Source organism: Pelobates fuscus, chromosome 8 (genome assembly GCF_036172605.1).
Source record: "Pelobates fuscus isolate aPelFus1 chromosome 8, aPelFus1.pri, whole genome shotgun sequence".
NCBI lineage: Eukaryota > Metazoa > Chordata > Amphibia > Anura > Pelobatidae > Pelobates > Pelobates fuscus.
Genome location: NC_086324.1, coordinates 69,349,579 through 69,421,667, shown reverse-complemented (window position 1 = coordinate 69,421,667; position 72,089 = coordinate 69,349,579). Strand labels below are relative to the sequence as shown.

General features: G+C 44.0%; 1 protein-coding gene across 1 annotated transcript; it reads left to right on the top strand.

Moving 5' to 3' along the window:
- Positions 1-16,638: 16,638 nt before the first annotated feature.
- Positions 16,639-31,851, top strand: COPS8 (COP9 signalosome subunit 8). Its single transcript, XM_063429998.1, has 7 exons — positions 16,639-16,799; positions 20,018-20,088; positions 22,621-22,669; positions 24,231-24,363; positions 27,540-27,647; positions 29,624-29,686; positions 30,578-31,851. The coding sequence occupies exons 1-7, from the start codon at positions 16,722-16,724 to the stop codon at positions 30,655-30,657; spliced, it is 582 nt and encodes a 193-aa protein (XP_063286068.1). The 5' UTR covers positions 16,639-16,721; the 3' UTR covers positions 30,658-31,851.
- The last annotated feature ends 40,238 nt before the right edge of the window (positions 31,852-72,089 follow it).

Below are 72,089 nucleotides of genomic sequence, written 5' to 3'. Positions count from 1 at the left end.
CACATTTGTTTTTTTGCTGTTGATCCAAAAGATGTAAAAAAAAAACAGTTTGAAGCACTTACAATTTTGCAACAAACTAGGAAAAAAGTTAATTCTTGACCCCAGAATGGCAGTCAGATTTATCCTTGGATCAAGAAGCTATTACCCTACATTGAAAAATTATATCCTTGTTTCTGTGTTTGATTGCTGGGATTTATGCACATACACACATGTACTGCCACATACACACATACTTACATAGATATACAGATGCTTTAACACACACACACAGATACATACATATAAACACACTGACACACACTGAAACATACACACACTCAGATACACACACCGACACGTTCACAAAGCCTTAAACAGATACGCATGCGCACACACTGACACACAAATACACACACTGACACATACACACACCTTGATAAACACAGACACACAGATAGATGCACACATACATGTCATACTTTATATTTGCAGCCACCCTAATGTTAAGGTAACTTATGTGTGCAGGAGGGTGGCTATCTTGGGATCCTGCTGATGCTGGCTGAGGCTGATAAGAGTTTAGGGCTGGAGTTGGCTCTCTCATTGATCCTCCCCACTCCTGTACAGCTTCCTCTGCCTCCTACATGGCTCCTTCTGTATTTTGGAGGAAGTACATTGCTTTAAAGGGACACTATAGTCACCCAGACCACTTCAGCTCAATGGGAAACTGCTATGTTTACATTAGGGGTTAAGCCAACCTCTAGTGGCTTTGTCCCTCTTACATGAATTAATGAGAGGACAGACTAAGCTGTACATTTACTGATGAAGATTGGGGGGAAATATTAAAAATACTCCACGTACTAAAAGGACCACTATAGGCACCCAGACCACTTCAGCTCAATGAAGTGGTCTGGGTGCCAGGTCCATCTAGGATTAACCCTGCCTGCTGTAAACATAGCAGTTTCAGAGAAACTGCTATGTTTACATATGGTTTAATCCAGACTCTAGTGGCTGTCTCATTGACAGCCGCTAGAGGCGCTTTTTATTCTGATTTTCACAGTGGTCTCTTTTCTGTGGTCACATGCGCATTCAGTCAATGACATCAGAAGGAGAAGGAGAGTCCCCAGCGCCAAGAGAGCCCGGCACTGGAGAAAGGTGAGTGTTTAACTCCCTTCCTCCCCCTTTAGCCCGGCGGGAGTGGGACCCTGAGGGTGGGGGCAAAACGAGTTTGTTTTCCTGGCACTATAGTGGTCCTTTAATCCTAGCCAAGGACCCAGGAAGGATCATTAAGTTGTATCAAACTGGTATCTCACCGCATAACCGTTTCACTCGAGTATACCTGCTCACTTATATATATTTGATTGGAGTGCACACTGGTGGTTCCATTCTCGTAGCAGGTGCACTTACACCTATTATTATTATTATTTATATAGCGACAACTCATTCTGCAGCACTTTACAGTGGGTGGACTAACAAACATATAATTGTAACCAGACAAGTTGGACGCACAGGGACAGAGGGGTTGAGGGCCCTGCTCAATGAGCTTACATGCAAGAGGGAGTGTGGTAAAGTGACACAAAAGGTAAGGATAGTATTAGAGAAGTAATGACAGTTATAGGAGAGGAATCAGTTTGGAGCTATTAACAGTTTAATTGAAACGCTTTTGTGAAGAAGTGAGTTTTTAATGATTTTTTGATGGAGTAGAGACTGGGTGAGCATCTAACTGAGAAGGCAGGGGAGTTCCAGAGGAATGGTAAAGCCCTAAAGAAGTCTTCAAGGCGAGCATCAGAGGTGGGAGTACGAACAGAAGATAGACGTAAGTCTTCGGCAGAGAGTAGGGGCCTAGACGGGACAGATAAGCGGGAGCAGTATTATGGAAAAAACAATGGATCTACAATACAATAATAACAGGAACAAACATAGCGTAATACTGTAACTTATTTGAAAGAGTGGAAGTATATATGATAATTCACACTCACAAACCAAAATTGATTGTAGGCATATCTCATAGAATGATGAGTGTCTCAGGTTAAGTGGGTCATCATATGGTACATGGAAGGGAATAGAAAAACAAGATAGTGCAGAGTATCTTGGTAAAAAGTTATACTTTAATGATAAGGCACACTTACAATGTTGCAGTGGCAAGTAGGCATATAAAATCAGCTGGTCTCAGGATCACAGGGTCTTGCAGGATCAACTTAAGCCAGTCGAAATGATAAAAACAAAATAAAATAAAACAGCCTAATATAGACAGTGAAAACTCTGACACTATAAGTTAGCCCTACGCGTTTCGTTCAAACGTCCTTGAACTTCCTCAGGGGCAAAAACGTCCTTCTGTGTGCAGATACAATCTTCCATATGATGCCGATTGCCCTTTTCAATCCGTCCGGTTTGGCGCGCTCGGGAAAACATCCAATCACTCGCTCGCTTCCGGGTTCGTCTGTCCATAGTACTTCCGGGTGCGAGCCGATGACGCAACCGGATATGCGTCTCACCTCTCTCTTCCGGGTTTTCATGCGTTCCACCTGATATGCGTTCCACCGCTCGGGCGGAGACATAGTCACAAATAGAGAGGTCATTTAATGTCTAAACCTGATAACAATAATTATTACTAGTATTATTAGTATATTAGTATTAGTAATAATTATTGTTATCAGGTTTAGACATTAAATGACCTCTCTATTTGTGACTATGTCTCCGCCCGAGCGGTGGAACGCATATCAGGTGGAACGCATGAAAACCCGGAAGAGAGAGGTGAGACGCATATCCGGTTGCGTCATCGGCTCGCACCCGGAAGTACTATGGACAGACGAACCCGGAAGCGAGCGAGTGATTGGATGTTTTCCCGAGCGCGCCAAACCGGACGGATTGAAAAGGGCAATCGGCATCATATGGAAGATTGTATCTGCACACAGAAGGACGTTTTTGCCCCTGAGGAAGTTCAAGGACGTTTGAACGAAACGCGTAGGGCTAACTTATAGTGTCAGAGTTTTCACTGTCTATATTAGGCTGTTTTATTTTATTTTGTTTTTATCATTTCGACTGGCTTAAGTTGATCCTGCAAGACCCTGTGATCCTGAGACCAGCTGATTTTATATGCCTACTTGCCACTGCAACATTGTAAGTGTGCCTTATCATTAAAGTATAACTTTTTACCAAGATACTCTGCACTATCTTGTTTTTCTATTCCCTTCCATGTACCATATGATGACCCACTTAACCTGAGACACTCATCATTCTATGAGATATGCCTACAATCAATTTTGGTTTGTGAGTGTGAATTATCATATATACTTCCACTCTTTCAAATAAGTTACAGTATTACGCTATGTTTGTTCCTGTTATTATTGTATTGTAGATCCATTGTTTTTTCCATATATATTGAGGACCCGGAGGAGTCCTTATCTGCTGTACATTTAGTTCAAGGGTAACTGTTTTTACTGTCCACTATTACCCACTAAGAGTGTGTTCTATCCACTAGGGGGTGAATCTACGTTTTCTTTTGGGAGCAGTATTATGTAGAGATTCGAAAGCAAGAACCAGAATTTTAAATTGAGCCATATATCTTACGGGAAGCCAATGTTGGGACTGACAGAGGGGTGAGGCATTGGAGGTGCGTGCGGACAGGAAGATGAGCCTCGCCGCCGCATTCATTATAGACTGTAACGGCGCAAGTTGGGAGCATGTAAGACCACTGAAGAATTGATTACAGCAGTCAAGGCGAGAGAGGACAGAGGCATGGACCAACACCTTAGCCACATCTGGCGTAAGTAGGGGTGGATGCACGCAATGTTTTTGAGATGGAAGCGGCAGGATTTGGTAATAGACTGGACATGAAGGGTGAAGGAGAGGTTGGAGTCGAAGAGAACACCTAGGCAGCGAGCATGCGTGGTGGAGCTGATGGTAGCGCCGTTGACTTGGAGGGAGGCAGACACAGGAGTAGCTACACTTGAGGGAAGAAAGACCAGAAGTTCAATTTTGGACAAGTTGAGTTTAAGGAAGTGGGCAGCCATCCATTTAGAATTAGCAGAGATGCAGTCAGAGACACTATATAAGAGGCGTGGGGAGAGATCAGGAGAGGACAGATTTGCGTGTCATCCGCATAGATATGATATTGGAAGCCACAGGAGCTGATGAGTTTACCAAGGGAGGCAGTATAGATCGCAAACTGTAGGGGACCAAGGACTGAACCTTGGGGGACACCAACAGAGAGAAATTGGGGAGGAGAGTCAGAGCCAGGGAAAGAAACACTGAAAGAGCGCTGGGAGAGATAGGAGGAGCATCAGGAGAGAGCAATATCTTGTAGACCGAGATTATGGAGGATGAGAAGAAGCTGTTGATGATGGACAGTGACAAAAGCAGCGGAAAGGTCATTAAGAATTAGGATAGAATAGTGACTATGAGATTTTGCAGCGAGTAGATCATTAGATACTTTGGTCAGAGCTGTTTCCACAGAGTGCTCAGGGCGGAAACCAGACTGAAGCTGGTCGAGCAGAGAGTTGAACTCGAGGAAGTCTGTGAATCTCGCATACACAACTCTTTCAAGGATCTTGGACGCAAAAGGCAGTAGCGAGATAGGGCAGTAGTTAAATGGGGAGTTAGGGTCACGGTCGGGCTTTTTTAGAATTGGGGTCACAGTTGCATGTTTGAAGGGTGATGAAAATATGCTAGAGTAGAGGGAGAGATTGGGAATTTTAGTCAGAGGCAGAGCAAGAGAAGGAGACAGAGTACGGATGAGATGTGAGGGAATAGGATCCAGGGAGCAGGTGGTGGGGCGGGAGGACCGGAGCAGAGCACAAACCTTTTCCGCTGTAGCGGGTGCAAATGAACATAGAACAGCAGAGGGAGTGAGGTTAGGAAAGTATTGTAAGGGGTAGGAGAGAGATGAGAGATCTCTTCCCTGATTGTAGAGATCTTGTCAGTGAAGTGAGTTGCAAAGTTTGTGACTGTCAAGTTGGAGGAAAAACAGGGCGAAGAAGAGAGATTAAAGTGTGAAATAGTGATTTGGATTCGCGGGAGAGTGTTGTTATGAAGTAATTTACTTTTGTAGAGGAAAGAAGCAAGCTGTAGGAGCGCAGCATAAATTTATAGTGGAGAAAGTCAGACGCAGAGTGAGACTTTCTCCAGCAGTCTTCAGTATTTTTGGAGGTATCGAGTCAGCTTGGTGTGCCAAGGTTGTTGATGGGGATGCTTGCTGTCATATTTGTAATCCTAAGACTACAGTGTTTCCTTTAAAAATGCTGCATTAGCAAATTGCCCTTAGGATTACATACAAGACAATTGACACTTTAAAGGGATATTTGCTCAATTGTGAACTGACAGGAATTCAGTGAATTACCACTTTTAGGGCAAGCAAGTAACTAGGTTTTCAAATCAGCTTTTCTGGCCAAAACGTGGAGACTCACTTTAAATCCCCAATAATTCACTTCAGAGTTTTATGAACTAAAACTAACATGTAGTTAAAACAAATACTTATACTGAGTATAAGAGATAGAGCTCCATACTAAAGAGAATGAATACCACCTGATAATACAGAATCTATGAAAGAAAAAAAAACGTACGTAGCGTTATACTGATACCGGAGAAACTGACGGAAGCCAAGCACAGAGAGATGGACACAGGTTTCTTCAGGAAGGAAGAGATTCTTTATTCGATTCACCGACCGGGACTCAGAGGGACTAATGTCACCAAAAACAGCAAATTCTGATCATACAGTGTAGGTCCCTTATATAGGCATGTAGCTCCTCCCATAATCAGTTCAACCTACACATACTCTTATCTAATCAACCGAATAGAGACTAAACTCCTGTTTGACCACATGGCTTGCCCAGCACAATGGAGGAGGGGAAATACTCGTATATCCTGTATTCCTACATATGCTCCGTACACTACTGATTGTATCTTAGCTACGTGTAACTGACTAACTGATACATCAACAAGTGCACATACCACGTGGCAATCTTGTCTTAGTAAATTTATTTTTACTGAGATTCCACCACATTCCCCCCTTTGATGCTTCTGATATTTCACAATTCCAGATGCATCACTTAACCATAGTTTGCTTACACCTCAAGTTGCCATGAACCAGACCAGACTTTGCGACTCCCTAAGGACATGAATCTCTCAACATTCCTGTTCCTGTACTAGTTCTCCCTGATTTAGAGCCTCATACCTATATATAGCCATTATCTGTGCAGCAGCCTTTCTCTCTGCTATATTTTCTATAATGCTCTGCACAGACCTAACTACCAAAGGAATAAGACATGGTAGGAGAAGACACAGCATCAAGATTAGCATGACTCCACCTACCAATGCCTTAAGTCCTCCAAACTGCTCATACCAGTTACCAAACCAACTACTTGGATTATACCCTTTCCATACCTGAGTAGGCACATGCGCTAGTTTAACCATATGGCTAGTAAGCTCAGCTATTGCTTGCCCTTCATCATCTATTTGAAGACAACAATTGCTTAGGTTAAACTTCCCACATACACCTCCCTCTACTGCCAATAGGTAATCCAAGGCTAATCTATTTTGGTAAACGGCTGTCCTCATCCTAGTATTATGTTTCGCTAGGAGATTGAGCGCTTGCGATGTCTCGTTGGTAATTATCTCAACCACTGCCTGTAACCTTATAATACGGTTGAGCATATATATTGGGGTTCTATATCCAAAAGTACCATCCTCTGCCCATGTAGCTGGCCCATAATAATCTATAATACGCTGGGGAGGCCACTCATTATCTTCTCAGGTACCTATCTCTAGGGGTCCCCTTTTCTTCCTATGATTTACATCATATACCTTAACTCCCAAAGTCTCTCCTGTTTCAATAGGCAACAAGAAGAAGGATGGTTTGAGCATACCTAACACACATGCCCCTTCCCAGTCCTGTGGTAACTCCGAATAGGCTGTCTTACCACAGATCCAGTACAAATTTGCTGGGGCTTTCCAACTAGATGTAGTAGATAGGTCAAACCACACGTCCTTTAAATTGGTATAACTTGCAAACGGGTTAGGTGGTTCTAAGACATTTGAAGCTGACCACCAAGTTGTATTCTTTGTATTATCATCATAAGCTTTTTGCCCTAGACAAGTCAATTCTCCTACAGATGTATTAAACATTATTCCTTTCCTTGCTATGCAAACATAACCTGTAATGGAGGTCTTTAATCGCCACTCAGATTTACCGCTAACACTCATATGATAATCAGCTTGAGAAGATGTTATCTGTTCAATTGTCTCAGAACCGGAATACATTACCTCCTTTGCTTCCCAGGGCCATTGGTCTCCAATTTTAGTACCTCCACACACATAGCAGTTGGCTACATTAAGACTACCAGCAATACTCTCGGCAAGATCAATAAACAAGTTCTTAGCATTATGGGGGATCTTATTCTCTACACTCATCTCCTCGTAGAAAGAATGGAAAACCTCATGAGTCTGGGCTGCCACAGTATCGGTCTCTATCCCTATAAATAATATTGTCCCAGGATCCAAACCTGTCCCATATATCTGGAACCCAAATAAGTTTCCGAACCTATCTATAAACTGTTCAGGATTATTAATAAGTATATGGACTGGGTTACACTCCATAGACTTACAATATGGTTTGGTAGGCAACTTAGTAACAATCATATCCTTATCTACTGTCTGTCCCCAAGTTGCCCACCCTACACAAGACCAATATGGACAATAATTATAATTCTTATTTGGGCATTTTGGATCTATATACTTGTTCTTATTACTGGGGCAAATATACTTATCATTAGACCCATACGTTCTTTCCCATTTAAGATCCCCGCATACATTCCACGGTTTTCTACCACTTGATATCGCCTTACATGCATCAAATAGCAGAACACCCGAAGAATGTACGGTTTCTAGTATTGTCTTATTTATTAGGGTCCCCTGTGAGTCTCCATTCCGAAGGGTCAACCAAATTGTACGGGGTTGATACTCTGGATTGAAGCACTTAGGTTCTCCTACTCCTAAATGGCATACACTATAATCTATACCTAAGTATCTACACCTAGATACATATCCTTTACACTCATATTGTGAATGCCAAATAAGGGTCTGGGAAATGTGATTACCTGTTTTAGTAGTCTTAATGCACACCTCACAGCCAGGTGTGTCGGTACCTCTACCTTCCTGAATAATTAAAAACACAAATATATACATTATCAAATACATTTCTCCTGACATCTTTATCCTAATTCTTCGTCCGTGCGATGGCACCTCAACTTCCAGGATGTAAGGGCTGCAAGGAATGGAGTTCTGCAGGTCCTCTCTTCCCTTCACAGAGGTCTCTTCAAGACACTCTGGCTATGTCACGTGGGTAAGTGGTCAGGCTTTATTATGGCCGTCAAAACACCTACTTGCTGATCTCCTTAATTACGCTTGAAGTCCCAATATCTCCTCGTCACTCCGACTGAGTTACACGCTTTAACCGGATCTTGCAGGGATTCTCTGGATCTGGTGTAGCTTGCCAAGAATCTACTGCTGCTGGTTTAACCCTGGAGTGATGAATCCACGGAGTCACTTCAGCCACCTTTATAGCTGTAGGGGTAGACAAAAGAACAACATAAGGACCCCTCCACTTAGGCCCCAACGGTACACTGTTCCACTCTTTTATCCAAACTTGATCTCCTGGATGATAACAATGGACAGGTGGATAAATATTCACAGGTAATCTATCTTGTACCCATTTCTGTAACTCCTCCATAGTTTTACCCAACTCTACAACCTGCTGCCGGGTAATTCCTTCTCCCAACTGACTTAAATCCCCCCTTAAGTTACCAAGTACAGGAGGTGGACGCCCATACATAATTTCAAAAGGTGAGAGACCCATCCTTCTGGTAGGTGTACTACGAATGCGCAACAGAGCTATTGGCAAAAGAACATTCCATTTAAGTTGAGTTTCTTGACACATCTTTGCCAATTGGTTCTTAATAGTTCTGTTCATCCTTTCCACTTTCCCAGAACTCTGAGGTCTATATGCCGTATGAAGCTTCCACTTAATACCAAGCATATGAGTCAGTTGTTGTAGGCACTGGTGAACAAAGGCTGGACCATTATCCGATCCTATAGAACATGGTAGTCCATATCGGGGTATTATTTCTCGCAACAGGAATCACACAACTTCTCCTGCTTTCTCTGTACGAGTAGGACATGCTTCTACCCATCCTGAGTAGGTACACACAACTACTAGTAGGTAGCGATGTCCGCCGGATTTAGGCATTACCGTATAGTCTATTTGAAGATCGGACATAGGGAGTCCCCCCATATACTGGACTCCCGGTGGTTTCACTGGTCCTTGCCTTGCGTTATTCTTGGCACATATCACACATCTTCGTACAATGGCTTGAGTCAAGTTGGACAATCTTGGTATGTAGAAATGGTTCCTGAGAGATTCTTCCATACTATCTCTTCCAGAATGTGTCCCGTTATGATAATTCTGGACAATTTCTACAGCTAGTGATGCTGGAATGACTATTCTTCCATCTTCTAACTGATACCAATTATTCTCCAGGTACTTCCCAGCTTCAGTCTTTAACCACTCTTCTTCTTGAGCTGTATAAACTGGAGTCCATTGAGACAGTGGGGTCGGTATAAGAGCAGCTATACGTTCCACATACTCCTGTTTTCCTGATTCAGCGGCACGCTTGGCTGCATTATCTGCCATCCGATTTCCTTTTGTTACATCACCATCACCTTTCAGATGCGCTCGACAATGTATGATACCAACTTCTTTCGGTTCCCACACGGCTTCCAGTAGTTGTAATATCTCAGCTGCGTACTTGATTTCTTTACCCTCTGAGTTCAGTAGTCCTCTTTCTTTATACAAAGCTCCATGGGCATGAGTGGTTAAAAACGCATACTTGGAGTCCGTGTAGATGTTCACCCTCAAACCTTCAGCCAATTGTAACGCTTGTGTGAGTGCGATTAGTTCTGCCTTCTGTGCCGATGTTCCTTTTGACAATGGCCGAGCTTCTATCACCTTGTCTATGGTTGTCACTGCATATCCTGCATAGCGAATCCCTTCTTTCACATAACTACTGCCGTCCGTATAGTACTGGACATCAGGGTTCTGGATGGGAAAATCACGAAGGTCCGGTCTACTTGAAAACACTTCATCCATCACCTCCAGGCAATCATGTTGACTCTCAGTAGGCTGTGGCAAAAGGGTAGCTGGATTCAAGGTGTTAACAGTCTCTAGATGCACTCTCGGGTTTTCACATAACATAGCTTGATACTTAGTCATGCGGCTATTGCTAAACCAATGATTGCCTTTATAGTCTAGCAACGTCTGTACTGCGTGCGGGACTCGCACGTAGAGTTCCTGACCCAGAGTGAGCTTATCAGCTTCGGCTACCAGCAGGGCGGCGGCAGCTACAGCTCTTAGACAAGGTGGAAGACCACTGGCCACTGCATCCAGTTGTTTGGACATATATGCAACAGATCGTTGCCATGATCCCAAGAACTGTGTCAATACTCCCACAGCCATTCTTCTTTGCTCGTGTACATATAAGTAGAATGGACGTGTATGATCAGGTAGACCTAATGCTGGGGCGCTCATCAACGCCTTCTTCACATCTTCAAATGCCTTTTGCTGTTCAGGGGTCCACAGGAAGGGATTGTGTTCTGTACCTTTTATAGCTGCATAAAGAGGTTTCGCCAATATCGCATAACTGGGAATCCATATCCTACAGAAGCCTGCTGCCCCCAAGAACTCTCGCACTTGTCTTCTATTCTTGGGTATTGGTATTTGGCATACAGCTTCTTTTCTCTCTGGCCCCATTATCCTTTGACCTTCAGAGATATGGAATCCCAGATACTTGACAGTTGGCTGACACAACTGGGCTTTCTTCCTGGACACCTTGTATCCTGCCTTCCAAAGAATGTGCAGTAGATCATGTGTTGCTTGCTGACATATCTCTCTTGTAACTGCCGCTATTAACAAATCATCTACGTATTGTAATAGTACACATTCTCCTGGGATGGACTTGAAATCCAGTAAGTCTTGACTTAAAGCTGATCCAAATAGGGTAGGTGAATTCTTAAACCCTTGGGGCAATCTTGTCCAAGTCATCTGGCGTTTCGAGCCCGTTACAGCATTTTCCCATTGGAATGCAAAGATACACTGACTTTCCGCAGCAATTCGTAGGCAAAATAAGGCATCTTTGAGATCCAAAACTGTGAAGTAGGTAGCCCCGCCCGGAATTAAAGCAAGCAGGTTATATGGATTGGGTACAACTGGATGTATACGCACTACCGCATCATTGACTGCTCTCAAGTCCTGCACAGGGCGATACTCATCTGTACCGGGCTTTTGAACAGGCAATAATGGGGTGTTCCAGGGGGAAGTACAGAATTTTAGGATACCATACCTTATGAACTTATCCAAATAAGATTGTATGTTCTTCTTGGCCTTTTGTGGAATGTGATATTGTCTTAAGCTCACTGGATAAACCCCAAGTTTTAGTTCGATTCAAATTGGTGGGATATTGCGAGCAAGTCCCGGTGGGTTGTTCTCTGCCCACACTCCTGGTATATTGAACAAGGATTCATCACTCTTAGGGTTTTGGCTAGTCAATACTGTATAAAGTCGCCACTCTTCTTCCTTTGGTACAGATATTGTCATTATACCTGAGGGTCCATTGAACTTCAAAGATGTTGTTCCGTTAGGTAGAAATGTTATCTGTGCTTGTAATTTCGACAACAAATCATGTCCTAGCAGTTGGACTGGACATTCAGGCATATAAAGGAACTGGTGTTTCACTATGTGGCCTCCCAATGTACAGAGTCGACTTTTAAGAACTGGTTTAGCGGCACTCCTTCCAGTTGCTCCTATTACGGTGATAGTTCTTCCTGAAGGAGGAGCGACTAGGTCAGTCACCACCGAATGTTCAGCACCAGTGTCAATCATGAAAGCACTCTTTTTTCCCCCTATTGCTACATCGACCATAGGCTCCGCTCGGCCAAGGGGGATGGAGCCCGGTCGGTATCAATAGTCCTCCATGACTGTGTCAGCCAAACCCACAAAGTCCCTATCCTCTCTCTCGCGGGGTCTCTGCGCTGCTGGGTAGTATCTATCTCCACTAACACTTCCTCTATTATTACCACTATTTCCTCCAGGACCTCCTCTACCTCTCGCTCTACCTCTATAATTACTGCTATATCCTGCCCTAGGTCTGTCTCTCTCATTCTGTTCCCTTCGTGGACACTCACTTTTCCAACTCAAAGGTTCCCCATTCCACTTACTCTCGCCTTTATCCGTTCCCCTATACACTTCCTTTTCCCGTCTATCTACGCCTGCGATAGCTACCGCTAGCATATCTGCTTTCCTACGCATCTTTCGCTCTTCCTCCTTCTTCGTCTCTGTCTCCCTATTCATGTATACCTTATTTGCTATTTCCATTAGTTGGGTTATAGACATCCCTACAAACCCTTCTAACTTCTGTAGCTTGCGCTTTATATCTCCGTAGGCCTGGCTGACAAAGGCAGAGTTAACCATTCGGGAATTCTCAGGAGCCTCTGGATTAAAGGGGGTATACAAACGGTATGCCTCCAATAATCGGTCATAAAAGACACTGGGCGATTCATCACATTTCTGTAATACCTCAGCCGTCTTAGACATATTAATCGCCTTCTTCCCTCCGGCTTTCATGCCAGCAATAATAGCGTCCCTGTATGCTTTTAAATGGGCCATATCTGCGCCATTGATATTCCACTCCGGATCAGTATTTGGATAATGTGCTGCGGCCCATGCTGCTGGGTTGGCCTGATTTTGTGTACGGGCCACTTCTTCCAGCGCTTTAATTGCCGCTTGGTTTATCTGTGTCCTTTCCTCGTTGTTAAACAATGTCATAAGCAGTTGCTGGCAATCAGACCAAGTGGGATTATGTGTCTGGACTATGGAGGTAAACAAATCCGTCATGGCTTGAGGTTTATCGGTGTATGAGGAGTTATGGGTCTTCCAGTTAAATAGATCAGTAGTAGTGAAGGGAACATAGACGAATACTGGATCAGCATATTGTATCTGGCCGTCACCGTTAATGTGTGTCGGGCCAGGTGTCAGTCGAAGAGGCATTTGATAATGTCGGGGTTGGAGGGTACCGGTCAGTTGTCGGGTTAGTATGGGGCTTCGTTTAGGAATGTCAGTTAGGGGTTCCGGTCGAGGGGTAGTAAGACAAGGGGATGGGGACGCTTTACTGAGGGGGAGGTCAGCAAGTAAAATATTCCGGGCCGGGCTAGGAGGAGCCTGACCAGGAACTAGAAATGGCGCCAAATCTGGGTAGGTGGAGTTAACAGAGGTAGGTACTGAAAGGGGAGGGTTTAAAACAAGAGGGCTGGGCTCTGAGCTAGAGGAGGGGGTAGGTGGGGACAATGGGGCAAGGGGAGTAGCATTACCAACAGCACCTCCTCTTCCTCTTCCGGTGGAGGAGGAGTAAGGGGCGGCATGGGGATCTCGGACTCAGGAGGCGTGTCCAAAATGGGCGTGATTACGGCCTTAGTGGACAGGCGAGTTCTGGCCACCATGAGGCGACATTGTTCCTCGTGGCATACCCGGATCCATTTTGGCGAGTCATTTACGGCCTGCTTCCAACAGTCAATATACGGAAACTGGCAGTAAAGTTCAGGCCTACCTGATACAGCCACGTGTACACGCTGTACCAGATTAGGGTCCAAACTGCCACGTGGTGGCCATGCAGCAACCAAAGTAGGCCATTCCCTACTACATAAAGTAGTCAGGTGTGTTGGAGACATCTTTACCCCAAAATCATATACAGTGTATCCCTTTTTAAAGTTCTTCAACATACATCCTAAGGGATCCATCACCGTTGAATCTGACCCATACCAACAATGAAGCGTCGTCTCCAACAGAAACTAAACAAACACACTTCCAACAGTCACACCCGTTCCCTCGGCAACAGCACCACGTGGTACAGTTACTAAGCGAAACGCACACAACAAAACACTCAGGGAATTCCCGTACACACACAGCTGTTACACCAGTCACTAAATAACTATTACTGTGCCTTTTGGCGAAACTATACAGTCACCCACGCTATAATTCCCTATATCTGAATTACCTGTCTATAACATACCCCAGTAACATCGTCTTTACAAACATTAGATATAGTACGGTTAGCATTGGTTAGAGTACAATTTAAAGTCACAGTTCAATTAGTAGTGGTTATGGTGTTAAACATACAACATAGACGACAGTTATTAGTAGTTATTTACAGTATCAGTAATTATACATGGTTATGGTACCGTGCGCTATAATACAGTTACACACTATTCACACTCTCGCTAGACGGCAGAGCTCACGCTATCTAGCAAGATATACACGCTACTACAACAATCTTTAACACATTTACAATTCCCAACTAATCTATTGGCCAGTACCTTGATGGACTACCTAAAACTATCTACATCCATTTTGGTTAGCCACACTGCCCAAGCACCACATATAGCGAACTAGAGGGCGGAATTTACACAGAACCCTCTTAGTCTATATACTCTATCAAAAATCTAGTGGGTTCCAAATTTACACTCCTTCCCACTTAGCCAAGATAGGTTGAGATCTAGCGGACCGAATTTACACAGACGCCGCTTAGTCTCCCGGTCCCTCCGACCTAGCGAACGTAATATACACCCTAGAACGCTAGTCTAGACAAGACACCGGTGTCCGGCTTGGGCTATTTACACAGAACCCAGCCTGACTCCAAACCAAAATTAAACGGGCTGACTACAGGGCGTTTAATTGAGTGGTGCGCCTTCGCTCCTTCCCTCCATACACAAATAAGATTCCATACACAAATAACCCCTTATGGGCCTACCGCACAATCGGTATCCAATACCCCTAGTGGGTCCACCGTCTAAAACAGTAGTCGTCTTACCTCCTCGTTCCTAGACCTGGGTTCACACTCATCGACGGGGGCACCCCAGCACTTACTACGTAGAGGCCGATGATCTCCTGGACAACAGACCAGTGGCGCCGAGACGAAGGGAGGTCCACGCAGAAGTTCAGGGGTGCAGCCGTAGAGAGCGTGGGCAACGATAGACCGTCTCACGCCTCTGCTTCTCAGCTACCGTTGAACGATGAGCTTCCCGGCCAATCGCACCAAATGATACCGGAGAAACTGACGGAAGCCAAGCACAGAGAGATGGACACAGGTTTCTTCAGGAAGGAAGAGATTCTTTATTCTATTCACCGACCGGGACTCAGAGGGACTAATGTCACCAAAAAACAGCAAAGTCTGAGTCCTGATCATACAGTGTAGGTCCCTTTATATAGGCATGTAGCTCCTCCCATAATCAGTTCAACCTACACATACTCTTAGCTAATCAACCAAATAGAGACTAAATTCCTGTTTGACCACATGGCTTGCCCAGCACAATGGAGGAGGGGAAATACTCGTATATCCTGTATTCCTACATATGCTCCGTACACTACTGATTGTATCTTAGCTACGTGTAACTGACTAACTGATACATCAACAAGTGCACATACCACGTGGCAATCTTGTCCTAGTAAATTTATTTTTACTGAGATTCCACCACAATACAATACAGAAAAAATAAATGGGAAGGGAGAAAAGTGAGAAAACTCACAAGACGTCTGGTAAATCAGGCTTGTCTCCCCACAATAAGGGGGTATGTATGGAGTAGAAGTTCAGCTGGCAACTGGAAATAGTAAAGGAGAGCCAATAGTGTAATATAGTAAAAACAGACACGTTAATGCTTAAAATTGCACTTACAAGAGGGCAATGAGTTCAAGCTTATCTCTACCTAGAGTGGACCTAGAGCAGTATATTGCAAAAGGTAGGTGGAACAGCAAACAGCAGCCCAGCAACAGGAACAAAACAAAAAACACACACAAGGGAGGCGAACAAATAAAAGTCAACACCCAGATGACCACACAATTCCTACCACCATGTTAAGTTCTAAAGTTACTTCCTAATTTACGGAGTATCTCCTCTTTATTTGTTTTCGATTATATAAAAATGTAAAAACCTTGACAGATTGTGGCCACAAAGAAGGCCTCCGAGCAACAGGTACATCACTTAACAAACCATTCTCTCCTTCCTGTATCATTGAGATAATGCTGTATACCACAAAGTTTGGCTTTTGCACAAGCCCGAGTACTGTTCACATGCTGTAATTTCTGTCATTGTGAAATAAAGAATTATAAAAAATAAATAAAAATCAAATAAAAATGAACCACAATTGATATCCAACGCGTTTCGTCCGATATATGGACTTCCTCAGGTAGTAAACTGAGAATTGAATTGCAAAATGTATGCTAAAACAGAAAATGTATTAAAAAAATAAATAAACAAAATAAAAATCCAACTCAACCAAAGTCCTAACTTGTCTATTTCAGGGTCAATTTTGCAAATCGATTTTCAGTTCACTGTAATTCACTATTTCCATTCATTTCCATTCCATTCACTTTCCATTGATACTGTACAAGAATCCATCAAACCCTAAGCTGCTGCCTCTCCTACACAAGCTGCAGAGCAGGCGACATGTTTTCGGTGTGTTGTTTTATCTCTAGCGCGTAGAACTATATTTTGATTCCGCCAGTTCTAACCAATCAGGATGCACTCTGTTTCCAGTCCGCAGCCAATCTGTTGCTGAGAGCCGAGTCGTGTCCTGTCCTGTCCCGGAAGCGGAAGCAGGAGAGCGTGAGCGGCGCTGCGGCACGAAGGGCCCGGAGGCCCGCGGGGAAAATGCCAGTGGCCGTGATGGCGGAAAATCCGGTGTCCTTCCAGAGGCTGTTAGAGCAGTGCGAGGAGCAGGAGCTTGAGGTGAAGGGCTGGCCGCGGGTTTAGCGCTCTATCTGTGTGAGAAGGCAGAGAATGACATGGGACATGATACGGTCTGCCCAGTGCATGGGGAGCTGGGAACTCCCTGAGCAGCAGCCACCTGCATATACACACCATGATTGCTGTCACTGGCGGGCTGCAGGCTACCTTGACATTGGCCTGTTATGTGATGTGTTTTTGGTTTGTATGGATTGCTTGCATTGCAGACAATTTACAGTTAGAAGGACCTATAAATGGTAACAAGACTGACCAGGTTATTTAAAGCAACAGTCTGGGCACCATAACAACGTCTTTAAAATGTTGTTATGGTGCCAGGGGGTCACTGGCGCAGTCTCACCTTTAGGAGTTAAATCCTTAACAAAAGGTTTTTAAACACAAAGTCTGTGATCCGGCTCTGGAACACAGGCTTTTGGGGTTAAAACGGCAATGTCACGGTCTCGGGACTTTGCCAAATTCACAAATAACCCTAACGGTGACTGCCGCTGACGGTCCGGTGGCTGTGGGGGCAGATATTTACTTACCTGAACCTGTCATTCGCGGGCCCTGTCATGGTTTTCCAACATGTAGTCTTCTGCATGCGTGTGTACAACATTGAGGTCCATGGAGGATTCCTCACTAGTCACTTGTGACTGCTGTAGGGATTGTCTCTGTACTTCTGCCCTGAGTAAAAGAAAATCAGAGGGGAAATACAGAGACAGACCTGTCCCTACTTTGTCTTGGTATATCTCTTGACTGTGTTGGGATTTCAGTGACATTACAACATAGCCATAATTAGTATTTCATAAAGATTCTATCTTTATGAAATACAAATTTTTCAGGAGAGACTACAATTTCGCGTTAAATGGTTACATCCCTAGTTGCACTTCCTCTACACGGTCTTCCCCAGATAATTCATGTTAAAGGGACACTATAGTCACCCAGACCACTATAGCTCAATGAAGTGGTCTGGGTGCCAGGTCCCTCAGGTTTTAACCCTTCAGATGTAAACTGCTATGTTTCCATTTGGGGTTAATCCAGCCTCTAGTGGCTGTCTTCCGGACAGCCACTAGAGGCGCATCTGCGACGCTGGAGGCACATTTCACCTCCATCGCGCAGAGCGTCCATAGGAAAGCATTGAGAAATACTTTCCTATGGACACTTTGAATGCGCACGTGGCACTTACCACACATGCACATTTGGCTCAGCTGACGTCGGCGGGGGAGGAGCGTTCACCAGCGCAGAGGGAGCCCGGCGCTGGATTAAGGTAAGCTGCTGAAGGTGTTTTAACCCCTTCAGCGCCACAGGAGGAGGACCCTGAGGGTGGGGGCACCCTCAGGGCACTATAGTGTCCGGAAAACTGCTTTGTTTTTCTGACACTATAGTGTTCCTTTAAGAGAGCTCTAACGTTTAAACTTCCTTTGTTACATAATCTGTTTATTTTAGAATGTATGTCCTCCTCTGTCATTAGTCTGCAGGAATCTTCTGTGTGTGATTAAAGTTTAATTAATAGAACATGATATAAATACTTCTAAAGTAAACACACTGTACTGTGACATCTAAGTGAAAATGAAACCACATTTCCATGTTGGCTGGGTGAGTCACAGCCTGGGGAGATGTGACTAGGGCTTTCATAAACAGAAACAAAGTACCGTATATACTAGAGTATAAGCTGACCCGAATATAAGCCGAGGCCCCTAATTTTACCCCCAAAAATTGGGAAAACTTATTGACTCGAGTATAAGACTAGGGTGGGAAATGCAGCAGCTACTGGTAAATTTCTAAATAAAATTAGATCCTAAAAAAATTATATTAATTGAATATTTATTTACAGTGTGTGTATATAATGAATGCAGTGTGTGTATGAGTGCAGCGTGTGTATGTGTGTATGAGTATGTGTGCAGTGTGTGTGTGTGGGCAATTTTTTTTTTATTACTTTAATATTTTTTTATGATTAATTTTTTTTATTTTATTTAATTATTATTTTTTTATTATTTTAATATGTGTTTTTTATTAGTAATATTTATTAATTTTATTTTTTTTCGTCCCCCCTCCCTGCTTTATACATAGCAGGGAGGGGGGCTCCTTCCCTGGTGGTCTAGTGGCATTGGTAGTTCAGTGGGGGGGAGGAGGGGGCTGTCAGAGAGTTTACTTACCTCTCCTGCAGCTCCTGTCAGCTCTCTCCTCCTCTGCGCCGGTCCGTTCAGCACCTCTATCAGCTCACACTGTAAGTCTCGCGAGAGCCGCGGCTCTCGCGAGACTTACAGTGGGAGCTGACCGAGGTGCTGGACGGCGCGGAGGAGGAGAGAGCTGACAGGAGCTGCAGGAGAGGTAAGTAAACTCTCTGACAGCCCCCACAGCCCCTGTCTGTATTATGGCAACGCAAATTGCCATAATACAGACTATTGACTCGAGTATAAGCCGAGTTGGGTTTTTTCAGCACAAAAAATGTGCTGAAAAACTCGGCTTATACTCGAGTATATACGGTAACTCTCAAATGGCAGAGAATTGAGCAGTGAGATTGTAGTGGCATGCTCTCTGCACCAAAACTGCTCCATTAAAGTTACACTATAGTCACCAGAACAACTATAGCTTATGATAGTTATTGTGTCTACTGCCTGTCAATGCATTCATTTTAATGTAAACACTTCCTCTTCCGAGAAAAGGGAGTGTTTGCATTATTGCCTTGGAACACCTCCAGTGGCAGTCACTCAGATAGCAACTTAAAGGTTCTTCCTGGGTCAGTGCTGTTGTTCAGTGTCTCCATGCAGAGTGTGGAGATGTTGAATGTTCCCTGTAGGTATGCATTGATTCACTGCATCTCTATGAGGAGATGCTAATTGACGTGAAGTTTGACCGTGCGTGCACACTAGCCTCCCAATGCTTTCCTAAGGGAAAACATTGGATTGACTGATATCATCAAATTTATCAATGAGGTGGAGAGGGAGCAGAACCAGCTGCAAGGAGATCCATGCGGCGCCAATGAGGCGGAGAGGGAGCAGAACCAGCTGCAAGGAGATCCGTGCGGCGCTGGAAAAAAGTAAGTATATAAACTTTTTAACGTCCGGGATGATATACGGCTATTTAAAACCTAAAGAAGGTTTTTTTTATTCCTGCCATTATAGTTTTCCTTTAAGCTACCGTTGTTTTTGGTGCTTAGATTTAACTTTAACTTCCCCATGTTACTTGGCATATAATGACGTGTGTTTATTTTTTCTTGTCAGGCTCCAGGTGGCATTGCAACACCTCATGTGTACAGTCAACTTTTGGCACTATATCTTCTACATAATGACGTGTAAGTTTATACCTCTAAACTCCTGTCTTGCTTTGATGTGATTTGTAAGCATTTCTATGGCACATATCTTTAAAAGAACAGCTTGGTTTAAAAAAAAAAAAAAAAAAAAAAAATCAAATACATTTTAATGTGAACCTAAATACAAATAGGTTTGTGGATTTTTAATTGTAATTTTATATACGTTTTTTACCCAATTCTTTATGGCACTTCTCATAGAGGAACACTATAGCGTTAGAAATGCATATCTGTATTCCTAACTCAATAGTGTCTCTATCCGTAGCTTAAAATAGATTTTTACCTCCACGTCTCTGAGCAAATACGAAAACGACAGTTTGACTTTGATTGTGTCCATTATGTCAAATGTTTTGGGAGAAAGAATTTACCTTCAAATTACCCTTACGGCATGCAGTACTATATTGTTAGGTTCTGGTGTTCCTTATCCCTTTGATGCTGTACACTGGTGGCGGTCTGTTCACACAGTTCAAGTATAAATGGGCAAGCTTTAAAGGTACACTATAGTCACCAGAACTACTACAGTTTAATGTAGCTGTTCTGTTGAGTATATTCATTCCTTGCAGGCATTTTAATGTAAACAATGCATTTTCTCTGAATTTACCTTACTGCCTAGGGACATATCCAGTGGCAGTCACTCAGAAGGCCACTAGAGATGCTTCCTGGATCACTGCTGCATTGAATCGATGCATCTCTTTGAGGAGATGCTGATTAGCGCAGATCGGCATTTTGCTGTGCATGTGCAATAGCCTTCGCATGCTTTCCTTTGATGGTCTCAGACAAGGGTTCAGAGCGTGGACGGGGCCAGCCTCGACCGGACCTGCGCAGTGCTAGAAAAAGGTGTGTAAGTCACCTTTTCAACTGGAGATAAGGGGGCTGCCAGGGGCCTAAACAGCTATTTAGCCCTATAGTGTCAGGAATACACTCTTGTATTCCTGACACGTTAATGTTCTTTTTAAAGGAATAATGTATTTTATAATATCTTAAAATGTTTCTAGAAGCTGTTGTTCCCGTAGATGTTACTGTATACACATTCTCCATCTAATCACTGCCTCCACAAACTACCTCCTTTCTAAGCCTTGTGAACTAAATGAAAAATCACGAGTTTTCCTAGTTTGTTAAACAGTGGAAATTGCAGATATCAAAAAAGATATTTAATGCAGAGTAAATATGATTTTATACTTAAAGGGGCACACTGTAGGCAACAAAATAACTTTTTAGCTTAATGAAACAGTTTAGGTGTATAGATCATGCCCCAGCAGTCTCACTGTTCAATTCTCTGCCATTTGGGAGTTAAACCACCTTTTCTGCAGCCATAGTCACACTTCACTGCATGTGACTATGTTTACACTTTATTGCATTTTCTGTTTAACTCAGAATTCTTATATTCTTCTCTGTTAATAGCTTGCTAGACCTTGCAGGAGACTGTAGCCTTATTGGATAATTACGATTTTGCAAGCTGTTTGCTTCTAATTCCATTTTTATTTTAATTGAACCTCTATGTGACTGTTCATCTTTGATCCAGAGCCGAGGTTCCCTTGGTGTGGCTGACCTCTCCTCCTGTTGACATCACGGAGAAGGTCCTGCCTCATCCGTGAGGGGCAAAACCAATGCTCCTCACAGAGGAGCATTGGGGACTTAATGTGTCATGCTCAGTCAAACTTTCCCATAGTAAAGCATTGAATCAATGCTTTCCTGTGGGGCTTCCGCATCACATGACTGAGTTTTACTCTGTGACATGGAAGCGCCTCTGGTGGCTGTCCGTATAACCGCCACTAGATGAGAAGTTAGTCCTGCAATGTAGACTTTGTGGTTTCTTAAACTGCAATGTTTTACACTACAGGGACACTGCACCTAGACTACTTCATTGAGACAAAGTGGGGTGCCAGTGCACACGCCACACACTAAACACAGCCAGCGCACACGCCACACACATTAAACCTAGCTACCATACACTACATAGGGGAGGGCAGAACACTAAGCTCCAAATTTTTATGCATTAAATCCAAAAGCTAACAGTATATTGTTATGACTACAGCGGAGTTGGATTATTTATCCAGATCAGCTTTTTTGGCCTCAGCTTTTTCTTTGGCAGAGTTATTTACTAAACTCTGAATTTTTAATGTCCAGGTCGAGGCAGGGTCCCCGAATTTGCTAATTTTGCATTTTGTGTCAGGTCAAGTAGATTGACATGGTGGACAAGTAGATTGGGAGACAACTTTTTTTTTTCCCTTGGATTTTTTATTTATTTTTTCTAATTTCCACACCCCTGAGAACTTAGTGATAGGAGTGTTCTCGCATACTATTCTCACATGTTAATTGTCATTTTATAACATTTTTAGTTTGCATGCCAGCAAATCAAATGCCAAGAATGTAAATTGTGGAGAATTAACAGGCACATGTTGCACCACAGTATGATGTGCATGTCGAATGAGAGTTTCAGGGCTTCTGAATGTTTGACCTTCACACAATCAATTACTTGGTTGTTCTTTCTACAACAATTTGTTTGTATCTTATCAGGAATAATGCTCGTTATCTATGGAAAAGAATACCACCTTCAATTAGATCGGTAAGTATTGTGTCTAAAAATAAATTGCCTACTTAAATGTTTAATTGTATTCCAGTTGCATTGCATTTCTCTCAAACCCTCTCATGATAATTTAGGAAATACTCAGAGATAAGATTGCTTTAAACCATAATTAATTCCACATATTTAGTAACGACAAATATGATATCATGTTATACTTTCATTGAAATTGTAAGTAGGTAAGTATAGCTCCATTTTGATTCCCCTCAGGCTGCCACATGCCTAGTGATCATGTCATTTTTGGGGGTCATTGCAAAATATGCAAGACCCACTTTTAAAATCTGTAACGTTTTCCTGTCTTTTTGAACAATTTATCAGTAATCCGTTTTATTATAAAGTTTTGTGAGCAAAAAGCTGTGATCTCTATTGTGGAACTGACCTTTATATATTACATTATGTAACTAAATAAGTTTACAAATAATTTTTCATAATATTTGAAGTGCAACTGTGACAAAAATATTTAAAGGGACAGGAAACCTTTTCATTCTGTGATCAAGGAAGTGAAATAGAATTTAACTGTTACTAGCTCCAGCCTCAGTAAAAAAAAAAAAAAAAAAAAGCTGAGTAAAACAAGGAAGGGTTTATTTTTTTTTTTTATTTGTATTTTTTTTCCTCTCACTTTTTTGAATGGGTAGTTAATGATAGTATGATGCTCTCAGACTATCAGTACTGTACAGTCCATGTCTCCCTGATTGAAGCCCTGGACCAGGAAACGTAGTAGCTGTGCAGAGAGATTGGGTGCTGTCTTCTCAAGTTTGGGGTTAACCGCTAGATTCAGCACTGAAAACATGTGCTTTCTGAATGGCAAAAAGACAGTTTGCAAATCACTGTGCTTTATTTTAAAGGAACCATGTACTCACTATAAAAACATTATCTAAATTAAGCTGTTATAGTGCCTACAGTTGTCGCCCCCCCGCACAGTGCCATCATGATCTGGCATATGATGCATGCAATGATTCTCTATAGAAGAAGCATAGGCGCATTGTGACGAGCACTGCATGTGCTCCTATAGTCCTCAATGGTCCTCTTTGAGGAACATTGGATTGGATCGTCATCCACACCTCCAGGATAACATCAGGCGAGGGGGAACCGCAGCAGCACCGAGGGAAGTTCACTGCTGTAGTGAAGGTGAGTAAAATATTTTTTTGCTTTGAATGCAGGTGAAGGGACTTAGAACTAAGTAGGGTCATTTAGACTGTAGTGTTATGAATAAAGATATGTATTCCTAATGCTACATTGGCCCTTTAAACATGAACAGAAGTGGTTACAATATGGTCGTTTTTATATTAGAACACTGTATACAGTATTGCTGTAAATGGAAGGACAATGTCATGAAACCATGGAATGTGGTTGATATTTAAATAATGTATACATAATTTAGAATCCAGTAGAAATAAAGTAATACAGTGCAAGATGCACAACAATGTTGTTAATCTTTTATTTTTGCTCTCTCTCTTTCAAATGAGTCAGTTTGTGTTTTTAATGTATTTGTTTTTTTTAATTTGTATATAATTTTATTCTTGGGTAATTTTGCTCTATGCAGGCCAATGCAGAAATGGCTGGAATTTGGGAGGTGGGACAGAAGATCTGGCAGAGGGACTTCCCAGGAATCTATGCATCTATTGCTACCCACCAGTGGTCAGAAAATATTCAACCAGTCATGGAGGCAGTAAGAGGTACATGAGTGCAGTAATCCTTAGTGACCTGTAGCAGTAAACATGTTTGTTCCAGTGCAAGCTTAGTCACTATTTGTAGGCATCTGTATTCTGCATCTCTGTACAGTGGGGAAAATGTGTGCCAGTATTTGTGACAAATTTAAGCTAGTCATACAAATGGTAATGATGACCTTCTTCAAATGTGCCTGTAATCAGTTGTGACAATTGCAAATAACTATCACTTCTTCATACTAGATACTATGAACTTATAACTAATTATATATTTTTTTGTACAATATTGGGAAATTTCGGTCAAGATGTGCAATAACGTTGATTGATAGAGAATTCAAACTTCAGTCTCTGAAATGGTTATTCACTAATCTCGCAATTTAAATCGGAATAGAAAAAAAATGAGGCAAGAAAGCCAATCTGGAAATAATTTCCAGCTCACCTGTAGTCACAACTTGGCTATTTTTGCCTCAGTTTTGCAATTCCAAATTAATTTTCATCATATTCTGAGTTTAGTGAGTAATCCTTTAAATGTCCATTTGTATAATACCTGTAATTGGTACAACCAACAGGCATATGGTCTACGATTGCATATATAGTTTTGTCCTGTCTGGTTTAGGCCATACTTGGCCTTTTGTAAATCTTTTTAAAGGAACTAAATACTACTACATGGACCATTTCTACTGCTCAGTATCTTTAAAGTAGAACATTGACCGATAATAAATTGTATGTTATTAAAATGTTAAATGGCCAAGGTTTATTGTTTAAATGTATTTTATGAATAGCATAAATATTTTCTAGAAGCTGTTGTTCCCATAGATGTAGCTGTAATCTCTCTCTCTCTCTCTCTCTCTCTCTCTCTCTCTCTCTCTCTCTCTCTCTCTCTCTCTCTCTCTCTCTCTCTCTCTCTCTCTCTCTCTCTCTCTCTCTCTCTCTCTCTCTCTCTCTCTCTCTCTCTCTCTCTCTCTCTCTCTCTCTCTCTCTCTCTCTCATATCACTGCCTTTACAAATTCTTTCCTCTCTGAAGTAAATTAAAAATCAAGAGTTGTTCTTGTTTCTTAAACAGTGGAAATCACAGATCTCCAAAAAGATATTTGTTGCAGAGTAAATATGATTTTATACCAGGTCGCCATGGCAACTAGGAAATTTGACCTGGCACCTGGATAAGTGAGCACCTTCAGCTCCCGAGGTGGAAGGGGGGCTCATACTGAGCGGAGGCGGACGAAGGGATAGGCAGGCGGCTCAAAGTGAGCAGAGGTGGGCGGCTAGACAGGCAGGCGGCCAACTGGCAGGCGGCTCATGGCGCAACATTAGTTCAGGCAGGCCGCTGACTGATTACTCAGGCAGTGAGGGAGCTGTGATCTTCCGGCTCCCTTGTGAGTCGTCCAGGGATGCCGAGAGCCGGAATATAATGTCGCCCATGCTCACTTAACAGCAAGCAAGGGAGCAGGAAGATGAGCAGCCCCGCTGGACCCCAGGGCACACAAATGTAAATATAACTAATAATTTGTGAGTCTGTGTGAAAAGGGGGTTGTCTGTCAGTGGCGGGGGGGGGGGGGGGGGAAGCTGACTGTCAGTGAGGCCCTCCATTCACATGGGAATGGTGCTTTTACTGACCTGTTCTGTCCAACGCATGACTGGTCTCACCATCATCACTTGACAATCTCAGCCAATTTGGAGACTAGTGCGCATGCACTGAAAACCACGCTTAAATCAATGCACCAGTATGGTGAGCATTAAGCGTTTTCATGCAGAGCATGAAGTCACCAGCACTAGAGTTTTTACTAGACTGCAATGTAAACACTGCCTTTTGTATGAAAAGGCAGTGTTTACATTGAAAAGTGTGTAGGGACAGGCTATAGACTTCAGAACAACTACATTAAGCTGTAGTGGTTCTGGTGACTATAATGACCATTTAAGAATGTTATTTTTGTCCTTGACAAATCTGGTTCCTAGATTCCAAGCAAATTTGTGAAGCTCTGATTTATACCTAATGGGACACTAGAGTCACCAAAACAACTTCTAACTTAATGAGGTAGATTTTGTGTATAGCTCATGTATCTGAAGTAGGGATCGACCGATTATCGCTCTGGCCTATATTTGTTTTTTTTCCGGCAATATCGGTATCAACCTATAGAGATGCCAATAATGCAGACCAGGACTGCCGGGCCCATGACAAGCCCGGCGGTCCTGTAGGGCCCGCAGCAAGCTCTTACTTACCTTCCCAGCAGCTCCCCTTTCTAAGTCTCAAGAGTCCCGTGGCCGTCAGAGCGTTGCCACAGGTTACCATGGCAATGCGACACGCTATCCACGAGAGTTAGAAAGGGGACCTGAAGGGAGCTGGGAAAGTAAGAGCTTGCTGCAGTCCCCCACTGCACAGTCCTTGCCACCGGACCACCAGGGAATGCCATATACCCCCTCCTTGGCCAAGTAAGAAGCAGGGAGGGGGGACTAAAAAAAATAAAATATTTTAAAAATAATTAAAATAATGCCCACACACGCATTGCATTCACTTTACGCACACTACACACACGCATTGCATTCACTTTACGCACACTACACACACACACATTGCATTCACTTTACGCACACTACACACACACGGAAAGTTCACAGATTATCGGTAGTGTCTCTAAAAAATCAATATCGGTTGATCCCTAATCTGAAGTCTCCCTCCTCAATTCACTGCCATTTCGAAGTTAAATCACTTTTTTGTTTCTCTTTATGCAGCCCTAGCCACACCTCACCTGGCTGTGACTCACACAGCCTTCATGAAAACAAAATGGTTTAATTTTCAATCAGATGTAACTTATTTAAAAAATTGCTATCTCCTGCAGGGTCTAGCAAGTTATTAACAGCAGGAGAGAAGAGATTCTAAATGAAACAGAATTTACAATAAAGGAAGTGTAAACATTAGATGACTCTTTGCAGGAAGTGTTTAGGAAGGCTATGCAAGTCACATGCAAGCAGAATTGACTAGGGCTGTGTAAACTAATTTATCTAGTAAATGGCATGGAGACTGTAGGGACATAATTTATACACCTAAACTTCTTCATTACGATAGAAGCTGTTTTGGGGACTATAGTGTCCCTGTAAAAGTGTGTGTGTGTGTGTGTGTAAATATATATAATTTTGATAATTTACTCTGTACCATGTTCTAAATCCCTCCTCAATCCCATTCTCTCTAGATGCAACACGACGGCGTGCCTTTGGCTTGGTGTCCCAGGCCTACACTTCAATCTCTGCTGAAGATTTTGCCGCCTTTGTTGGTCTTCCTGTGGAAGAGGCTGTAAAAGGTGTGTGTGCGTTTGTTTAACCCCTTAAGGACATATGACATGTGTGACATGTAATGATCCCCTTTTATTCCAGAAGTTTGGTCCTTAAGGGGTTAATTAAGTTTAATAATATAACCAGATAACATTTGTTAATTTACATTATTAAGAAAAATAAGTCAGATTGCAATACACTGAGGGGGGGTCCCTTTGATCTGTGAATCAATATGTCTGCTACAATTCTCATTTTCCATGACATTATGCGTTGTTTTGATTTATAATTCACCATAGTGGCTATGGTGCCAGGAGTGGCCTGCCACCCTTCCAATGTAATCTGCCAAACTCTTTTAGAATGGTTTAATAACTTACCTGGGTCCACCGGTGCCCACACTCCATCAGCTTCTCCATTCCTATGACACCGCTGAACTAAGCAGGTCCGATATACAGGTGATACTCGAAAAATTAGAATATCGTGCAAAAGTTAATTTATTTCAGTAATGCAACGTAAAAGGGGAAACTAATATATGAGATAGACGCATTACATGCAAAGCAAGATAGTTCAAGCTGTGATTTGTCATAAGTGCGATGATTATGGCTTTACAGCTCATGAAAACCCCAAATACACAATCTCCGTTTATTAGAATATTACGTGCAGTCAATAAAACAAGCAGTGTACATAGAACAATATCGGACCTCTGACAAGTATAAGCATTCATATGGACTCAGTACTTAGTTTGGGCCCCTTTTGCAGCAATTACTGCCTCAATGCGGCGTGGCATGGAAGCTATCAGCCTGTGGCACTGCTGAAGTGTTGTGGAAGACCAGGATGCTTCAATAGCTGCCTTCAGCTCTTCTGCATTGTTCAACCTCATGTCTCTCATCTTTCTCTTGGCAATGCCTGGTCATCCTGGTAGACGACTGCGTTGACCCTTGGCTTAATGAAGCACAGTGGACTAACACCAGCAGAGGACATGGCTCCCCAAATCAACACAGACTGTGGAAACTTCACACTGGACTTCAGGCATCTTGCAGTGTGTGCCTCTTCATTCTTCCTCCAGACTATGGGTCCTTGGTTTCTAAATGAGATGCAAAAGTTGCTCTCATCAGAAAAGAGGACTTTGGACCACTGAGCAACAGACCAGGTCTGTTTTTCTTTAGCCCTGGTAAGACGCTTCTGACGTTGTTTGTTGTTCAGGAGCGGCTTGACAAGAGGAATACGACATCTGAAGCCCATGTCCAGGATCCGTCTGTGTATGGTGGCTCTTTATGCACTGACTCCAGCCTCAGTCCACTCCTTGTGAAAGTCCCTTTTTAGAAAAAAAAGAAAAAACACCTTAGACAAAACTGGGTAATCCTTAAATCCTGGACTGGTAGGTGTGCCTTGAGGACTGGGTTGGGAAACACTGACTTAGCTGATTAGATTGGGACGCTGTGAGCCTAGAATATTTCACCTTTTCACAATATTCTAATTTACTGAGATTGTGGATTTGGGGTTTTCATGAGCTGTAAGCCATAATCATCGCACTTATGACAAATCACAGCTTGAACTATCTTGCTTTGCATGTAATGTGTCTATCTCATATATTAGTTTCCCCTTTTACGTTGCATTACTGAAATAAATGAACTTTTGCACGATATTCTAATTTTTCGAGTATCACCTAAATGACCACTCTCAACTGATAATCTATGCTGATGAGCAGAGCTATGGCTGCGGAAACCCAATGGGAGCCAGGTTAGTTGTCAAACCTTCTAAAATAGATGGACCGATTACTCTGTGAGGGCGCAATGTCACTCTTGGCATCATAACCACTACAGCGAGCTCTGGTGGTTATGATGCTTGGAATGAACATTTAAAATAGATTTGCTGCAAAGCCTCTACATTACTTATAAGTGCAGCAAAATGGGATTAAACAAGAACCTCAAATCTCTTTATAGTGTGCAATCTCTAAAATACAAAACTAATATTAGGTGTTAATCTGTTTTTTATTCCTTATGCACAGCGGTGTTGGAACAGGGCTGGCAAGCTGACTCTGCTACTCGTATGGTTATGCCCAAGAAGCCAGGTAGGTGGCGCTGATGATCTTTTGTGTAACACCAAAAAATTTAGAGTCTGCAACTGCATTTCTTTTTTGTAAAGTAAAGTTTTCCACAACTTGCAAATTACATTTACCGTATTTATTCGAGTATAACGCGCACAATTTTGTACCGATTTTTAATCGAAAATTAGGGGTGCACGTTATACTCGAATAAATATTAGCCCAGCAGAAGAGGGAGGGAGTGGGTGCTCCGATAATACCTCCCAGGACCGCCGGGCTCATTACAAGCCCGGCGGTCCTGGGGGGGCGGGCAGTAAGCATTTACTCACCTCCCTGCAGCTCCTCCAGCTCCCCAATGTAAATCTCGCGAGACCCGCGGCCAGCTCTGACGGCCGCGGGTCTCGCGAGATTTACACTGGGGAGCTGGAGGAGCTGCTGGGAGGTGAGTAAACGCTTGCTGCCCACTCCCTCCCTCTTCTGCTGGGCTAATATTTATTCGAGTATGACGAGCACCCCTAATTTTCAATTAAAAATCGGTACAACATTTTATACCGATTTTTTATCGAAAATTAGGGGTGCGCGTTATACATCACATCACACATCTTGGCAGACACTGTATTCCTAATTTTAAAGAAAAGCAACTTCTTAACATCTAGAAAAATGACATCATACACATCCTCCCTATTCCTCCCCTCCTCATCTAGCCCATTGCTAAACATAACACAGATCTCTATTTTGCCTGTTACTTTACTTCCTTGAAACACAGCCTCACATTTTCTGCTTGCAAATCTGTTAAAAGTTTCCTAAGGATCTTGAGTACGGAGGGTGGGGGAATGTGTGCAGTTAAACCATGTACATTTTGGTGGGAGGTACAACACTCATGGAGATGTAATTTTCTTTTTTCTGATCCCCTGACAGATTCTGCTCCCCTGTCTCTGATCCCCAATGAGCAACAGCTGGCCAGACTCACTGACTACGTGGCTTTCCTAGAGAACTAGCACACCCTTTTTACTCCAAGATCAAAAAATGTGCAAGAACTGGGGAGAAAAGCTGTACCAGGACATTTTGCAACTACTAGTTGGTCCCTCCAAACCTTTAAACATCATGGTTACATGCCCCAAGTCTACAGGGTGGGCTTATTGTCTTGTGAGCTGCTCTGTCATTGGAAGGGATTGCTGAGAATGGGAGAAAGAAATCACAGAACTGACTTATTATTTTTGTGTGGATGTTAACCCTTTGCTGCTAGAGAGGCCTGCGTCACACCACACCCATCATTTCTTGGCCCCTCTGGCTGTGAAAGGAATAAAAAACAAAAAAAAAGCTTGACCAGTAGTTATCTGTTTATTTCCCCCTAAATCAGGCTAGCAAGTTAGGGCTGACTGCCTGAGATAGTTATGTCTGAATTGAAATCCCATCTGATGGACCTGTCAATGCTAAATTCTTCTAGTTTATGAGACAAGTTTCCATTCTCTGTGCTACTTAATGGATATTTATGACTATATGATCCTCCCTGTTTGGGCTGGTGTAGTAGTATACTTGCAGCTCGTTCTGCAGCAGCTCACAGGGACCTGTATTTCTCCAGGATTTAAATACAAATCACCTGGACGAATAACTGTTTAAACCATTTTTTTTTTCTTCTTCATTGGTTAGCAGGTGAGTAAGCCCAATGATACTACAAACGAAAGACAGGTGGCCAACCTGCATGTGTTCAGATTCGGTAGAACTAAAATTTCTACCAGTATTTGATCTCTGTAATAGTATTTAATCATATTGGTTTTAGATTTTCCCAAGGAACACAATCAAGGGGTGTCTTCCCTCTTTAAATCTCTGCTGCTGTATTTTTAGCACCCCCTTTAGTCTGGTTCTGTTCTGAATTTTTAACTCATAGGCTTTCATCAGAAGACACAATACTCTACTGCCCTTCTAGTGATGAACATTGTCATCTGCCTCAGTACATATGAAATCCTCTTTTCAGACAGTGCAATAGAGGGAAAAAGGCCAGTTGTAACAGAGGGTTAATACAGAATGGGTGGATCTGCAAGAGTACCCCACAGCCTTTTTGCACTGTAGCAGGATGGTTCGTTGAGGCACTGCATGGAAATTAGAGCAGTGTTATTTTTGTCATCTTGTAGCCATGTGTTAAAAATCCTTTAGTAAGAACACAATCCATTAAAACATGTTAACTACAGTGATGAGTTGTGTGTGTGTCTTTAATTTTTGTTACAGGGTTATTCACTACAGTGAGAATTCAACGTGAATTCATAGATCAAAGCCAGGGAAGCCGAACTAGATGCATATTTTTTATTTTTTTTTATTTTTTTTTACTATTTCGAACTTAATTTTGAAATTCACTTTGAATCCATATTGAATTCTCAGTTTGGTGAATAACCGTGTTAGTATGTGGTTGAGTGTAATTTTTCTTTCCCAGTATTACAAATTGTAGCCTATTTCCAGGTGGCACTATTTCCATGTGCAATACAAGTAGTTCATGTATAAAATGTTTGTGTGTCTGTATATGTCCTGCTGCCAATTTCTCTGAACTGATGTTGATGTCTAAAGATTGTGTAAAAATATTTAAAACACAAAGTAATCCACACAAAATAATGCACAAAACAAACCTTTTTATTGCAAAGCTGTGCAACTGGAGTCTCTGAAATTTGAGTAATGGATTTTTTGCAGAAAAGTAACAGAATATTAATCCTGCATATTGATCTGCAGAAAATGTGTATGGAACAGTGGACAGCATCTTGAACCACGTGAATCAATCAGTGACAACAACTGGGTTGTTCACTAAGCAACTCATTTGTGTGCTTTAAATTCATACTGGAAAAACTGAATCGAAAATAGCCAAGCTAGAGTTTTTTTTTTTCCCTAGATCAGCTATTTATGCCTTTGTTTTTACCTTTTGGATTTAATTTGCAGTTTAGTGAATAAACAAACGTATAAAAGTTGTTGGTTATCTGCATGTTACAGATGGGAATGATTGCACCAGGGCGCTAACAGGTTTTAAACCCATAGGTAATAAACATTTTTTTTTTTTTTTTTTTTAGCAAAAAGCCATTTGGGTGAAAAAATAAAGGCTGAACCATTGCAGAATTAAATAATATTTATTTGCTTCATTGTTAAATCACGGCTGTGATTGCGGGAAAGACACCACAACAATAACACATTTTGTGTCTAAGAATGAAATGTTTTAGTATTATCGTGGTGGTATCTTTTCCCCTACTGTTGCTCACAGCCGTGATTTAACTGTGAAGCAATAAAGTACTGTTTTATTTAAATGCACTTCAACCTCCCCTTCTCTTTCCCAATGGTTTTTGGCTGAATTACATATGCTAGTATAGTTAATAACACCAAGTATATAATTGTTTTTCACCACCTGTTTGAGTGGAGTTTACTGGATTCCATTTCCAGTTAAGTTTGATGCCTTTCATAACCTGTTCATGATAACAATAATTTATGCTTAGGTTTTTTTTTCTGTAATAAAAATAGTAAAAAATAAAATAAAATAAAAAATAAAAAATTTGTATTATGTGGCCCCACCCTCTAAATCTATTAATAATTCATGATAAAGATCCAGGCTTCCTATTACTATACCTAATGTATAGTAGTGCTTCCCTTCTGTCATTGATGTCCGTTTACAGTAGAAGAAACATGTATAGGAACTTTTTTTTTTTTTTTTTTTTTAAATGCTGGGTGTGTAAAAATGCAAGTTACTTTAAAGTGAAACTCTAAGCACCCAAAACAACTTCAGTTTTTAATGTATAAATCGTGCAATGCAGTCTCACTCCTCACTTCTGCAATTTAGGAGTAAATTAACTTTGTGTATGCAGCCCTAGCGACATCTCCCTTCGATGTGATTCGTACAGCCTCCCAAAACACTTTCCATGCCGTCCTACACAGAGTGAGCTTTAGGGCGGCATGGAATGCTTTTAGTACTGCATTTTTAGCGTGAGCACAGTTAAATAACTGCTCACACCTTGAAGCCCTAGGTATCAACTTCTGTGTTCATTTTAGTAGCCCCATATTTTGTGATGAGCTGCATGCAGCGATGAAATTTAGGGCTGCAAGCAGTTCTGTAATCGACATTTAAATATCTTCCAATTAAATCCCTGCTCACATCATGAAACCAAAGTTACAATAGATACCTGGTGCTCCCTTCTGTCAGCTGGAGCAATATTTAATTACCCTGGACTGACTGAGCTATGTGCAGCGCTAATTTCATTGATAATACCACGGCTGAGCCACGTTGGAATAGACCCTTGCAGGTTCTCCCTATCTGTCCCAAGCCAACTGTGAGTGGACTTGGTTTTGCCAGCTGGCCAGCACTGATCACAGTGCAATCAGCTGGGAAGCCGGCTCCATTCATAATTACATAGAATGTAATTCTGAAAACAGCCAGTAGATGGCAGTCGCAGACCGCACTAATGTTTTAAAGGGACACTAAAGTCACCCAGACAACTTCAGCTCAATTAAGTGGTCTGCGTGCCAGGTCTCTCTAGGGTTAACCCTGCCTGATGTAAACATAGCAGTTTCAGAGAAACTGCTATGTTTACATTTGAGGTTAAGCCAGCCTGTAATGGCTGTCTTCCGGACAGCCATTAGAGGCACATTTGCAACGCTGGAGGCATTTAATGCCTCCATCACGCAGAGTGTCCATAGGAAAGCATTGAAAAATGATTTCCTATAGACACTTTGAATGCACGCGCGGCACATGCTCATTCCGCTCCGCAGACAGGGGAGGAGAGGTAAGGGAGCCCGGCGGTGGAAGAAGGTGAGTAACTGAAGGGGTTTTAACCTTCAGCACCCCGGGGGGGGATCCTGAGGGTGGGGGCACCTTCAGGGTACTATAGTGTCAGGAAAACGGATTTGTTTTCCTGACCCTATAGTGATCATTTAACTAGAAAACCTATCTTCTGATAACAGAATTGATATTAGCAGAGGGTTTTGTTAAGGTTAGATGTAGGGTTATTGTTTGTGTAGCGTAATGTAAGGGTTAATGTGGGGTTTGGGTTAGTGCTGTATTATGGCTAAGGGAAAGGTATATGGTTAATGTAAGGGGGTATGGTTGGTATAGCATTAGTGTGTGGGTTGGTATAGGGTTAGCATAAACTACCAAAAATGTAAGTCTGTTTTGAGGTTTTTATTTAGTTGCCATGGACGTGGAAAAATGAGGATGTGAAATGGTTTGTTTCAAAGTAATTTTGTCTTTAAATTATTTGGAAGAATGAATGAGACCATGCAGGTTCTACTTTCTAAAAATTTGTAGCTCACCATTTGCATTTGCTGTCCGAGTTAAAATTGAAATTGGGTTGTTCACTAAAACTTCATTTGTGTGATGAACGAAGGAGGAAATTGAACATTCCGGAAAAAAATGGCAAACTGGAAAAATACCAGAGTTGGAGAATATTTCTGTGTTTTGAAGTAAAATTGCAATGCCTTTATCAATCCTTATTTTTTGTTTTCCTTAACCTAAAGTTTTCTGCATTTGAACTTTGGTTTTGTTTCTAAACAGCAATCAACAAAGTCCAACAAAATGCATTTTTTTCACTTTTACATAGTTCTCTCAAATGATTGATTGCTGGAGTGGAGTCTCTCCAGTATCCTGTAGAGAGTCCTTGTTTTATTAAAAATGATTTATTAGAAGTAAGCAAAGCATATTTATTTTGTCTCCCTTGCAAATATTCCTAAATATGTGTCATTTGACATTACTTTGTATGTAGTAAAATGTAAAACCATTATTTTCTGCTTTGCCGACATAAAAAATTAGCTCCACATGAGATTTTAGGAAATTAATTTCCTTACCAGAGTTCATGAATTGTCCCAGTTAAGAAGTAGTACATCACTAATATGTAGAGATAATACCATGTATTGCAATATACCCAGTATTATCTTTGATCCCTGTGAATTGCATAGCTTTTATTGCCTGAACGCAACAAATTCAAAGTTCAAATTGGGTTTTGCTTGGCAAACTCCAGATTCCATGCTTCCTACAAATTGTAGATTATGCTAGCTTTAGTGTACCTATAATCTTAATTTTATTAATGACAGGAGGCGAGTATTTGCTTAAGTCTCTCTTTACTAGAACTCCACAGCAGCACAGAAAAACAACCAATCAGAAAAAAGTTAGGTACTATAAAACTCCCCTCCCCATGCATCATTTCCTCTTTCAAGCTGCGACAAAAACAGAATAAAAGGCAGAGAACATCATGGGGAAGAAACGAAGTCCTAGATACGATGAATATAACGATGTCCACCATCCGAGAGTAACCGTCAAACTAGATAGTGTTGATGGACTGTAAACTGAAACGAAAGAAAAAACAGAATCGAACAGGTTGATTATCCAATGAAATGTACTCTGAATAAACATGCAGGTACCCAATGTAGCAACCAAAATTAACCTTAATATGTAGATATCCCAACCCTACTTATGAGGAAACACAGGCATAAGGAACAAGCGACAGGTAGCAGAGACAACAAACAGAGTTGCATACGTACCTGATAATCTAAACTATAACATAAAACAAGGGAGGGACAAGAATGGGTGGGAAATACTCGCCTCCTGTCATTAATAAAATTAAGATTATAGGTACACTAAAGCTAGCATAATCTACAATTTTATAACATGACAGGAGGCTTCGTATTTGCTGTTTCAACGCTCAGTTCACCAATCCAACGCTGTTTGTGTCGCTGATATCCCTTCCAGGAAAATATCAGAGGAATCCTAATTGGACATTCCAAGTATGATAAATGACAGCAGACGGATTAAGGAAGATGCCAGCCGACGAAGCATCTCAATACGGAAAAAAGCACCATCTGTTGGTAAATCCATTGTACGTGGTGTTGCGACCTGTTTCCTAGCAGTTGGTCCATGAGCTGGCAAGCTGACCTATTAGCCACATTCTTGTGGTCGTATAATATCGAAGGTCAATCTCGGACTTAGGGTGGCAAGAAGAAACTGTCACCCTGTCTCAACTCATGATACGCAAGGCGACTCCTCCGATCGCGCCAGGGTCATTCGGCAATGCGGCCTTGCAGGTAGATCTCCAATCTCAAGGAATGCGCCTAAGTCCACCATCAAAATCGCAATAGAAAAAACCGAGGAGGATCTTCCGTTCCTCCCTGTCCACCCGGTAAGATGTCATCCGAGGATAGATTCATAATGCAGGCAAGAGTGTGGCCAAACCAGCCATATTCTAAGTGATACCAATATTCCAAATGGACTGTGGAAAAACCCGGACGCAGTAGAGAAAAAGACTCCAAAGGACGTCCCTTCAGGGTTCCGAACTGAACTTGTGTGGAGGGAACAGTGGCCGACTACTCTGGGAATAGTGAATCCCAGAAAACCTTCAAAAGAATGGGAAAAGCAAACTGGAACGCAGATTTCCATCCAGAAATGCCCTCGTCCAAGAGTGAAAGATGTCTGTGTAGGAGTCGGGGCACACCAGGTACCTCCATGAAGTCTCGTAGGTCTCCTCGACGGTAGTTGAAAAGCAGGTTAGCGCGAATCCAACAAAATTGCTCTCGTGAGGGAGAAATAGAGCATAGACGTAGGGTCCTCCCCCGAGGAGACGGGGCAGTCCAGCCGTCCAATCCCAAGATCATAAAGACCGGGGAAGTCAAGACAACCGGGGTTTCCGGTCTTACCCTGTGATCCATACGTACGGTTTTATCTGCAGACCGGGAAATAGGCTTTCCATAATCTTGTTACCCGAGCGAGGCAGTGCCCGTTTGCTCCATGAAGGTCTCCATATCTCCTGACATCTTGACCTGGGAGAAACTGTCTGCGCAGTTTATTCGTAATGGTCTGGCTATCCAAACAGAAAGCAATCTCTGTATTACATGGTGCAGAATATGCCAAAAAAAACTGCACACTCCTAGCACCGGAGGGCCATCCGTTAGCCGTACCAACTCCAGGAGTGAGTGCCAATAAGTGGGAGACTTCCCCCGTTATACCTCTGAGTATTTCTTGCGCGTTTTACAGCGGTCCGGATCCAGGGATCTAGTCTAAACATGTAAGTCTTGCATGACTAGGCGGATCTCTAGAACGAAGTCAGTAGCGTGGAAGTCCGCTCTAATTGAATGTAGGAGGGACGCACCTCTATGTAGTCATCGATGTTTTGCACAGGTACAAGTCTGTGTGATGAACAAATGGCCGGTACAGTAGAGCGTCGAGTGTATGAGAGAGCCACGTTCTCTACTACCGTGATCGCATACCGTGAGAGCGTCCGGCTGTTAGCCTGAGCGGGCCGCACCCGTTAGTAACCAACAGCAGAGTCCACATCCGTGACCGGTTCTCTCCATGCGAGTGGGTCCTCCCAACCTGTCCTCTGAATCCAGCCCGGTATCTGGTTGAGGACGAGTGAGGGGTTGCGCCCTCTAATAACAAATCAGCATCCGGTTCAGTATGAGAGGGCTCGCCCTCTTTTCCCGAAAGTAAATATACGCGGACCGAGGTGATGGAGGGCCGCACCCTCCCGTGGTGTAAATTAGAGCCCTTAGAGGTTCAGGGTGACCAAACTGAAGGGCGCACCAATTATTAATGTCAGCCTAAGGCTGAGGGCAATCTTCGGAAACAACGATGGAAAACTATCAACCGACTATCCGGATCCCGTGCGTGCGCGCGGGGTCCAGGTAGACCGTTGGTAGTCTGAGGAAAGCTGGAGACGTTCTCCTGCGATCCACGAGTGCCCGGGAGGTCGGAGGAGGTCAAGTCGGCCTCCAGACGACCCGAGCGAAAAAGAAAAGGAAGTCAAGAAAAAAACAAAAAAGCAACAATAAACGTAGATAAGAGAAAATACCCCCATCCTATCTCTGATAGAAGGCAAACAGCAGGCTGGAAGGTAAGAAAAATAAGTCCCACTGGACAGGGCCAGGAGCTAACCCAACGCAGGAAAAAAACTACCGAACCCATAAGGGTTCCGGGAGGCAGATACGGAGTAGCTGGCAAAGACAAGGAAAAACACAGCTTTCTCCTGTAGGAGAGTGAGTACCGGTCCTTGCCTGTGCGAAGTTCTCCTTGGAGATGTGCCGACGCCGGTTTGGAGTAAACCGTGGGTGTGTCCGGGGTCTTCATAAGAAACTTTGCCCTTCAGTCATGAGGTTTAGGGTCTTCACCCTTCCCACCATCTTCAGATGGCCGTATACTGGTGTCCCCTTGAACACTATGGCAATGGTGTTTGTCTGGACACCTGCCTATCACCATGTCACTGGTGGACACTGGGTTTTTCCCAGTGATATTACCCCTGGCCTGCGGCCAAAGAGGGGTTCGGCACCAATAGTGTACCAATAGTGCAGGCCCGTCAGTAGGGCATAGACCCAGCAGGCCAAACGAATGGACACAGAAAGGTTAGTCAGGCATATAGTCACAGACATAGCAGGCTATTCAATGGGGCACAGACATAGCAGGCCAATCAATGGGGCACAGACATAGTAGGCCGTTTTAATGGGCACAGGCATAACAGGCCGTTCTTATAGGCACAGACAAAGTAGGCCGTTCTTATGGGCACAGACATAGCAGGCCGTTCTTATGGGCACAGAATAGCAGGCCATTCTTATGGGCACAGACATAGCAGGCCATTCTTACGGGCACAGACATAGCAGGCCATTCTTACGGGCACAGACATAGCAGGCCATTCTTATGGGCACAGACATAGCAGGCCAATCAATGGGGCACAGACATAGCAGGCCAATCAATGGGGCACAGACATAGCAGGCCAATCAATGGGGCACAGACATAGCAGGCCAATCCTGGGTCGTGTATTATTGTTATATTATTATAACACGTTATTTATATAGCGCCATCCAATTCCGTAGCGCTTACGAGGGGTACTGAGTGAGAGTGGGGACCTCTGAGTTTGGATAGAGGCCCCTGAAAATTAGTAGATCCTCAGAGCATCCTGTGACGTAGGACCCCTAGACACCAACCCTTTTAGACAGCGTAATGCCGTGTGAATAACCTGAACTGGCTACTTGGCGGTCCCCCAAGTGCCCTGCAGGGAAATAGTGGTATTCCAGCTGTATTGGGTATAAGCGGAAGTATTCCAGTGACCATCATGCCCATGAATGTAAGATGCACTGAGCGAAACTGTCCTTGAACTGTGAATAGGTAAGCATATGCTCTCACCGATCTGTTAGGAATTCTAGCGTATTATAGATTACCATCATCATACCACCTGCCGGGGTTGTGAAACCACGGACACTGCGAGGAGAAGGGTTAAACCATAGCCAGATTAATGAATTCCCCCAAGAACCTGATAAAATTGTATCGCATCAGCGTAGACTGGTCTCCCATACCAGTATGAGACAGAGCCAGGTCTGATAGCCATATACATGCCATGGACAGATAATTCATACCAGAGCAGTCCCATCTGAGACCTCATAGCTGGACCAGAAAAACATATTATTATCATTATTGCCATTTATATAGCGCCAACAGATTCCCACTGAGAAGCATATGAACCTGAGAGTTAACTGGCACTGTCTACCTTTGTACAGAGCCTGTACAACTGGGTACATACACACCTGTAACTCACAGAAATCTGTGATAGGCGCAGAAATTAGCAATATGTACTGACTGCAAACTCTCAGCTATCTGAGAAATACACTGCCATCAAAACACACAGCGATCTGTGATTCGCATTGACAGCAAACACACAGCAACTGTGACATACACGGTCAGGAAAACAAAATCTAGAAATACACTGTCAGCAAAACACAGCAGTCTGTGAAATGCACTGTCAGCAAAGCTCAAAACATCTGTCATACACACTGTCAGTAAAACGAAATCAGTGATATACAGCGTCAGTCAGACACACAGCAAACTGCATATACATGGTAGAAAAACTAAATCTAGACATACGCTGTCAGTAAAACATACAGCGATCTGAGAAATACACTGTCAGCAAAAAACCCACAGAGCAAAATTTACAGCAAACTGTGTATATGTGCCAAACAAACACACATCAATCTCAGATAGAATATGCCAAAAAGCCCTTGTCACCTAAACACAGTAATCTGTAACATATACATTGAAGGAGAGCTGACAATCAGAGAAGACGAGAACCTGACATGACAGTGAGGAGAGGGGTCGGGGGGGCGAGCGGGTTGCAATTGCCCTCCCCTCCCCCGGCGGACACATGCAGTCCGCGGATTGAGCCGGCCAAGGTAGGCAGCCACGTGCCGAGACTCCGGTCGGCGGTATCCTAATACCGCGACCGGAGGAGAAGCAAACCACAGGAGGGGCAGCGTAATGCTCCCTCCTCCCCCGGCGGGCATGCGGTCTGCGGGTAAAGCCTCCAATCGGCGGTATCAGAACACCGCGACCGGAGGAGAAGAAAACACAGGTGGGGCAGCGTAATGCTCCCTCTTCCCCCTGCGGACATGCGGTCCGCGGATAAAGCCGGCGGCAGGCGGCCACGTGTAAGGCCTCCGGCCGGCGGGTGTGAGCCAAAAACAGAGCACCCCGCGACCGGAGGAATGAGGTCCAGGGGAACAGAGAAGGCAAAATTAAAGGGGACAGAGAAGGAAAAACATCCCAGGAAGATGAGGAGATAACAAAATAAAGACAAACTCCCCACAAACCCCAGAGCAATAGGCAGAGGTGAATAAAGTGAAACACACAAACAAGTCCCCAAATAAAAATAAGTGAAACACTGAAAATATAATTAAGATCCCAAAGCCACCCACTAATGTTAGCAGGAGGCAGTGGTACTCTGACCTGTACTGATGCGGAGCAGCAAAGAAAGAGGAAATGATGCATGGGGAGGGGAGTTTTATAGTACCTAACTTTTTTCTGATTGGTTGTTTTTCTGTGCTGCTGTGGAGTTCTAGTAAAGAGAGACTTAAGCAAATACGAAGCCTCCTGTCATGTTATAAAATTAACATCTGCTGCTCTAATCTTACTGTACAGGAAACAAAACTGCACTGGGGCATAGAGCAACACTTGTCACGTGATAACTGTGGACACATACATCACAATTAAAATTATGTATGCATTATAAAAAAAATGGAAATGTTACATTGATGCTCTCCCATTCCTTATCTTGTGCTCTTATTGACTACAGGTGTACAAGGGGGCTATTGTATACACATTGCCAACTCTTTCCTTTCGTAAAGAGACTGACTCTTTTGGTGGTCTCATAGTTTTAAAAGTCATACCCTCTTTGGTGCCTCCATTTAATTTTTCGGCTTGGAGTCCAAGTAATTGCTGCAATGTTTCTTTTATCAGACAGTACATTACAGATCTGTGGATGATCCACAGAGATTGCAGGATCCCTACAAAGACCAACTGTGTGTGGGCACAAGAGGATGCCTCTTTCCTACAGCTGCCATTAGTGGTGGCTATGAAATTTCTTTACTATATAATCTCCAATATTTGTGACATATTGAAAGTGTCAATCTGAACTTTGCCTGTGAGACAAAGTAGTTCCTATTTTGTTTTATGGTATTTTTTTGTGTTGGGACTGCAGTGGAATTCCAACACAGTTAACATGTAAAATGTATAACATTTTTAGGAAATTTTCAGAGATCAAAGGTGATCAAGCTCCCTTTACTATCTGTTCGTAAAACCAGATTTCTCTTGAATGCCAATCAACAGAATCAATATGGGAAATGGGTCAAAACTAGGGCTCTAGCTTTGTTTTTATTTCCTCTAGAATGGGTGGTAACACAAATGGAGAGATTGAAAAAAGAAAATGACCAGGACTGCAAGCATACTTATAAAGAGACTGCATGGAGAGACATAATACATGGAGTATAGAAAAGTTACAAGTGCATAGGCAGGATACTGCAAGTACAGGAGAGATGGAGAGTGAGTAAAAAGGGCTGCTAAAAAGAGAGCAGGAGTGTTGAGAGCCTTGTTTCATAAACCGTCTGTTGCTGCAATACGATAGCTGTAAGTGATATATTGTCTCCCATGACTTTCTATGAGATAGGTGATACAGAATCGTGACCAACTCATAGAAGCCTTTCTGTTACTGAATCTATCTGGAGTATAAAGCTACATTCAAGATTTTTTTGTGAATGAGGTGAATTGCATTTGGTTCTGCCACAAGCTTTCATGAATTCAAAACTGTTAAAGTACTTGCTTTTCTAGAGAAGCTGCAGGTCCTGGAATGGCAGGTAAAGTATTAAAGGGACACTATAGTCACCCAGACTACTTCAGCTCAATGAAGTGGTCTGGGTGCCAGGTCCCTCTAGGGTTAACCCTGCCTGCTGTAAACATAGCAGTTTCAGAGAACATTTGGGGTTAAGCCAGCCTCCATCATGCAGAGCGTCCATAGGGAAGCATTGAAAAATGCTTTCCTATAGACACTTTAAATGCGCGCACGGCACTGCCGAAGTCGGCGTGGGAGGAGAGGTAAGGGAGCCCGGCGGTGGAAGAAGGTGAGTAACTGAAGGGGTTTTAACCCCTTAAGCACCACCGGAGGGAGACAAAGATTTTTGGAGAATTCGCAACAAAAATACATTGGAGATTTTTTTTTTTTCTAATTCAGATATTTTGACATGAAATTTTAAACTACTTTGTCAATTCTGAACAATTCTCAGGTTATGGAACAAACACCAGACTATTCAGTCCCAGCTTGGCTTGTTCACTTTAAAGAGGTTTGAAGGCCAGTCCCTGTGAAAGCGGGGAGCGTGATGACGTGACGACGTGACGACGTGACGACGTGACGACGTAGGGTGCGGCATGTAGTTGCGGGCGCGTGAGCAGGTGCATATACAGGAGAGGAAGAGCGTTTAACTCGACGACCAAGTCCCGCTGACTCCCCTCGTGCGAACAAGATGGCCGCCATTTTCTTTTCCACGTGGCGTTCGGCTATACGAACAGCGGCCACCCAGGGAACATTTAATCGACGGTGCTTTTGAACTTAACAAGCCAGGAGGGTGGTCGGTGTTCGGTAGTTTCAAACTGCCGAACTAATAACCCATATTTATACAACAAATGGAGAAAACACACGAATATAGAAGAAAATGTCGAAGTAAAGTCCATACCCGCCTAGACCCTGCCGGGTTGGCTAGGGGATGTCCGGGTAGTATATTTAAACGTTCAAGTCAGTCTGGCGGGAAAGCCCATCCGCATTACTGTTCTGTTTGCCTGGGCGGTACTGCAGTGTAAAATTATAGGGCTGCAGCGCTAAACTCCAGCGCAGCAACCGGGGGTTGTCTCCAGATACTCGGTTGAGCCATCTGAGGGGGTTGTGGTCAGTAAGAAGGGTAAAAGCACGGCCATAAAAGGTACGGTTGGAGTTTCTTTAAGGCCCATACTAGCGCCAGGCATTCTTTTTCCACGGTGGCATAGCTGACCTCCCGAGGTAGTAACTTACGGCTGAGGTATGCCACCGGGTGTTCCATGCCATCTTCCCCCACTTAGCTCAACATGGCTCCCAGCCCAAACATAGAGGCATCTGTATGAACGAGAAATGTCTTATTAGGGTCTGGGGCCGCCAATACTGGAGCTTCACTTAAAGCCGTTTTAAGGCTCTGGAACGCTGTTGCACACTCCGGGGACCACGTTACCTGCTTGGGTAGGGACTTTTTGGTTAGTTCGGTGAGGGGTTTTGCTAGGGTGCTATACTCAGGGACGAACTTGCGGTAATACCCTGCTGTGCCTAGGAAAGCCAATACCTGCATCTTAGTGCGGGGCTGGGGCCAATTGGCTATGGCCTCTACCTTGGCTGGCTCGGGACGCTGCTTACCAGACCCTACTCTATGCCCTAAGTACTGAACCTCTGCCATACCCACATGGCATTTCTCGGGTTTCAGGGTAAGGCCAGCTTCTTGTAACTTGCCAAATACCATCTCGCTTCGGTACTAGAACCACCGGAGACGCCCAGGGACTTTGTGAAGCCTCAATAACCCCTAATTCTAGCATTTCTTGGATCTCCTTCCACATGCTAGTTCGTACTGCTGCTGGAATACGATATGGCTGCTGTCTCAAGGGGGTCTCCCCCTGTGTTTCTACCCGGTGCACTGCGGCGGAGGTGTACCCGGGTAGAACTGAGAATAGCCCACTGTACTCCTGCAGCAGGTGTTTAGCGTCTGCCTGCTGAGTGGGGTCTAGTTTTTCCCCCAACCCGACCTGTTCTAAGGTCCCTTGGTTAGCTGCTAGCCGGTCGAATAAGGGGAGCCCCTCACTATCATCGGTGGACGGGGCACATATAGCAGCCACGTCCTCCGAGCGCTCGTGATATGGTTTCAACATGTTCACATGAAAAGCTCGTCTGATCCTTGGTTTGAATAATAATAGCTGAATAATGGTTTAACCCCGCAGCTCTGCCACAACTGTTGCGTTACAGTTGCCGTAAACTGGGTTCCCTGGTCTGAAAGTATTTCCCGGGGAAACCCTACTCGGGAAAAGATCTTGACTAGAGCCTCTGCTACCGTCTCCGCCTCAATGTTGGAGAGTGCTACAGCCTCAGGGTACCTGGTGGTGTAGTCCACCACCGTGAGGATGTAGTGCCTACCGTAGGAGCTGGGTTTGCTGAGAGGCCCTACCAGGTCTACTGCCACTCTGTAGAATGGCTCTTCTATTATCGGTAGGGATCGTAGCTTGGCCTTAGGATGATCCCCCCTTTTCCCTATCCTTTGACATGTGTCACATGTCCTGCAGTAGGACTGCAAATCTTTTGATATCCCTGGCCAGAAGAACGTCTGGGTTAGGCGGTCCTTAGTCTTCTTGATACCCAGATGCCCTGCTAGCGGGATATCATGGCTGAGCCTTAGAAGCTTTGCCCTGTATTTCCGAGAGACTACTAACTGCCTTTTTATAACTTGGGCTGCCCCGTTCCCCACTCCCCCTGTGATCCTATACAGCAACCCCTTGTCCCAGTGGAAGCTCTTGTGGGCATTACCTTCCTTAGGGGTACCTACTGCCTTCCTGTAACCTGCTAAGGTGGGGTCTGCCTGCTGTGCTTGGCCAAAGTCTTGGGGAGTGCCCCAGAAGGGGATAGGGGTAGGGCATACTACGGGGATTTCAGTTCCTACCTGTGGTTCCTCGGAGTGTGTCGGTCCAGCTCTGCGGGCTTGCGTCCTGGTAGTCACGGTGCAGGATCGGATTGCACCAGCTGTGAAGTCAGGCACCCCAAATCATTCCCCAACAAAACTTCCGCAGGTAGTCCAGCCATAATGCCCACTTCCATCGGCTTTGCTCCACTGCCCCAATTTAACTGCACCCGGGCTGTGGGTAGCTTGTGGATGGCACCTCTGGCCACTCGTACTGCTACAGTCCTGTTGGTGCGGGCATTTGCAGATACGGTGTGAGGCTGCACTAAAGTAAGAGTGGCCCCAGAGTCTCGTAGCACCTCTGCCTCTTTTCCGTCTATGGTGACCCACTGTCTGTGGTGCACCCGGTTGTCTGCTTCGGCTTTCGCTAGATCCACCTCATGTAGCACGGCCCATTGTTCTGAATCTGGAGTGTGCTCTTCCAAAGGTGCATGCTGATAGTGGTGAGCGGCAGCCCTCGGTGGTTGTGGTGGCCGCTCCCAGCTGTTTCTGCTCCTCTGAGGGCAATGTATTTTGTAGTGCCCTGGCTGATTGCACTGATGACATACCAATGGGGGTCTCTGGGTAAAACTAGGCTGTGTCGTGGGTGGTACCGTGTTTGGTCTTGGGTTGGCCACAGGACCTGGCGGTGGAGCGCTGGACCTTACCAGAGGACGGTTCCCACTAGCCTCTCCTTTTCTTCCCTCATGATTCTCATCTGCCAGCTTGGCCGCTTCCTCGACTGTGGCCGGCTTTCTGTCCCTGACCCAGTCCCTGGTGTCTGCAGGGGTGTGATCAAAAAATTGTTCGAGCAAGAGGAGTTGCAGCACCTCCTCCAGCGTTGTGGCCTGGCAGCCCTGTATCCAGTTTTGGGCTGCCCGAAACATCCTAAAGGCCCATTCGGTGTAGGAGTCTTGGCCCCCTTTCCGTAATGCCCGAAACTTTTTCCTGAAAGTCTCTGGGGTCACGGCATACCTGGCCAGCAGAATGTCCTTTACCCTGGCGTAGTCATGTATGGCTGTATCAGGAACTGCTCGGTATGCCTCTGCTGCTCGGCCTGTGAGCTTGCTGCTTAAAATCGCTGCCCATTGCTCAGATTCCAGACCCTCCAAAGCGCATTGACGCTCAAAATCTTGCAAATATGCGTCAATTTCCATCTCTCCGTCTGAAAAACTTTTAAATGCAGCATAACTAATTTTGCTCCGCTGTCCTCCATTTATAGATCCCGTTAAGGAAGCGGTGTTTCCTTGGTTCAAGCTCGCCTGTTGTGCTCTGCGTTCTGCGTTCACTTGTGCCAGGACTTGCTTCACCATCTCAGGTGTGGGATTTGGCCCATATAGATTTAGCCTCCACATCACCTTCTGTTGGAATTCTGCTTCCTCCCGGCTGACATTTGCCATGCTGCTGGTTTGGTCGCCCTTCATCAGTTCCGCTATGAGGGTAGCTCTCTTTTTGTTGCTTACCACCTGACCTCGGGCTTCCAGTAGATCCTTTAGCGTAGTCCTTTTTAGTTTCTCGTACTGCTGGGCCATTCACCAGTTGTCTTTCCGTATTCCATTCAATCATGTCGCTTGCCACCAGTTGTTAAGACCTGCAATGGTTATGGTACTGCAGCCTTCTATTCCTTTCAAAACAGCTGAGTATAAGTGATTATAGCTGCAGCAGGGAGTAGAGGAATAGTAGAGATGAATACAGCTTCCAAGACGATTCTTCCCAGCAAATATAATATCCCCCAAACATGAGCCTAGACTTCATGAAGGGTGTAACAGGAATCAACTTTATTGAAAACAGGCTGGCTTTTATGAGAAATCCTCCTGCAAGAGGACCTCCCATAGGAAACAAATACATTAACCAATCAGTATACAGTATTTCACTAATACACGCCTTCCCTCTGCCTGGGAGATATTGAGATAAGTTAAGGAATAAATCAATTATCTCCAGGCAAAGGGAACACAATTTCCCCAAAGGTTAGAATACCCCTTTCCCCACAAGGTATCCCCACAAAATATATCCCCTGATAGCCCCGATCTGGGGGACAAACATATCCAAATTTCACCCAGATCGGTTCAGGGGTTCTTGAAAAGTGTGGAAGTCATGTTTTACCGACCACACACGAGGCTCCCAGGATCTGAATAGGGAATCTCTGCAGCACACATGTATCGAGTACAGAAACAAGGTAAGACTAGAATAGACACCAAACAAGAAAACAAGACAAAACTAGAAGAACCCAGAACCGGAGCAGGACAGAAAGCAGAACCCAGAACATATACATAAGACATGAGGAAAACAAGAACAGGGCAGGGCAGGGCAGGACTGTACATGAACTGGGAATACAAGACTAAATAAAACAAGACAAAAGATACAAGGCCTTGGCCAATTTTGTTTGTTTTGTGCATATATTTCGCCATTGTCTATATGCAAAGTGATCGTTCATAGAGCCAATACGCTTGAACTTTGACCAAAATTAATCCCGAAACTGGTACATTTAGATGAGGTCAGTTCATATGTTCATATGATTCTGGCAACAGTATATAAATTTCAGAAGAATATACAGAATATGTGTTGGCGATGTAACTTAAACTTGGGTACACGTAAACATATATGGTGGGATTGTATAAAACTTCTGCCTTTAAAAAAGAATTTAGAACCCTAACCCAGGAACTGACGGAATATGGAGACCTCTCAGGTTACAAGGTGAACCTAGCCAAATCCACAGCGCTCCAAATAGCCACGCCACCCGCAGATGTGACATACATACAAGAACACTACCAAATACCTACAGCAAACACTGCAATAAAATATTTGGGGTACAGCTCACCGTAGACCCCACACACCTATACAGAGCAAATTATATTCCCCTCCTCAAAACTCTCAGCACGGACTTAGACAAATGGGTGGACAAACCCTTGTCGTGGATAGGAAGGGTCCACACGATAAAGATGAACATACTCCCCAGACTCCTTTTCCTCTTCCAGGCACTACCCATACCTGTCACAAAATATGACCTAGCCCCCCTACAAAAGACAATAGGAGACTTCATATGGCAACACAAACGACATAGGGTTTCCCGGAAGATTCTTTATAGGCCCAAAGATGGGGAGGACTAGGCCTGCCCCATCTACACAACTACTACCTCGCGGCCCAGATAGCTCAGATAGCCATGTGGCACTCGACACCGGGAGACCGCAGATGGGCAGACCTGGAGGCCGGCATTATGGGAGCAGACCTACCCCAATTTTATATATGGCTACCGAAAGAACACAGGGCCCTACTATGCACCCAATGTCCAGCAATTCTAAACTCCATACGGGTCTGGGACGCCACAGCTTTAAAATATAAACTGACAACCTCACCCTCCACAATGATGCCAGTCCTGAGAAACAGTGAATGCGAGCCAGGGACTTCAAGAACATAGAGGGGGCGGGCCTACAGAGAGCGATCCACCTGTACGAGGGCGACCAGATACTAACATTCAAAACCCTGGCAGACCTCTGAGAGAGGTCTTGGAGGGCACAGACTGGAGAGACATCTGGGATGCAAATAAGGCCACCTCAATATGTGTTACACAACAGGAGCAGGCATACAAAACCATGTTCAGATGGTATACCACCCCAGTGAAGCTATACCATATGCTCAAAATCCCTGACGGTCTGTGCTGGAGGGGCTGCGGGGCTCGGGGGACTGCCCGAAGGCACAGGCCTTTTGCAGAGAAGTACGGAGCCTGTTAGACAAAGTGTTCCAGAGAAGGGTGGGCATAGATCCATGGGTGTGCCTGCTATCCAGGCCACTCGATGAATGGTCAGGAAGGGACCAAAAACTCCTACGTAAAATCACCCTAGCAGCTAGACTCACCATGGCACAGGCATGGCTTAAACCCGAAATCCCCCAGATCCATATGGTGATACACAAAATAAGAGACATCCACGTCATGGACCACCTCACGACACTGGTGAGAGGCACCATGAAGGCATATGAAAAGGTCTGGGAACCCTGGAAGGTCAGTGATAGAGAGAACTGAGGCTAGATCAGGAAAGGGGGCACCACCAACACTAACCAACCCCGAACGTAAGCCAGACAAAACTCTGATCTCCGCCTGAGGCCCCCCCCCCTTCCCTCTTCTCTATCCGTTACTCCTTTTTCTTATGTGTTATCGGGAGAATTGGAGACCACGAATTAAGGCCACCCGCCACGAGCAGAGGGCGACCAAAACAGACAAAGCACTATACTAAGGTCTCCATTCCTCTAACTGGTTAATTGTTCACTGTGTATTTGTTAACATGTGTTGCCAACAAAAGTACACCTAAGCTCGAGACAACGAACATAATACTGTAAGAATCGCATTACACGTTGTATATATGTACTCGACAGTAAAAATGGATGTACTATATTATGCATATTTAAAAGCCAAAGTGCAATGTAACGACACACCAAAAATAAAAGAATGAAAAAAAAAAAAAAAAGAATTTAGAACGAGTTATTGGTGAAATCATGGGTCTCACATTTCGGGCTCATACCTTTCTTTTTAATATAGACCTACCTAACGATATAAAAAAAAAAATCATATGCTGATGATTCACATTCTGATGGCAGTGAAGATATGTATTGCTAGATGCTGGAATATATCTATAATCCCTTGCTGGGCTGAGATACAGACTCAAGTGAATTATCAGTGTATGATGGAAAAAGCAGTATATATTAATCTTTATAATCTTGGGAAGTATTACAGCATATGGAATCCCTGGGTGAATGGAAATTTTACATTGGAGGACTAGGTGGCATTCCCCATGACCCCCACCGACGGTGACATGTGTGTGATTCGAGTATGGCTGATTGTATAAATGATGAAGTTGTCACCCTATGTTTTTCACGTAACTAAAATAGTTAGTATATAGAATTGGAGTGAATGTTGGGGGATTTCTTCAAGATATATAGTATACCATGGTTAAATTTAGAATTCCCAGGAAAAGGTATAAAGTAAGCAGAGCAATGCACAATATTTAAAGAGAACTTTAATATGAAAATACAAATGATGATTTGGTATTTGATAATAATGGTCATAAAGACTAAGACATCATTGACCGATAAATACCAACTTCTGATGTTAAAAAATAAATAAAACACAAGAGGTTTGAAGGCCAGACTGGGACCAATGCTGGTGGGTAAAGATTGGTGTAGCCTGGAGCTTTCAAAGTGTGCAGTTCAAGGACATGTCTTTTATCTCTCCATTTTTTTTTTTTTTATTGCTTTTTTGAGAGGCTGTATGTGGCATTTTCGGACTATGATTTTGATACCGGAGAAACTGACGGAAGCCAAGCACAGAGAGATGGACACAGGTTTCTTCAGGAAGGAAGAGATTCTTTATTCGGTTCACCGATCGGGACTCAGAGGGACTAATGTCACCAAAATACAGCAAGTTCTGAGCCCCGGCCAATAGTGCAGGCTCCTTATATAGACACATAACTCCTCCCATATTAAGCTCCACCCGCACATTCTCTTGACCAATCAATACAAATAAGAATTAACTTCCTGCTTGACCGCATGGCCTGTCCAGCACAATGGAGGAGGGGAATACTACATCCTGTATTCTTGCACATGCTCCGTACACTACTGATCGTATCTTGCCTCGTGCAACCAACTAATCGATACGTCAGCATGTGCACGTACACATGCCACGTGGTAATCTCGGCCTACTAAATTTATTTTTACCGAGATTCCACCACATTCCCCCCTTTGATGCCTCTTGATATTTCACAATTACTTGAGGCATCACTTTACCTTGGTTTGCATACACCGCAAGTTACCATGAACCAGACCAGACTTGTCCATGATGTGAATCTTCAACACTCATCTTCCTGCATTGGTTCTCCCTGATCTAGAGCCTTATATTTATAAATTGCCATTATCTGTGCAGCAGCCTTCCTCTCTGCTATATTTTCTATCAGACTTTGCACAGACCTAATTACTAAGGGTATAAGACATGGCAGGAGTAGACACAACATTAAAATCAGTAGGACTCCACCCACCAATGCCTTAAGCCCTCCAAACTGCTCATACCAGCTACCAAACCAACTACTTGGATTGTACCCTTTCCATACCTGAGTAGGCACATGCGCTAGTTTAACCATATGGCTAGTAAGCTCAGCTATTGCTTGCCCTTCGTCATCTATTTGAAGACAGCAATTGCTCAGGTTAAACTTCCCACATACACCTCCCTCTACTGCCAATAGGTAATCCAAGGCTAATCTATTTTGGTATACTGCTGTCCTCATCCTGGTATTATGCTTCGCTAGAAGATTGAGCGCTTGTGAGGTCTCATTAGTAATAATCTCAACCACTGCCTGTAATCTTATAATACGGTTGAGCATATAAATTGGGGTTCTATAACCAAAGGTACCATCCTCTGCCCATGTGGCTGGCCCATAGTAATCTATAATACGCTGGGGAGGCCATTCATCATCTTCCCAGGCGCCTATCTCTATGGGTCCCCTTTTCTTCCTATGATTCACATCATAGACTTTAACACCTAAAGTCTCACCTGTTTCGATAGGTAACAAGAAGAAGGATGGTTTGAGCATACCCAACACACATGCCCCTTCCCAGTCCTGTGGCAACTCCGAATAGGCTTTCTTACCACAGATCCAGTACAAATTTGCTGGGGCTCTCCAATTAGATGTGATGGATAGATCAAACCACACATCCTTTAAATTGGCGTATCTTGCAAACGGGTTAGATGGTTCTGAGACATTTGAAGCCGACCACCAAGTTGTATTCTTTGTATCATCATCATAAGCTTTTTGCCCTAGACAAGTTAATTCTCCTACAGAAGTATTATACATCATTCCTTTCCTCGCTATGCAAACATAACCTATGATGGAGGTCTTTAATCTCCACTCAGATTTACCTCTAACACTCATATGATAATCGGCTTGTGAAGATATTAATTGTTCAACTGCCTCAGAACCGGACATTACCTTCTTTGCTTCCCAAGGCCATCGGTCTCCCATGTTAGTACCTCCACACACATAGCAGTTGGTAACATTAAGACTACCGGCAATACTTTCAGCTAAATCAATGAACAGGTTTTTAGCATTATGGGGGATCTTATTATCTATGCTCATTTGTTCATAAAAGGAATGGTATACTTGATGAGTTTGGGAGGTTACCGTATCAGTCTCTATCCCTATAAACAATACTGTCCCAGGGTCTAAACCCGTCCCATATATTTGAAACCCAAATAAATTACCATATTTATCTAAGAAATTGTCGGGGTTATTTATAAGAATATGGATTGGTAGGCAACTTAGTTACAATCATGTCCTTGTCTACAGTCTGCCCCCAAGTTGCCCACCCCACGCAAGACCAATATGGGCAAAAGTTATAATCTCTATTTGGGCATCTAGGACTCACATACTTATTTTTACTACTGGGACAAATATATTTATCGTTAGACCCATACGTTCTCTCCCATCTAAGATCCCCACATACATTCCACGGTTTTCTACCACTTGATATCGCTTTACACGCATCAAATAGCAGAACACCCGAAGAATGTACGGATTCTAATACTGTTTTGTTAATTAGGGTCCCCTGAGGATCTCCATTCCTGAGAGTCAACCAAATTGTACGGGGTTGATACTCTGGACTGAAGCACTTAGGTTCTCCTACTCCTAAATGGCACACACTATATTCTATATTTAAGTATCTACATCTTGATACATCTCCTTTACACTCGTATTGCGAATGCCAAATTAGGGTCTGGGAAATATGATTACCTGTTCTTGTAGTCTTAATGCATACCTCACAGCTAGGAGTGTCGGTACCTCTACCTTCCTGAATATAAAAATACACTTATAAAAACATTATTAGAAACACATCTTTCGTCGTCATCCTCAGTCTTCGTCCGTGCGAAGGCACCTCAGCTTCCAGGATGTAAGGGCTGCAGGGAATGGAGTTCTGCTCGTCTTCACAGGGGTCCCTTCGAGACTTTTCCTGACTTATACACTACGCGTCGGTGAGCGGACAGGCTTTATTATGGCCTTCTCACTCACTTACCAATCTCTGAAACAATAAAATTTGTAATCCACAAGGTTCCTCGTCACTCCGACTGAGTCGTGCGCTTTAACCGGATCTTGCAGGGATTCTCTGGATCTGCTGTAGCTTGCCAAGAATCGACTGCTGCTGGTTTAACCCTGGAGTGATGTATCCACGGAGTCACTTCGGCTACTTTTATCGCTGTAGGGGTAGACAAAAGAACAACATAAGGACCTCTCCACTTGGGCCCTAACGGTACATTATTCCACTCTTTAATCCACACTTGGTCTCCTGGGTGGTAACTATGAACTGGGGGATAAATATTCACAGGTAATCTATCTTGTACCCATTTCTGTACCTCCTCCATAGTCTTACCCAACTCTACAACCTGCTGCCGGGTAATTCCTTCTCCCAACTGACTCAAATCCCCCCTTAAGTTACCAAGTACGGGAGGTGGTCGCCCATACATGATCTCAAAAGGAGAGAGGCCCATCCTTCTGGTAGGTGTACTGCGGATTTGCAATAGAGCTATGGGCAAGAGAACGTTCCACTTAAGTTGGGTTTCCTGACACATTTTAGCCAACTGATTCTTAATAGTTCTATTCATTCTCTCTACCTTACCAGAACTCTGGGGTCTATATGCCGTATGAAGCCTCCACTTTATACCAAGCATATGAGTCAGTTGTTGTAGGCACTGATGAACAAAAGCTGGACCATTGTCCGATCCTATAGAGCAGGGTAGTCCATATCGGGGTATTATTTCTCGTAGCAGGAATCTCACAACTTCTCCTGCTTTCTCCGTACGAGTAGGACATGCTTCTACCCAGCCTGAATAGGTGCACACAACTACCAGTAGGTAGCGATGTCCACCAGATTTAGGCATTACTGTATAGTCAATTTGTAGATCGGACATGGGGAGTCCCCCCATAAACTGGACTCCTGGTGGCTTTACTGGTCCTTGCCTTGCATTATTTTTAGCACACGTTACACATCTTCGTACAATGGCCTGAGTCAAGTTGGACAATCTTGGTATGTAGAAATGTTTTCTGAGAGATTCTTCTGTACTATCTCTCCCAGAATGTGTCCCGTTGTGATAGTTTTGGACAATTTCTACCGCTAGTGATGCTGGAATGACTATTCTTCCATCTTCTAACTGATACCATTTGTTCTCCAAATACTTTCCAGGTTCAATCTTTAACCACTCCTCTTCTTGAGCTGTATAAACTGGAGTCCATTGAGACAGTGGAGTTGGTATCAGAGCAGCTATATGCTCCACATATTCCTGTCTTTCTGATTCAGCGGCACGCTTAGCTGCACTATCTGCCATCCGATTTCCTTTGGTTACATCACCATCTCCTCTCAGATGCGCTCGACAATGTATAATACCGACTTCTTTCGGCTCCCACACTGCTTCCAATAGTTGTAGGATTTCAGCTGCGTACTTGATTTCTTTGCCTTCTGAATTCAATAGTCCTCTTTCTTTATACAAAGCTCCGTGGGCATGGGTGGTTAAAAACGCATACTTGGAGTCCGTGTAGATGTTCACTCTTAAACCTTCAGCCAACTGTAACGCTCGTGTCAGTGCTATCAATTCTGCCTTTTGTGCTGATGTTCCTTTTACCAGTGGCCGAGCTTCTATCACCTTATCTATCGTTGTTACTGCATATCCTGCATAGCGGATCCCTTCTTTCACATAACTACTGCCGTCGGTGTAATATTGAACATCGGGGTTCTGGATGGGAAAATCACGAAGATCTGGTCTACTTGAAAATACTTCATCCATCACTTCCAAACAATCATGTTGACTTTCAGTAGGTTGTGGCAAAAGGGTAGCTGGATTTAAGGTATTTACAGTCTCTAAATGCACTCTTGGGTTTTCACACAACATTGCTTGATACTTGGTCATACGGCTGTTACTAAACCAATGATTTCCTTTGTAATCCAACAACGTCTGTACTGCATGTGGGACTCGTACATAAAGTTCTTGACCCAGAGTGAGTTTATCGGCTTCAGCTACTAGCAGGGCGGCTGCAGCTACGGCTCTTAGACAAGGTGGAAGTCCACTGGCCACTGCATCCAGTTGCTTAGACATGTAGGCAACAGGTCTTTGCCATGATCCCAAGTACTGTGTCAATACTCCCACAGCCATTTGCTCATGTACATACAGGTAGAATGGTCGTGTGTGATCAGGTAAACCTAATGCTGGGGCACTCATCAAAGCCTTCTTCACATCTTCAAATGCCGTTTGCTGTTCTTGAGTCCATAAGAAGGGGTCGTGCTCTGTACCTTTGATAGCTGCATACAGAGGTTTTGCCAGTATCGCGTAGCTGGGAATCCATATCCTACAGAAGCCTGCTGCCCCCAAGAATTCTCGCACTTGTCTTCTATTCTTGGGTATCGGTATTTGGCACACAGCTTCTTTTCTCTCTGGCCCCATAATTCTTTGACCTTCAGAGATATGGAATCCCAGATATTTGACAGTTGGCAAACACAACTGAGCCTTCTTTCTAGACACCTTGTATCCTGCCTTCCAGAGAATGTGTAGTAGATCATGCGTTGCTTGCTGACATATTTCCTTTGTAACTGCTGCTATCAACAAGTCATCTACATATTGTAACAATACACACTCTCCTGGGATGGACTCGAAATCCAGTAGATCTTGACTTAGAGCTGAACCAAATAGCGTAGGTGAATTTTTAAACCCTTGGGGCAGTCTTGTCCAGGTCATTTGGCGTTTTGAGCCCGTCACAGTGTTTTCCCATTGGAAAGCGAAGATACATTGGCTTTCTGCGGCAATTCGGAGGCAAAAGAAGGCATCTTTGAGGTCTAAAACTGTAAAATAAGTAGCCCCGCCCGGAATTAAAGCAAGCAGGTTATACGGATTGGGTACAACTGGATGTATGCTAACAACCGCATCATTGACTGCTCTCAAGTCCTGCACAGGTCGATACTCATCTGTGCCGGGCTTTTGAACAGGCAGCAATGGGGTGTTCCAGGGGGAAGTACAGAATTTTAGGATACCATACCGTATGAACTTATCCAGATAAGATTGGATGTTCTTCTTAGCCTTCTGCGGGATGTGATATTGCCGTAGGCTCACTGGATAAACCCCAAGTTTTAGTTCAATTTAAATAGGTGGAATATTGCGGGCCAGTCCTGGTGGGTTGTTCTCTGCCCAAACTCCTGGTATGTTGAATAAGGATTCATCACTCCTAGGGTTTTGGCTAGTCAACGCTGTATAAAGTCGCCACTCTTCTTCCTTTGGTACGGATAATGTCATAATACCTGAAGGTCCATTAAACTTTAAGGATGTTGTTCCATTTGGTAGGAACGTAATCTGCGCCTGTAATTTGGATAGCATATCACGTCCCAGCAATTGGACTGGACATTCAGGCATGTAAAGGAATTGATGTTTTACTACGTGGCCTCCCAATGTACAGAGTCGACTTTTAAGAACCGGTTTTGCAGCACTTCTTCCAGTTGCTCCTATTACAGTAATAGTTCTTCCAGATGGAGGAGCAACTAGATTAGTCACCACCGAATGTTCAGCACCAGTGTCGATCATGAACGCACTCCTTTTTCCCCCTATTGATACATCGACCATAGGCTCCGCTCGACCAAGGGGAATGGAGCCCGGTCGGTATCAATAGTCCTCCATAACCGTGTCAGCCAATCCTACAAAGTTCCTACCTTCTCTATCGCGGGACCGTTGCGCTGCTGGATAGTACCTATCTTCCCTTACACTTCCTCTGTTCCCATTACTTCCTCTATTACCATTGCTCCCTCCGGGGCCTCCTCTACCTCTCGCTCTGCCTCTAAAGTTTCCATAACCTGTCCTGGATAGGTCTCTCTCATACTGCTCTCTTTGCGGACACTCGCTTCTCCAATGCCCTTCTTCCCTGCAATATGCGCACTGATTCCTACTCAAGGGCTCCCTATTCCACCTACTATCGCCTCTATCTAGACCCCGTCTATCTACGCCTGCGATTGCTACCGCTAGCATATCTGCCTTTCTACGCATCTTGCGCTCTTCCTCTTTCTTTGTCTCTGTTTCCCTGTTCATGTACACCTTATTTGCTACCTCCATTAGTTGGGTGATAGACATACCTGCAAACCCTTCTAACATTTGTAGCTTGCGCTTAATATCTCCGTAAGCTTGGCTGACAAAGGCAGAGTTTACCATTCGGGAATTATCAGCGTCTTCCGGATTAAAGGGGGTATACAAGCGGTATGCCTCCAATAATCGGTCATAAAAGACACTGGGCGCTTCATCACTTTTCTGAATCACCTCAACTGTCTTCGACATATTAATGGCTTTCTTCCCTCCGGCTTTCATGCCAGCAATTATAGCGTCTCTATAGGCTTTTAGTTGAACCATATCTGCGCCATTATGTGTCTGAACTATCGAGGTGAACAGATCGGTCATAGCTTGTGGTTTCTCAGTGTACGAGGAATTGTGGGTCTTCCAATTCAAGAGATCGGTAGTCGTGAACGGGACATATACGAAGACTGGGTCAGCATATACCATTTGACCTGCGGCATCGAGATAGGCTAACCCAGGATTCAGACGAAGAGGCATCTGGTAATGTTTGGGTCGTTGGGTACCGGTCAGTTGTCGGGTTAGTATAGGGCTACGTGAAGGGGCGTCGGTTAGAGGTTCCAGTCGGGGGGTGATAAGGCATGAGGATGTGGGAGCTTGATTTTGGGAAAGGTCGGTGAATAGAATATTCCGAGCCGAGCTAGAAGAAGCTTGACCGGAAGTTTGAAGTGGCGCCAAATCAGGATATTCAGATCTAACGGGGGTTGGTTCTGGTTCCGGAAGGGAAGGTTTAATACGAGGGGGGGTGGATTCTGCACTGGAGGAGGAAGCGGAAGTGGATGGGGGCAATGGGGGAAGGGGTGTAGAACTTCCTGTACTAGTATCACTTCCTCCTAAAGGGAAGTAAGGGGGCGGCAAAGGGATCTCGGACTCAGGGGGCGTGTCCAAAATGGGCCTAACCATAGTCCTAGTGGACAAACAAGTCCTGGCCACCATGAGGCGACATTGCTCCTCGTGGCATATCCGAATCCATCTTGGCGAGTCGTTTACGGCCTGTCTCCAACAATCAATATATGGAAACTGTCCGTAAAGTTCAGGCCTACCTGATACAGCCACGTGTACACGCTGTACCAGAGTTGGATCCAAACTGCCACGTGGCGGCCATGCCGCAACCAAAGTAGGCCACTCCCTAGTGCACAAAGTGACCAAACGTACAGGGGACATTTTAACCCCAAAATCACATGTTTTAAATCCCTTTTTGAAATTCTTTACCATACAACCTAAGGGATCCAAAATCGTTGACTCCGACGCGCCCATACTTATCAATGGAGCGTCGTTGACAACGAATACTATGCACACGTTCTATTCAACAGTCACACCCGTTTCTTCCGGCAACAGCACCACGTGGTACGGTTACCAAGTGAAACGTACACAATAACACAATAAACACTCAGGGAATTCCCGTACACACACAGCTGTTACACCAGTCACTAAATAATCAATATTATGCCCTTTGGCGAAACTATACAGTCACCCACGCTATAATTCTCTATATATGAATTACCCGTCTATAACACACCCTAGTAACATCGTCTTTTACAAATAGCGGTTACAGTACGGTTAGCATAGGTCAAAGCACAATTTAAGGTCACAATACAATTATTAGTGGTTATGGTGTTAAACATGCAATAGACGACAATGATTAGTACTTATATACACTGTGTGCAGAATTATTAGGCAAATGAGTATTTTGCCCACATCATCCTCTTTATGCATGTTGTCTTACTCCAAGCTGTATAGGCTCGAAAGCCTACTACCAATTAAGCATATTAGGTGATGTGCATCTCTGTAATGAGAAGGGGTGTGGTCTAATGACATCAACACCCTATATCAGGTGTGCATAATTATTAGGCAACTTCCTTTCCTTTGGCAAAATGGGTCAAAAGAAGGACTTGACAGGCTCAGAAAAGTAAAAAATAGTGAGATTTCTTGCAGAGGGATGCAGCACTCTTAAAATTGCAAAGCTTCTGAAGCGTGATCATTGAACAATCAAGCGTTTCATTCAAAATAGTCAACAGGGTCGCAAGAAGCGTGTGGAGAAACCAAGGCGCAAAATAACTGCCCAGGAACTGAGAAAAGTCAAGCGTGCAGCTGCCAAGATGCCACTTGCCACCAGTTTGGCCATATTTCAGAGCTGCAACATCACTGGAGTGCCCGAAAGCACAAGGTGTGCAATACTCAGAGACATGGCCAAGGTAAGAAAGGCTGAAAGACGACCACCACTGAACAAGACACACAAGCTGAAACGTCAAGACTGGGCCAAGAAATATCTCAAGACTGATTTTTCTAAGGTTTTAACGACTGATGAAATGCGAGTGAGTCTTGATGGGCCAGATGGATGGATTGGTAAAGGGCAGAGAGCTCCAGTCCGACTCAGACGCCAGCAAGGTGGAGGTGGAGTACTGGTTTGGGCTGGTATCATCAAAGATGAGCTTGTGGGGCCTTTTCGGGTTGAGGATGGAGTCAAGCTCAACTCCCAGTTTCTGGAAGACACCTTCATCAAGCAGTGGTACAGGAAGAAGTCTGCATCCTTCAAGAAAAACATGATTTTCATGCATGACAATGCTCCATCACACGTGTCCAAGTACTCCACAGCGTGGCTGGCAAGAAAGGGTATAAAAGAAGAAAATCTAATGACATGGCCTCCTTGTTCACCTGATCTGAACCCCATTGAGAACCTGTGGTCCATCATCAAATGTGAGATTTACAAGGATTGAAAACAGTACACCTCTCTGAACAGTGTCTGGGAGGCTGTGGTTGCTGCTGCACGCAATGTTGATGGTGAACAGATCAAAACACTGACAGAATCCATGGATGGCAGGCTTTTGAGTGTCCTTGCAAAGAAAGGTGGCTATATTGGTCACTGATTTGTTTTTGTTATGTTTTTGAATGTCAGAAATGTATATTTGTGAATGTTGAGATGTTATATTGGTTTCACTGGTAAAAATAAATAATTGAAATGGGTATATATTTGTTTTTTGTTAAGTTGCCTAATAATTATGCACAGTAATAGTCACCTGCACACACAGATATCCCCCTAAAATAGCTATAACTAAAAACAAACTAAAAACTACCAAAAATATTCAGCTTTGATATTAATGAGTTTTTTGGGTTCATTGAGAACATGGTTGTTGTTCAATAATAAAATTAATCCTCAAAAATACAACTTGCCTAATAATTCTGCACTCCCTGTACAGTGTCAGTAAATATACAGGGTTATGGTACCGTGCACTATGATACAGCAACACACTATTAACACTCTCGCTAGACGTCTGAGCTCGCGCTATCTAACAAGATATACACTTTACTAACAATCTTTAACACATATACAATCCCAACTAAACTATTGGCCAGTATCTTGATGGACTACCTAAAACTATCTACATCCGTTTTGGTTAGCCACACTGCCCAAGCACCACATATAGCGAACTAGAGGGCGGAATTTACAACAGAACCCTTTTAGTCTTTCTACTCTATCAATAGTCTAGTGGGTTCCAAATTTACACGCCTTCCCACTTAGCCAAGATAGGTTGAGATCTAGCGGACCGAATTTACACAGGCGCCGCTTAGTCTCCCGGTCCCTCCGACCTAGCGAACGAATTGTACACCCTAGAACGCTAGTCTAGACAAGACACCGGTGTCCGGCTAGGGCTATTTACACAGGACCCCGCCTGACTCCAAACCAAATCAAACGGTCTTACTAAAGAGCGTTCGATTGAGCGGTGCGCCTTCGCTCCTTCCCTCCGACAGAGGGGGCAGATTCCATACACAGATTTAAACCCCTTATGGGCCTACCGCACAATCGGTATACCCCTAGTGGGTCCGCCGTCTAAAACAGCAGTCGTCTTACCTCCTCGTTCCTGAACCTGAGTTCACACTCATCGACGGGGACACCCCAGCACTTCTTACGTAGAGGCCGATGATCTCCTGGACAACAGACCAGTGGCGCCGAGACGAAGGGAGGTCCACGCAGAAGTTCAGGGGTGCAGCCGTAGAGAACGTTGGCAAAGATAGACCGTCTCACGCCTCTGCCTCTCAGCTACCGTTGAACGATGAGCTTCCCGGCCAATGCACCAAATGATACCGGAGAAACTGACGGAAGCCAAGCACAGAGAGATGGACACAGGTTTCTTCAGGAAGAAAGAGATTCTTTATTCGGTTCACCGATCGGGACTCAGAGGGACTAATGTCACCAAAATACAGAAAGTTCTGAGCCCCGGACAATAGTGCAGGCTCCTTATATAGGCACATAACTCCTCCCATATTAAGCTCCACCCGCACATTCTCTTGACCAATCAATACAAATAAGAATTAACTTCCTGCTTGACCGCATGGCCTGTCCAGCACAATGGAGGAGGGGAATACTACATCCTGTATTCTTGCACATGCTCCGTACACTACTGATCGTATCTTGCCTCGTGCAACCAACTAATCGATACATCAGCATATGCACGTACACATGCCACGTGGTAATCTCGGCCTACTAAATTTATTTTTACCGAGATTCCACCACAATTTCTGAGCAATCAAGCGTTTTTATCTATTTATATGGCATGCAGTGAATAGTAGTCTTATTTATTACTCATATCAATAGAGTTTTCATCTTTGGATGGGAATTTGTTAGTTTTTAATTTCCAATAAGATCAAAGTATATATTTATATTTCATTTCTCTGTAGAAGGGTGTGGATGTTCACAGTGCGTCAAAAGCAGAATGCGGCAATTTGTGAACCTCCAGCCACTTTAAAGCTATACGTTGACTTATGCTTTGTCTACACAATGATAGACATAATAAGAGCCATAAGATAGATGTAGTCCGCTGCCGACCCATGTGTTTCTTGGACAATATGCAAAAAAAAAAAAGGAGATTTTTTTTTTAATATATATATATATATATATTCTTGTGGATTCTAAATTTGGATCAGGATAAAAGATTTTCCTATGCTTTTTAACTTGTGCCTTAGGTTTTAACACATGGCTTAGAACAATATCTTTGAATTCTTTTTATAAGACTTGTAAAACATTAAAAGCTTGAAATCTTTTTACTTTTCTGCGTTTTTACATCCTCCTGATGGCAGTGTTTTAAAGTAAATGCAAAATCCTTTGTTATGTTAAATGACTTAATAGAAATATGTTTTCATTTACTTGGTAAAAAGCAGATTCCATGTGGAGATATTGGTTGTCTTGAGAAAGGAAGGCACAAAGACATGTCCACTTTGTGGATAAATTAAAACAGCTCTTATGGAAACAGCCTTGGTGTTGCATTTTGTTTTATGAATTATCTATGGATATATTAATCTTCGACTGGAAACCATGATTTTGTACCATTTCTCGTGAGTTGTAAATTGTCTGCGAGCATGTTTATATATTGCCTTTTGTGAAATGAAGAGACTAGAAACTTTATTGTATAACCTTTAGGTGACACACAGATTAATTTAATTACTTTGCAAATCTCACCTTTAGCAATCATATCTAGTGGTTACTTCCTCCCAACTCACTCCGCACACGAGGAGCGTGCGCGCGCAAGTGAAGAAGAAGCCGCGCCGACTCTCATCATCCCCAGCCACCCTCCTGCAAAGAAAATGTAAGAGACAGGAGGGTGGCTGGAAAATGAGCTGTGTGTGTGTCTGTATGCATGTATGTCTGTCTGTGTATGTCTGTCTGTGTATGTCTGTGTCTGTATGGGTATGTCTGTCTATGTATGTCTGTCTGTGTGTGTCTGTCTGTCTGTGTGTGTCTGTCTGTGTGTGTCTGTCTGTGTGTCTGTGTATGTCTGTATGTCTGTCTGTGTATGTCTATGTATGTATGTCTGTCTGTGTATGTCTGTGTATGTCTGTATGTCTGTATGTATGTATGTCTGTCTGGATGCATGCATGCATGCATGTATGTCTATGTATGTATGTCTGTCTGTCTGTATGTATGTCAGTGTGTATGTATGTCTGTTTGTATGTCTGTATGCATGCATATGGATGTATATATGTATGTCTATGGATGTATATATATGTATGTCTGTATGTCAGTATGAATGTATGTCTGCATATCATTATGAACGTATGTCTGTGTGTATGTGTGTATGGAAGTCTGTATGCATGTATGTCTGTCAGTAGGTCTGTATATATGCATGTCTGTCTGTGTATGTCTGTGTATGTATGTCTGTCTGTGTATGTCTATGTATGTCTGTCTGTCTGTGTATGTATGTCTGTCTGTGTATGTATGTCTGTCTGTGTATGTATATGTATGTATGTCTGTCTGTGTATGTATGTCTGTGTATGTATATGTCTGTATGCCTGTCTGTATGTCTATGTATGTCTGTCTGGATGCATGCATGTATTTATGTCTGTCTGTCTCACTGCATGCATATATGTCTATGTATGTATGTATGTCTGTCTGTATGTATGTATGTGTGTATGCATGTCTGTATGCATGCATGTCTATGGATGTATATATGTATGTCTGTATGTCATTATATATGTATGTCTGTATGTCAGTATGAATGTATGTCTGCATATCATTATAAATGTATGTCTGTGTGTATGGATTTCTGTATGCATGTATGTCTGTCAGTAGGTCTGTATATATGCATGTATGTCTGTCTGTATGTATGTGTATGTCTGTATGCCTGTCTGTCTGGATGCATGCATGCATGTATGTCTGTCTGTCTGTCTGTGTGTATGTATGTATGTCTGTATGCATGTATATATGTCTATCTGTATGTCATTATATATGTATGTCTGTATGTCAGTATGAATGTATGTCTGCATATCATTATGAACGTATGTCTGTGTGTATGTGTGTATGGATGTCTGTATGCATGTATGTCTGTCAGTAGGTCTGTATATATGCATGTATGTCAGTCTGTATGTATGAATGTATGTCTGTATGCCATTATGAATGTATGTGTGTATGGATGTCAGTGTCTGTATGTGTGTATGTATGTATGTATGTATGTATGTCGGTGTCTGTATGTATGTATGTGTCTTTATGTCCTCATGCATGTGTGTCTGTATGTATGTTAGTATGTGTCTGTCTTTTACTATGTATGCCTGTGTGTATGTCTCAGTATGTGTGTGTCGGTATGTATGCCTGTATGTCTGTTTCAGTATGTGTGTGTTAGTATGTATCTGTGTCCTTTTGTATCCGTGTGTGTGTTTGTGTCTGTGTGTGTATTCCTGTGGGCGGTATTTGGAGGCGGTATTTGGAGGCGGGCCCCTGGGGGCCCAGACCCTGAGCTGAGCTAGGGGCCCCAAAATTTCTGGTGACGGCCCTGAATGTGAGGAGTGTATTTATGTGTAGTGTTGTGTGTTTTTATGTACTGTTGCCATTTGAAAGCAGTGATTTACTTGTGTGTAGTGTTTGACTGCTGAGATGTATGCACATATTCACTGACACACACACACACACACACACACACTTACACAGACACACACTAACACATACTGATACACAGACACTAATACAGATACACAGACACACCCTAACACACATACTGATACACACGCTAATACAGATACACAGACACACACTATAACAAATACACAGACACACACACATACAGATACAGACACACACTGACACAGATACACAGACACACACATTGAAAGTAGTGAGAGTCTAGTCCAGACCCTTATTCCTCAAGTCTCCCTCCTCTCTCAGTCAACTTGTTGGTTATCAGGGAAAAGGAGGAAGTACAGCATTACACAGATCAGGGGCTTGGTCGTGCTGATAAAGGGGCGAGGCGCGGCAGCTGACCAGGCCCCTGATCATTGAAACATTGTCTTTTTTTTGCATTGGTGCGAGACATGCAGGTGGAGCACATTGACAACTGTACGCAGGGCCGGCTGGCTCCAGAATAGCATTGGCAACAATACCCGGCAATCTATGGCTCCTGAATAGCAGTCGCAGAGATACAGCACCCACGGACTGGTGATCCTTAAGGTGCAGCTAAAGCCACTTCATTTTAGACAGTCATAACAGTTAACCTTTCCACATCATATACGTCGCAATGCATAGTCTCTGAGAGCGGTTGATCACGATTCATACTAGGATGTCTCCCATGTTTTAGTGCAAACTAGTCTAACTACTAATATAGTTGAAACATGCTACTTTTATTCATGCCAGACAACCATGCAGGCCAGACTAACAAATATGCCAGGGCCAATCATAGTTAAAGGAACACTATAGTCACCTAAATTACTTTAGTTAAATAAAGCAGTTTTAGTGTATAGATCATTCCCCTGCAATTTCACTGCTCAATTCACTGTCATTTAGGAGTTAAATCACTTTGTTTCTGTTTATGCAGCCCTAGCCACACCTCCCCTGGCTGTGATTGACACAGCCTGAATGAAAAAAAAAAACTGGTTTCACTTTCAAACAGATGTAATTTACCTTAAATAATTGTATCTCAATCTCTAAATTGAACTTTAATCATATAGAGGAGGCTCTTGCAGGGTCTAGCAAGCTATTAACATACCAGGGGATAAGAAAATCTTAATTAAACAGAACCGCAATAAAGAAAGCCTAAATAGGGCTCTCTTTACAGGAAGTGTTTATGGAAAGCTGTGCAAGTCACATGCAGGGAGGTGTGACTAGGGTTCATAAACAAAGGGATTTAACTCCTAAATGGCAGAGGATTGAGCAGTGAGGCTGCAGGGGCATGTTCTATACACTAAAACTGCTTCATTAAGCTAAAGTTGTTCAGGTGACTATAGTGTCCCTTTAACCACCTCAGATAGTAACATGGCTCCCTCCATATACAGAGAAAACATGGCTCCCTCTATATACAGAGTAAAATGGCTCCCTCTATATACAGTGTAAACATGGCTCCCTCTATATACAGAGTAACATGGCTCCCCTCTATATACAGTGTAAACATGGCTCCTCTCTATATACAGAGTAAAATGGCTCCCCTCTATATTCCGTGTAAACATGGCTCCCCTCTATATACAGAGTAACATGGCACCCTCTGTAACGGACCGTTTCAGCAGACAAGGGGTTAAAATCCGTTTAGGCGATAATCCCCTTTCTGAGACAGGCACAGCTATTGCAGAACACCAAACTCCCGAACTGGATACAAAATAGCACTCCAACTCCCGAACTGGAACCTCACGAATAGCTGCTAGCAGACAAACAGGAAAAGCATACAATCAGCTTACACTCCTGGCAATCAGTCTCTAACAGCATACAGTGAATCCCCCCAATAACGAGACAAGGCTCCGTGTTGAGGGTCAAGCAGTGGTCTCAGGTGCTGGCACACCCAGCCTGGTTTTTATTACAGTTGTTGCAAATACAGGACTGCCCACAGGGAGGGATAAAACAACCAATCACATCACAGTTACATCCCACAGATTCCCTCCCCTTATCCTGAGAGGAAACTCAATTACACATACAGTTAAAACATACTTTTTACCCAACTTTCATAACTCTAAAACCATACATCCAATTCACATAAAATATATGATATATTCACAATCAATCCATTCAGGGGAACAACATATTAAAAAATGGCAGACCAGGGGTTCAAAAGTTAATAAAGTATCTTTTGGGCCCTGGCTGGCACATGGCTATCTGGCTCAAACCGGTTTTACAGAGCCCTCTCTCCTGGAGACAATGGGAAAATAATCCAATTATATCCAGGGATAGAGGCAGACTCCATTGAGCACATGGTTGCAAAAAGACATAAAATTACACAATGTTACAATTACTACATAAACATATACATGCAACATATCCCCAGATAGCTTAGGTCTGAGCGCACATTATTGAAGGGTGCTCAGACCACACACATACAGTTCAATTGCCATGGAGCTAAAGTCCTTCCCATAGTCTTTCATTATATGAATGGGCTCCATGGCATAGCTATCTGGGGTATCACCGCTCACACAGGGCAAGTACCGAATGACCCCACTGTATTTAAAGGGCCAGAATGAGTGACATACACTCTGGTATGGCCGAATACTGTTTTTAAAGGGCCCAATCTCCCAGGGCCATAGTCCAAAGGCAGCAGGCGGGCAACCAGGCTTCTCCAATGCAAGGTGGCGAGATTGCTCTCGTCACATCTCTCCCTTTTTCCAGACAGACTAACAGGGTCTGCAGGTCAGTGCCCTTGTTAGTCCAGCAGCCCACCCACAAAACAGAAACAGCAGTACAGCCCACCCACATTAACTGGTTACTACACCTGAGTAAGGGAGAATCTTGTCCATGTCCAGGTGCCTCACCACGGCTGTGTGGGGGACTGGTAGGCTGCCTTGGTGGGTTGCTGAGTGGGCAGAGACCAGCGGTACTCTGCCCTGATGCCAGTACTACCGCAGGAGTAGTCTGGTTGAAGCCTGGTTGCTGGAGACCGACTGTCTCCCCTTTAGTTACACCACTCTGCTGCTGGAGACCGACTGTCTCCCCTTTTGTTGCACAGCTCTGCTGCCGGAGGGGGAGACCGACTGTCTCCCCTTTGAATACTCTAAGCTGTCGCTGGGGAGAGGGGGTAACAGGCTCCTCTCCCGATAGAACACTCTGCCGCTGGGGAAAGGAGACTGAGCTCTCTATTCCCTGCCCATAAATGATCCGCCGCTGGGGAGACCGACTGTCATCCTCTGTGGAGGGAGACCGACTGTCTCCGCTCCCAATACAGTGCTCCCTATACAGTGTCCTGCTGCTGGGGAAAGGAGACTGGGCTCTCTATTCCCTGCTGGACACTCTGCCGCTGGGGAATGGAGACTGGGCTCCCAATTCCCTGCTGTATCTCCAGCTGGGGAATGGAGACTGGGCTCCCAATTCCCAATAAATAACACTGCCGCTGGGGGATGGAGACTAGGCTCCCAATTCCCGGCACATCACTCGGCCGCTGGGGAATGGAGACTGGGCTCCCAATTCCTGGCACATCACTCGGCCGCTGGGGAATGGAGACTGGGCTCCCAATTCCCCAAAAAATCACGCTGCTGCTGGGGAGCAGGAACAACTACCTCTGCCCCCTGTAGCTCAGCCTGCCGCTGGGGAGGGAGGACGCTGCTCTCCTCTCCCTGCACTTTACACTGCCTTCCAGGCATATCACTCTGCTGCTGGGGGGGCAGGAACAACTACCTCTGCCCCCTGTAAATCAGCCTGCCGCTGGGGAGGGAGGATGCTGCTCTCCTCTTCCTGCACTTCACACTGCCGCTGGGGAATGGAGACTGGGCTCCCAATTCCCTGCAGGACTGGTGGAGAGACCTCGGTCCCATCTCTACCGGCCACCTGGGGTCCTTCCCAGCAGGGCCGCCATCAGGGGGTGACAACCATGACGGTTGTCACGGGCCCGGCGGCCCTGGGGGGCCCGGACTGCTCTGGCAGTCCTGGGCCCCACTTTCCCTCTCTGCACACATAGATAGCGAATATCGCTATCTATGTGTGAAGCCACGGCCCCCCCGGCTTCCCTGTTACCGCAGAGGGGGCCCAGGCAGCACACAGCCTCTTCTCTTCTCGTCTCTGCTAATAACTCTTGCGAGACCCGGTTGCCATGGCAACGCTCCGCGGGTCTCGCAAGAGTTATTGGAGGAGAGAAGAGAAGAGGCTGTGTGCTGCCTGGGCCCCCTCTGCGGTAACAGGGAAGCCAGGGGGCCCCACCATGCCACCGGACCACCAGGGATGGAATCTCCCCCCTCCCTAGACACAGGTAAGCAGGGAGGGGGGAGAAACAATTTAAATATTTTTTTTAAAATTATGTTAAAATGCCCCCTTTCCCCCCAGATTGCACATTTACACACACACAGACTGACTACACTGACACAACACACACACACTACATATACACTAACACAACACACACACTACATACACTAACACAACACACACACACTGCATACACTGGCACAACACACACACACTACATACACTGACACACTACATACACTAACACAACACACACACTACATACACTGACACAACACACACACACACTGCATACACTGACACAACACACACACACTACATACACTAACACAACACACACTACATACACTGACACAACACACACACTGCACACACTGGCACAACACACACACACTACATACACTGACACAACACACACACACTGCATACACTGACACAACACACACTGCATACACTAACACAACACACACTCTGCATACACTGACACAACACACACTGCATGCACTAATACAACACACACTGCATACACTAACACAACATACATACTGCATACACTAACACAACACACACTGCATACACTAATACAACACACACACACTGCATACACTAACACACACACTGCATACACTAATACACTAATACAATACACACACTGCATTCACTAATACAACATGAATGAGTGACATACACTCTGGTATGGCCGAATACTGTTTGTAAGGGCCCAATCTCCCAGGGCCATAGTCCAAAGGCAGCAGGCGGGCAACCAGGCTTCTCCAATGCAAGGTGGCGAGATTGCTCTCGTCACACCCTCTATATACAGAGTAACATGGCTCCCCTCTATATACAGTGTAACATGGCTCCCCTCTATATACATAGTAACATGGCTCCCCTCTATATACCGTGTAAACATGGCTCCCTCTATATACAGAGTAACATGGCTCCCCTCTATATACCGTGTAACATGGCTCCCCTCTATATACAGAGTAACATGGCTCCCCTCTATATACAGAGTAACATGGCTCCCCTCTATATACAGTGTAAACATGGCTCCTCTCTATATACAGAGTAACATGGCTCCCTCTATATACAGTGTAAACATGGCTCCTCTCTATGTACAGAGTAACATGGCTCCCCTCTATATACCGTGTAAACATGGCTCCCTCTATATACAGAGTAACATGGCTCCCCTCTATATACAGTGTAACCTGGCTCCCCTCTATATACCGTGTAAACATGGCTCCCTCTATACACAGAGTAACATGGCTCCCCTCTATATACAGTGTAACATGGCTCCCCTCTATATACAGAGTAACATGGCTCCCTCTATATACAGTGTAAACATGGCTCCTCTCTATATACAGAGTAACATGGCTCCCCTCTATATACCGTGTAAACATGACTCCCTCTATTTACAGAGTAACATGGCTCCCCTCTATATACAGTGTAACATGGCTCCCCTCTATATACCGTGTAAACATGGCTCCCTCTATATACAGAGTAACATGGCTCCCCTCTATATAAAGAGTAACATGGCTCCCTCTATATACAGAGTAAAATGGCTCCCCTCTATATACAGTGTAACATGGCTCCCCTCTATATACCGTGCAAACATGGCTCCCTCTATATACAGAGTAACATGGCTCCCCTCTATATACAGTGTAACATGGCTCCCCTTTATATACCGTGTAAACATGGCTCCCTCTATATACAGAATAACATGGCTCCTGCGCGGTGGGTGGGGGCCCTAAAAAAGAATAAGGGGGGGGGCCTACTGTCCCCCCCGGCCCCCACCCCTGAGCGGCGGGTGGGGGCCCTAAATGAAAATCCCCCCAATCAAAGGTGACTAGGGGTCCCCAAGCCCCTAGTCAACCACCCCGCCACCCAACTAAAAAAGCCACTACCTATCCCCCTCACCCTACAAAATAGTGAGGGGGGAATAAAATTACTACCCTGTAAAGTAAAATTCAACTTACTATTCGACGTCTTCTTTTTTCTAAAATCTTCATTTTTCAGCCCCAAAAAAGGGCAAATAAAAAGCCATCATACCCGTCGAACTTAAAAATAAAATAAAAAACCCGAGCGCAAAAAAAAAAATTAATCCATCTTCACCCATGGAGGGCTCCGCGCAGACTAGGGTATTAACATATACCCTATTGTTACAATTGTTACTTGAAAAGCATGAGGAATGCCGTTGGGGTACCACATGCTCATTTGTTATACCTCCATGCACTACAAAACTAAAGAATAAAAAAAAATTTATGCAGCTTCCAAATGAATCTAAAATGGATGCTTTCCAGGACGTGGGAGGGTCTGGGAGGGAGGATCTGCTGCTGATTGGCTGCTGACTGTGAGGTACAGGGTCAAAGTTTACTCAATGAGGACGAAAAGGGGGCGAACGTGAACACGCGATGTTCGCCAGGAACTATTCGCCAGCGAACCGTTCGGGAAATCACTAATCCTTACTATTGGAGTATTGCCTGCGTTTATTCCTTTGAAGACTTTACCGGTGGATCCAGCGATGTCTGCCTGACACGGAGCATCTATCACTGTGGATGGCCGGAGCATTTACACGGTATCAGTGTGCAGGGTTCTTTGTTTATCTGTGTATGTATGTCTCTGTATGCCTTGTCTGTATGTCTCTTTATGACTGTCTGCGTATGTATGTCTCTGTATCACTGTGT

Excerpts from the sequence above, each read along its gene's own strand:
- COPS8 (XM_063429998.1), top strand. The coding sequence starts at position 16,722 with ATGCCAGTGGCCGTGATGGCGGAAAATCCGGTGTCCTTCCAGAGGCTG. Across the intron at positions 16,800-20,017 it reads GCGAGGAGCAGGAGCTTGAG|GCTCCAGGTGGCATTGCAAC; the intron begins GTGAAGGGCTGG and ends TTTTCTTGTCAG. Across the intron at positions 22,670-24,230 it reads TACCACCTTCAATTAGATCG|GCCAATGCAGAAATGGCTGG; the intron begins GTAAGTATTGTG and ends TGCTCTATGCAG.